Below are 66,395 nucleotides of genomic sequence, written 5' to 3'. Positions count from 1 at the left end.
CTTCTAAAACTACATACAACGCTTAGTGTGTAATATGATGCAGTATCTCCTATATCTTAATGTTTGGGCTTTTAACTAGAAGAGCTAGCGCTAAAAGCTACAAAATTAACATAGTATATGCCCATCGATCTTCTCAGCACAACTTATGGTTAACAATGACCTTTATTTCACTGAAGGTTAGAAAAGTGTTTTCGTACAATTTTCTCCTGAAAGCCTGTCTGTTTCATTCTACCTAAGTCGAGTGTAGAAGGTTACATTTACATACTTGGCTTCCTTTACAATATGTAGCATCTACATTGTCTTTACTAAGTTGAGGTACAAATAAAACAGTGTGTTTATGAAGGTGGATCAGGTCTTCCTTCAACCATAAACTTCAAAATGAGAACCTCCTTATTAAATACCGAGAGTCTTGCAGACAATTACCACTTAGATGATAGGTCAGGATTCTAAAGAGATGTTTGGGAACCCCCAGCTCCAATGCAGGTGGCTTGGGTGTGAGTTCAGGGGATATGTTTCCTTCTGCTGCAGATGGTCCACAGGTGAACAGGGCATAGATAGGCTGGATCTGCTCGGACTTGGGGGGAAAATCTTCTCCTGCCAAGGTTCCCACACTTCCAGGATAGGTAGTCAGAAGACCCACTTGGAAGGTGATTTCCAGAAAGGAGGAGTACCTCAAACTCTTAGGCATTGATAGCATCACCTAATTCCCGGTATTTGAGCTCGACTCACCGACGATATTTCATTTGGCTGGTTAAGATTTTGCACCTCTGGTTAAAATCCTTCAGATAAAATGCAGAGGATAAAATCCCAAGTCCTTGGGGTGATCCCAAGGGGCCTATGTGGCCCTTCTTGCCCCTCTGCCTCTTTTAGTGACCTCACCTCCTAGTCCACTGGTTTATGTAATTCAGCCAACACCCCACCCCCACCCCCGCCTCTGGTCATGGCACGCACAGTCCGGGGGCCTTGCTTTCTCTTTACCTGGATGGCTCACTCCCTTTCTTCTTTCAAATATTTGTTCAGAAAAGTAGTTTCTCCACGAGGCCTTCCTTTGTCTCCCTTGGAGAATCAAGACTCTTCCATTTCTCTCCACAGTGCTTAACATGCTTTAATATGCTGCAAAATTGACTCATTTATTTTGTTTATCTAGATTAGAACTTGAACCACATGGAATCAAAGGTGCAGCCCAGTGTGGGGGAACACAGTGCGTGCTCAATAAACATTCAGTGCATGGCCACATAAAACTCCTCAAGCACTGGTTAATTGTTGAGTAGTCCAGGCGAGGTGACATCATTTCTACTTTGCGGGTTGGTGGCTGTCTAAACTCACAGTTACCCCCCATTTAATGCTGGCAGTTGAACCTGGGACCCCACATGCTAGGAAAGTGCTCCGCCAGTTTACTCATAAACTCTTGAAGTGACTCTGAGTATCTGCCTCCTCGATTTGATCTGCACACCTCATTCCTCGGATTGCCTCCAGTCGCTCTCATGTGTTTCCACTGTCTCCTTTATTTAGATGAGTGCAATCAGTAGACAGGCCATGGCTATGTAAGCCCTATAATAACCCAAGCCCTACAATAAACCACAGCGCACACATTGCTAGGAAAGGCTTGCTTCTTTCTCCATCCAAAATGCTGCGTCAGGTAAGGTTTTATTTGACAGTAAACACATTTCCAACGAAGTGACCATCATCGATGTCGCTTGAGTCCGTGAACATTCAGTGACTTGACAGGCACGGTGATTTTTGTCACTGTTTGCGTTTTGTCCCATTTCGTAACCTGGGTAACTTCTAAAACACTGTCAGGCTCTGGAACTGCACCCTGTTGGCAAGTTAATAAGTTGGTCTGTTACTGTTTCATGGATATTGGCAGAAAACCTGAGACTTCTGGGTCAAAGACAAAGGACTTTGTTACAGTGGAGCGAGCTGCACTGCGTGGGCTTCTTGGAAACAAGCCCCTCCTCGGCCCACAGGTTGGGACAGATGCTGTGCACACAGGTGGCTGGTTCACAGCTGCAGGACACTGAGTTCAGTGATGTGCTGTTTTATAGTGCGTGAAAGGGTAGGGGGGCAAACCCTGCCCTTTGTCTTCAAGGGGATGTTATCTCATTCTTCAGTGTGGTGGGCTGCAAACACAACCCTGAGAAACGGCCTGAGGAAGGAGCAGCCATGGCTTCTCATGTCCAGAAAGAAAGCGCAGGGATGCTCAGAGCCCGCAGCTGATGTCTTTCCCTATTATACTCAGATAAGTAGCCTTGGCACTAGTCCATTCTTTGAAACCAGCCCAGACAGGCTCAAGTCCCTGTTGTATTTCTGTCTAGTGTGGGAATTTAAACAAATCACTTAAATTCCCGCCTGTTACCTCTTTTATAATGGTGACACATATCCCACTGATTGGTGTGGGATAATGAGTATGGAGGGGCTGAGGTTATCCAGAGTTCTGATGTGCCCATCACCCTGACTTGCTCTGTTTACGGGACAGTTCACTCGTACACTCATGGGGCTCCCCCCTGGGATGAGGGATACTTGGTAGCATGCATGTCATAGGTTCCCCGGGGACTAAGTTTATTTCTCCCAAATAATTCTACTAATTGTGAGGTACTCTTCCAGGTACAGGTGACAGGACAGTAAAAATATAAATCTTTGTCTGCATGGAGATTATATTTGAGAAGGGACGTGTATCTCAAATCAGTATATAATGCGAGCTAGACAAACATTATGAAGAACAGTGAATCCGGTGAGGATATGGTGATGGGAGGCACACACAGGTCAAGCTTTTGACAAATGCTGTGTGCTGTTGGGGTTTGTCTGAGCCCAAGGGGTGGCCATCCATGGCTTAGCTTAGAAGGAGCTACCTCGCTGAGAGGCTTGGCAGGCGTGATGATGTACTTCATAAGAAATGAAGGAACAAGCCAGGCGGTGGTGGCACACTCCTTTAATCCCAGCACTTGGGAGGCAGAGCCGGGCAGAGATCTCTGTGAGTTCGAGGCCAGCCTGGTCTACAGAATGAGATCCAGGACAGGTACTAAAACTATCCAGAGAAACCCTGTCTCAGAAAAACCAAAAGCAAACAAACAAACAAACAAACAAATAAATATGTTTAAAAAAAGAAAGAAAGAAAGAAATGAAGGAACATTCATGTCAAGTTGTGATTTGATGTCACACCTAGGAGGAGCACTTTTAAATCCTTCAAAGGATTCTTCTAGTTGAAGATGTAAGAAGGGAAACTGAAAAGATGGGGTGATTCAACTGCTTCACACCTGTCTGTGACGCTTGTTCGCTATATGACGTTTCTCAGGGATGCTGCTTCTCATGGAGAGATTCAAAGAGACCGAAGAGTGTGAAAGTGTGCACTAGATGAACCATCGGGGCTTCCACTGACATGCTTTCCTTCCGAGAGAAAGGGTCACAGCCATGTTCTGAGTGCTGTCGCTTAGCTGCTCCGAATTCATCCATACAGGCTGTCTATGGCCAAGGCAGCTCTGCAGGGGCTGAGGGGCAGCTTTTGTCAAGATTATCAGAAACAGAACACCTTCAGTTGTGAAAAATGATGAAACCATACATGTTTATAATGGCAGTTGGCAGCGGCAAGGGAGTCAGATATAGTGTTCAGGAAAGCTACAGACTCAGAGATGGGGGTGGTAGAGGCGACAACAGAGATGCTAGGTGACCAGCCTACTATGGCCATGCTTAACAACTTCACAGGGTTGATGAGCTGGCTGCGGAGGACACTTCCTCCCTTCTCCTTGGTAATCAAGGCAACTTGATCATGGAGGCTGAAAGAGCCAAGAGTCCAGACTGGATGATGCTGGGCTACACCTGACTGAACGAGTCCACTGTAGTCAGGTCAGGTCAAGGACAAGAGCAGAGACTGTCATTTTTTCCATGTTCCTTGCTCTAGGCCGGGACAAACACTTGAACCGGATTCAGGGAGGACTAGCCCGGAGAATCACAGTAACCCCCAGGGCTGAGAGGCAGCGGATCTGAGCATTCCAGCAGACTTAGGTTTGGGATTTGATTCACAGCCCTGGAAGCTGCTCTGGAGCCTCTTTAAACAAAAAGCTTAAGGCTGCCTCTGAGATTGCTTTAGACGTGAGAGGGTGTCCAGCTCAGGTTCCTGGCACTGGCTTCTCCTGGCTGCACAGACCCTTTGTAATTGAACTCACAAGGGAGGAGGAGGGACCAGACTAGAGCTGTGTTGCCCAGTTCTAGTCTGGAGGAAAGTCAGACCGGCTTGTCTTGTACGGGGAATAAACTGTAGAAACTGATGAATTCACTTGATATGTCTTCCAATTAGGTCCTGTTGAAAGACGGGGTGACCGAAGTCAGCACGCGCACTTGGGAAGGGCAGCCACCTTTCCCCGGCCTGTGGCTTCTTCAGCAGCACAGAGGGTCAAGTGTGGACTCTGAAGTCCCAGTGGTAACAATCCCAGCCAGGATCTACCACAGGGGAGAGTCCCTTAGGATGGATCAAATGTCACAAATATGAAACATTATATAAAGTTTATAAAAAAAAAAAAAGTCAAGTTTTCACCAGAGTCTTGGAGCGTTGCTCGTGTTCAGAGCACTTGGTGGGCCGCTCTCGTTTTGAGTTGTGCTGGTGACCAGGACCCGGGAAGCACCAGGAGCAGCTATGCACAAGTTTTGGGAATTCTGGATTGCAACTTCAGAAAACAGTGTACTATTCCTAAATCTTGTTTCTTCTTGTCCATCTCCTTACTCTCTGTTCAGTGTTTGTATTACTTCCTGTTCATCACTGGGCTTTGCAATATTGTTGAATAAATCTGCCAGTCTATCTACTCTTCTCGACTTTGAGGTCTTCAAAAACAGAGCCTGGGCCATGTGATATATGTGCACCCATCACACTGTGCATGGGACCAGGTCGTATTCTAAATGTTTGTTGAGTGCTGAATGACACGTAATTTAAATGTTTATGCTTACACTGACCCTAAGAGACAAACTGTGAAGGAAGAGACTCACAATGAAGCCAGTTTCTTAAGAATGTGATGAACTCTAAATAGAAACGATCAGTTCTTTTGGGAATAAAACAAAGAGACAAAATCCAATCAAACTGCTATCTGATGTTGAGTATCAAGAAAGGGACACACTCCTATCTGCCTCTGTCAATTAGCTGACAGTGAGATTGGCACACAACTGGTGGAGAGCCAGGCTTCCCTGAGTTCATCCCCAGCTTCTTCAGGAGAAGATGTTGTCAGCACATGATGCTGAAAAGCTGGACAGAGGGACATCTTGGCAGGCGCTTCAGCAACCCTGCAAACCTGTGGGCCACCACGGAGATGATGTAACCCATAGCAAAGACAGGCTTCGATACCAACATAGAGAGGTCTATTCTTTCAGGAACATGACTACTATAACAGGCTTATCTACTTATTTCATGTATTAATTCACTTATTTAGCAGACCTGTACCGAATACTTACTCTTTACCAGGCACAGGCATGGGAAAAAGAACACAGCTCACGCTGACTAGAAAATACGTTGATGGATCAAAAACAGAGAGGGAGAACAAGGAATAAGAGACCATGATAAGTGAAGACCACATGAGAATAGGAAGAAACAAAGTGCTAGAGAGGTCCACAGAAATCCACAAAGATAACTCTACAATAGACTATTGGCAATGGTCGAGAGAAAGCCCGAACTGACCTACTCTGGTGATAGGATGGCCAAACACCCTAATTGTCGTGCTAGAAACCTCATCCAATGACTGAGGGAACTGGCTGCAGAGATCCATGGCCAGGCCCCAGGTGGAGCTCCAGGAGTCCAGTTGGCGAGAAAGAGGAGGAGGATTTGTATGAGCGAGAACTGTTGAGACCAAGATTGGAAAAAGCACAGGGACAAATAGCCAAACGAATGGAAACACATGAACTATGAACCAATGGTTGAGGGGCCCCCAACTGGATCAGGCCCTCTGGATAAGTGAGACAGTTGATTAGCTTGATCTGTTTGGGAGGCATCCAGGCAGTGGGACCAGGACCTGTCCTTAGTGCATGAGCTGGCTGTTTGGAACCTAGAATTATTTCTAGATGGAAATACAGAGACACTTGGCTCAGCCTGAGAGGAGGGGATTAGATCTGCCTGGACTGAATCTACCAGGTTGAACTCAATCCTTGGGGGAGTCTCTGCCCTGGAGGAGAGGGGAATAGGAGGTGGGCTGCGGGGAGGGGGGCGCAGGAGGGGGGAGAACAAGGGAACCCGTGGCTATGTGAAATTAAATTAAATTATAAAATAAAAAAAATACATTGAGCTGGGGAGATAGATCAGTTGATGAAGTATTTCCATTGTAGGTTTGAGGACACGAAACTCAGACTCTGGAGTCCAGGTAAAAATGGCAGGTGTGGTGCACGCCTGTACCGGTGCAGGGGAGGTAGACAGACGATCCTAGGGGTCCCCTGGCCAGCCAGGCTAGCCTCATTGCTGAGCTCCAGGCCCATGGGAGATTCTCTTTCAAAGGACACAGATTACATTCTCAAGGATGTTATCTGGGATTTCCCTGGGTCCTCCACATACATGCACACACATGTGTGTGCACACATGTGCACCTGCACATACACGGGTACACAGAATAATTGGTTATTTTCATGAAACTTAGGTTCTAGTGTAAAGACAAACAACAAAAGAATGAAACTTGAGTAGGTGTGGTATGTGCTATGGACTTAGACAGGAAAGGAAGATTTGACCAGAGAAAGGGCCGGTTTCTGGCAGGAGGTAGGATGTCCAGGACGGCCTTCCTGAGAAGGGAACTCCAGTGTCAGGGAATCAAGAAACGAGGGAGCTTGGCTCGGAGCTATTTGGGAGTGAAGCAGGAGGAGGAACAAAGGTGAAGTTTCTGGAATCAGTGTGGTCTAGTGAGTGCAAGCCAAGGAACAGTGAGGAGGCCAGCATGGCTGGAGTTCTGTGAACAAGGTGGTGACGAGCAGGAGAGAGTCCAGGCTCAATCACAGAGGCCTGGCAGGATATAGCAACGACTGGTTTGTGTTTCAAACGTGAGGGGAGGCCTTGGAGTGTTTTGGGCAGAACATCTCGACTCTACTAGCATGGACTTGACTGCTGTGGGGAGGACATCCTGCAGGAATGGTAGCATGAGGCTCGCCGCAATAACAGACGTGAAAGCTGATAGGAGCTTGGACAAGGCGAGGGCTAGTGAGGCAAACCAGAAGTGGTCTCTATTAGGAAAGAGTCAATGAAGGAGACTGAGGAACGTCGGAGGAAACCCAGGCAACGGTGATGTTCTGGAAGCCAAGGGAAGAAAGCAGGGAGGAGAGAGTGAGCCACCACGTCACCTCCCCTGCCAGGTGAAGAACGTTGGGACTGAGAGATCATGAGGGTTATCAGAGCTGCATTCAAAGAGACCTTAAGGAGGGAAGTTCCAGAAGGATAGTGGAGGCTTGGGCGTGGATGTAATACACGAAATAGAATGGGAGGAGGAACCGGATCCACGGCTCTACAAAACGCAGTCAAGGACTTTTGCAAAAAGATGGAGAGAAACGAGTGTCAGTTTGAGGGAAAGCGAGAGTCAAAGAATTATTTCTAGATGGACAAACAAGCAGCACATATGTGTGAGGGGACCATTGGACGGCACAGCTGACAATAAATGCTGGCCCAGTGTCTTAAGGCAGGCGGCAAGAAAGCATGAATGTCTGTCTGTCAACAGAGGGAGGAATAGGGCGGAGTGCACGGTGGTGGGAGGTCGCCCAAGTTCCCTTGACTGCTCGCATTTCTTCAACGAAGCAGGAACCAAGTGCGTCTGCTCGGAAGGCTGGATAAAGAGCTGAGGCTATGGATGAAAGTAGAAAACATGGCAGAGCCTTTCCCTACTAAAAGCAAGAGTCTCCCACTGGCCATGAAGTTTAGGAATGGAACCAGAGGAGGTGTAGGTAGAGATGGGGTAACAGTTGCTGAGGATATCTTAGTTGGCACCCAAATGCCAGAGCCAGCGTGGAGGGATGGCCAAGGGTCCTGCTAGCAAATCTTGGAAATTTTCCGGAAACGAAAGACATTTTTAGAAATAAACATAGAATCTTTGTTGCGATAAGCAAATAACTATTTAAATGTAAATAAATATAAGTAGTTGTGTTTACCAATAATTCTAACTTACAGAGTCTCTCAGAACGCCACTCATCAAAATCAACAAAATGCTTACCAAAAACGGTGAAGCTGAAAGAAACGAAATTCAAAAACTTTGATCTGAAAAAATCAAAATGAAGAATTCTTATCTAGTGGGCTGAGGGAAATGTCTGCTACTTTATAAGCCCTGAAAGCCCTCAGTAATCACGCAATAACAGTACTCATACGCTCTCAGCACTCCAGGAACTGCTGGGAAATTGCCTCATTAACCTTCATATTACCCTTGTGGGGTCCACAAGATTTGATGAGATTTCCATTCCCTACAGTAGGCAAATGGAGACAGGCAGATTTGAGGAAAATTGTAGACATAGCTCAAATATAAATAAATCTTGTGTTGAATCCTGTGAGAGTCATCAGCTTGGGGTATAAGAATGAATTCAAGTCTATTAATCACCCCAGGATGAACCGGCCGTTTTTAACCTGTGTCATAGATTTCAAGACCAGAAAGCCATGTTAGAAGAAATGGTGGGAGCGAAGGGAAAGGAAAATAAAACCTGGTGAGTACTTTCTTTTGGGTCTTTTGCAGTGGTCTGCATGTAGGTGCTGGAGAGGCCGGGCCTCATTTCTGTAGTGAGGGTGAGAATCAGGAGAACAACATGCAGATGATGAACCAAAGTTGGACTTCTTTGGGGGCTAAAAGGAAAGAAAGGAGTGAAAATCAGACAAGACCAGAGGATCGTCTGTGAGGTACAGAAGGAAAGTATGGAACAGGGCTATGCTGACTCCAGGAAAGCTTGAGCTCGCTGGAAATCACGTGGTCTTGAATTGGAACAAGTTTGTCTTGGGCGGAAGAGGCTTGGAAAAGAATGATAACCTTCTAAAAACCCCACTCATAGTTTGACACAGAAATGGCCATCCATTAAAAAGCAGCAGCTAACATTTTCTGAGAACTTACTATTTCCCGGGCACTCCTCTTAGCTCTTTACATGTGGTCATGAGGTAAGACCTACCGCTCTTTGGTGCCAATTGGTGAATAAAGGCATGGAGGTAAAGTGGCCTGCTCAGAGTTGGTCTAGTAATGCAGACCAGCCGTTTATATAGAACCGAGAAGACACATTACAGTTGATGCACACTCTCTGTTGAATCAATCAATGAATGAACCAGTTAGTAAACAGCCTGGTGTGGTACGATGCAGAGGGGAGACCTAGGCAATGTCCGAAGTGCTTGTTATGGTTTGCGTATGAAACGCTCAGGCCCAGGCTCATGTGTTTGAGCCTGTTGGGCAGTTATGGAATCTTTGTGGCTGTGGCTGAACCAAAGAAGTGGCTGTGTGGGACTGGGCCTTGATGGTGCTATCTGTTTCTGGGTGTAGCTGGTGCTCTCTCCTTCCTGGTCTACCAAGATGTGAGGAGCTGCCAGTGCATGCTTCTGCCACTAGAGAGGGAGCTGCCCAGCTCTCACGACTCTGGGACGTGAATAGATGGGGTCTCCTGAAACCAGCAGCCAGGGCGTCCCTTCTCCCCTGAGTTGTGCCGTCAGCTGTTGGGTCACAGTGGTGAGACAGTCACCGATGCTGTGCTCAGGGATCTGACGCGATGCTCTGCCTTCTCCTTCATCTTCTGTGCCTCCTCCTGGACTCCCCCTGGCCGCATCTCCATTGCCTCCCTCACGGCCCTGACTCCTTAGAGGTGGGTGCTCTCCAATCACAACATCTTCAAGTTTGTCCCTGGACCCACCAACCCTCAACCTTTCCACTCTCTCTTTGCCCAAAGGACCAAAACTATTAATGATCTGTTCTTTAACTCCTTTACCACCCAAATCTGCATACTAGAACAATTCTTTTTAACAGGGGTCAGGATTCCTTCCTTCCTTCCTTCCTTCCTTCCTTCTTTCCTTCCTTCCTTCCTTCCTTCCTTCCTTCCAATTTTTTTCCTTTTTGCACCTAACATGGCACTTGAAGCCATACATCCAAGGGATCCTTCCTGAAATTTTTACCCAGCTGACTCTCTCTATTATAGCTTTTGAGTGAGGAAAAATGCTTTTGATTGTCTGTTTTGGTGTGTGTGTGTGTGTATGTGTGTGTGTGTGTGTGTGTTTGTACTTCTGGTGCTGGGAGAGAATCCCAGGACTCATGCTTGCTAAGGCAAGTGCAGAGGCAATAACAATGAGGCACACCTCTAGCCCATGAAGAATGCTTTAATGAGGACTCTGTATTTCAAAATCTGGAAGAGGCTGGAGAGACAGCCCAGCAGTTAAGAGTGCTTCAAGTTTTATTCTGAGGACTGGAGTTTGGATCCTGGCACTCCTGTTCACGTGTTTGGAAATGCCTGTAATTGTAGCTCCAGAGGATCCAACATTGTCCTCTGGCCTCCAAGGGCACTTGCACACATATGTATGCATACCCTTACACACACATTAATAATAAATAATCTTAAAAAAGAAAATATAGGCAGAGTGGAAATTCTGAGATTCTGTGGTAGAAATCTTGTCAAGATATCAGCCATACAAATGACTGACTATCCATAGATTTAGATAGAGATAGATCTTGGCTATTTTTTTTTTCATATCTATGAGACTAATAGCAAGGACTTACATCCTCCTACTGTGGTCTAGTATGATTCTGCTAAACACTTGATTATTATTATTATTTTGTCATTTAATGCCTCCAATGACCCTGATAGACAAGAAATCTGAGGCCAAGGAGTTTCTTTGACTAATACAATAAACAAGTGGAAAAGGAGAGATTCCGACGAGTCTCCAAAAATCCAAACCTGGAGCTTTTTGTCCTCCAGCCGGTAACCATTCACTTTCTTCTGGTGAGAAAGCTGGAAACACTCCCACCCGGCCCTCTCCGGGGGAGATTTCACAGCAGTGAAAGCCTCACTCACCCATTGCAGTAATTAGAACATTTATTTTCTGGAAAGTTTGCAGCAAATTGAGTCCCATAGGCCCTGGGGTAAGATACATGTGAGTTCTGGAGGGCGGGAGGGAGAAACACTCCGGCCCCCTCAATCCTTCTCTGCGCTGGCCTTCAGGCAAACCAAGGATCTTCCTGCCTCAGGCCTCTCCTCCACACACATACTCAGTGCTGAGATGAAAATGGGCAGTAGCACACATCCCAAGACCTCCCTGAACTCTGAATTTGATTCGTCAGAATGGGTTTGGTTTGTATATCAACGCTCCTTTCTCGTCATCACAACAGTAGCCTCCTGCCTCGTAAAGGTAGGTTTCATTCATGAGTTATTTTGTCCCAGCAAACGCCTTTCAAATTTCCACAGGTTAAGTCCCAAGGGACAAGAGACATTGATTTCCTCAGTCTTGTTGGATGCCCGGCACCTAACTCTGTGCCTGACACACAGTAGAAACTCAATAGCTGTTGAAAGAAAGAATAGGTAAGACGTCATCAAACACGAAAAACAACAAAAGGTTTTAAAACATTGGCCCTGGTGTCCTTGGGAATTTTGAAAATGTAGATTTTTAGACTCTGTCACAGATCTTCAAAATTGATTGTTCATGTAAGGGGCTTGGGGTGGTGCGCTGGCTAGTTTTACGTCAGCCTGAGTCACCTGAGAGGAGAGAACCTCAACGGAGAAGAGGCCTCCATAGGATCCCATGTAAGCAAGCCTGTAAGGCATTTTCTTAATTAGTGATCCATGGAGGAGGGCCCAGCCCATTGTGGGTGGGACTACCCCTGGGCTGGTGGTCTTGGGTACTATAAGAGAGCAAGCTGAAGCCGGGTGGTGGTATACATCTTTAATCCCAGCACTTTGGGAAGCAGAGGCAGGCGGATCTCTGTGAGTTCAAGTCCAGCCTGGTCTACAAAGTGAGTTCCAGGACAAGCTCCGAAGATACACAGAGAAACCCTGTTGGAAAACTCCCGCCCGCGCCCCGCCCCCCTAAAGCAGGTTGAGCAAGCCAGTAAACAGTCGTCTTCCATGATCTCTGTATCAGCTCCTGCCTCCAGGTTCCTGCCTTGTTTGAGTTCCTGTCTTAACTTCCTTCGGTGACGGACTGTGATGTGGAAATGTAAGCCAAAGAAGCCCTTTCCTTCCCAATTGTCTTTGGTCATGATTTTATTACAGCGATGATAGCCCTGACTAGGACAGAAATTGGTACCAGGATAGTGAGATATTGCTGTGACAGACCTGACCATGGTGTTTTTGGGAGGATTGTGGAAGGACTTTGGAACTTTGGGCTAGAAAAGTAGATGAAGGTTGAGAGCTCAGTGGGATATTCTGGAGGAGCTTGGAAGACAAGGATGTTGAGAACAGACGATGGAGGCCTGGCTTGTGAAGTTTCAGAGGGAAGCAAAGACTCTACCAGGCCATTTGTGTGAAGAATCCGTGGTGTCTGGTCAGCTGGAGCTGGAGAATCAGCTGTGATGAACAAGAGACCAGAACCACTAACTAAAATTGCTTTGCTGGGCCAACGGATGCTGGTCAGCTGGGGCTGAGAATCAGCTGTGATTAAGAGACCAGCGTCACTGAGGTGAAGTCTTCTGGGAAGTGTTTCCTCCAGGTCAGCACACCGAAGCTGTGGTCCAGAGACGGCCGCGGTTGGATCTTGTGCTGGCAGCTGAAATCGGTAGTGTAAGAGTCACCCAGGTGGTGCTGCTTTTGGAGGCATGAAGGGGTCCTGGAGAGCAGCTGAGGCTTGACACTGTGTGGCAGGGCTGGAGTCCTGAGGAGAGCTCAGGGGAGGCTACTGGTGAGGGTGCCGGTAAGGTGTTGCAGAAGACCCCCGCATCTTTGAGATGGCAGTACCACAGGACGACGACCAAGGACAGCGCCAGGTGTGGTGTGGAGACGGCCTGAGCCTAGGAGACAATCTGGGTGCAGTAGAGGGACGAGGCAGAGGAGTGACCCCAGCCCCTTGGAGGAGCCCAGGAGACCATGGTGAGTGGATCCCTGACATCGGATACTGAGTTACTTACAGTTTTGAGTTTGGTTTTGCTTTGATTTAATTGCGACTGTGCCCTACTTTCTTCCTCTTGAGGTAAGAAAGTATTTCCCTTATTTTTTTTATTTTATAGGAACCCATAGTTGAGAGACATTGTATTTTAAAAGACTTTGGATTTTATTTATTTAATATTTATTTGGATTTTATTTATTTTTTTAAAATTTATAATTTTTTTTTATGAATATGGGTGTTTTGTCTACACTTACATCTGCATCCCAGAAGAGGGCATTGGATCCCATGGGACTTCAGGTATAGATAATTGTAAGCCACCATGTGGGTGCTGGGAATTGAACTCAGGACCTCTGGAAGAGCAGCCAGTGCTTTTAACCACTGAGCCATCTCTCCAGCCCAAAGACTTTGGATTTTAAAAGAGACTAGATATTTTAAAGAGACTGATTTTTTTTTTTTTTTTTGAGACAGGTTGCTCTGTGTAACTTTGGCTATCCTAGAACTCACTCTGTAGACCAGGCTGGCCTCACACTCACCAAGATCTGCCTGCCTCTGCCTCCCAAGTGCTGAAATTAAAAGTGTACACCACCACCTGGCAAAAAACTGAATTTTTAAGTTTGTGAATTTTTAAGACTGTGGGACCTTTTAAACTTAGAATGTTTATAATGTAATGCTGATATTAATGTGTGATCTCATGGATGAATAAGAAAGGGAAGGTTGTGACTTGACAATGATGTGTTTGTGTGTCAAGTTGACAAGGGATCAGTTGTACTGGCTAGTTTTATGTTAACCTGACACAAACTAGAATCATTGGAGAGGAGGAGCCTCAACTGAGAAGAGGCCTTTGTAGATTAGGCTATGAACAAGCCTGTAAGGCATTTTCCTAATTAATGTAATGACTCATGGAGGAGGGTCCAGCCTATTGTGGGTGGTGCCATCCCTGGGCTGGTGGTTCTGAGTTCTATAAGAAAGCGGGCTGAAGGCCAGGTGGTGGTGGCGCACGCCTTTAATCCCAGCACTCGGGAGGCAGGGCCAGGCGGATCTCTGTGAGTTCGAGGCCAGCCTGGTCTATAGAGCGAGATCCAGGACAGGCACCAAAACTACACAGAGAAACCCTGTCTCGAAAAAACAAAAAAACAAAACAAAACAAAAAAGGCAGGCTGAGCAAGCCGTGGGAAACAAACCAGTCAGCGGCACCTCCATGGCCTGTGCATCAACCCCTAGGTTCCTGCCCTGTTCGAATTCCTATCCTTTCTTCAGTGATGAACAGTGATGTGGAAACCTAAGCCAAATAAACCCTTTCCTCCCCAACTCAGCTCTTGGTCACAGTGTTTCATCACGGCAGTAGCATCCATAACTAGGATAGGAGGTTTTATTTGTAATACCAGTGAAACTCGAAGGACACGAGGTCCCAAGTTCTGTAGCTCACTCCTTGTCAAAGGAGAACTTGGAGTCGGGAATTGGTTAAGAGAAAAGGGTTTATTTTCAGTTTTTGCTGAAACTGGAGGGAGAGAAATTCCTGTCTTCTCTGTCGCACGATTGCAACTACAGACAATTCAGTACCGAGCCTGGGAAGAGTGCTCGTGCAGATTTAGCTGAGAGGTACTCAGCCATGGGATGGGGAGGGGACTGTGCGGTAGTGCCAGTACCTCAGCTGTCAATCACAGCATGAGAGCTCTGTTTCAGAGCCAAAAGAACTCCAGACATTTCTAGTAGGAGGGAGATCTTGGAAATGAGACCCTGGGGGTTGGAATAAATATGCTTCAGTACATCCTCCCGTGGGTCGACAGTTTTTTATTGAGCAACTACTGAAGTATTTGAGTCCATGCCAAGCAGTTATCCCTCCCCAGCCCTCCGTGTAACATTGTTTATATTGTGTCCAGGCTATCCTTAGGTTAATGCCTCTTTCTCTTATTCACTTGTTTGTTCATCCACTCAACAAACACCTATTAAACATGTATGATGGGCCCGGTGATCTCTGTAGGGTTTTGGCTGTCTGAGGGAACGTTCCCCGCGATTATAGCTCTGGCTGGCTGGTCAGCTGTTTTCACTCAGCATGACAAGCAATTTATGGTGATGGTAGAGAACTGGAGAGGAACGGGAAGCTGGAAGAGGTGAGACTTGGCCCCTCATCAATATTATGATATGAGTCTGCCCTTGGCAGTGTGCAAACTCTGAGGGACTGTCCAGATTCTGTTACTAGCCATAAGTGTGGTTGGATAAAGTATGGCATTCTATATATTACTGGGACTTAGAACTTACAATTTTTTCATGTGTTTTTTTGGTGGGGGTGGGTGGCGGGGAGGTGTGGGCGGCAAGCAGTATTATATTGTGACAGTTCCTGTCTCCCCAGTTGTCACACATTAAAGGCTTATTCACCAGCTCTTTGTACAGCTGGGAAGTGGTAGAAACTTCGAGCCAGATCATCGAAGTGCATGCCTTTGGAGGCTGTTTTGGGAACAAGGGCCCTTCATTGTCCCTGGTCGTCCCCCCCCCCCCCCCGTGATTCTGTGTCTCCCTACAAGACCAAGGGCAACAGGGCCAAGGAGCAGATGGAACCCCCACCACACACACACACAAAGCAGGACCTCCTCTTTAGTCTGATTCCCCTGATGTCACAGTGACCTGACGGTGGCCAACACAGGGAATATCCTAATTTTCAGTGCTTGCCTCTTCAGAAGTCGTTTGCTCTTGTCACCCTACCCATGACCCCATCTTTGTTGGATGGTGCCATTAGTAACCGTTAGTAACCACTGATCGCAGGCTTGGCCCCCTGCAGTTTTGTGTGTGCCGTAGTTATCCAGTTATCTTCATTATTAACTTGGTTGGATTGACATCCCCCTAGGAGACACACCTTTGGGTGTGTCTGTAAGGGTTTCCAGAAAGGGTTAACCCAGGAGGGAAGGCCTACCCTGATCATTTGTTTTCTGTCTTTCCGGGTCTGTGTCTACCTGACAACACTGTTGAACATCAGCAGGGAAGAGAGCATGCGGCTGCGGCTGCGGCTGCTGTAGCCATTTCAAATGTTATCTTTGCTCTTGGTTTTTGTTTGCTCATGTTTCTGTTGAGACAGGGTCTTTCAGTGTAGCTCAGGTACACCATGTCCATTCAGGCTGGCCGTTAACTCTCAACAATCCTCCTGCTTCAGTCTCCTGAGTGCTGGAATTACAGGCATATTCCGCCACACTCAGTTATCCATTTTTTTTTTTTTAAAGCGTGAGTTCTAGTCCATGCTGTTGATTGTAAAGCAGGCTCTAGAGCACCTGTGTATGAGGCCATTAACGGGCCTGGGGGACCTGTGATTGGGTAGCATTTGGTAAGGATGAAGGGTCAGGGGAGGCTCACACAGGGCAGGGTGCATGCGCCCGCCCACACTGGATGAGCCTTTGCTGGAGGACTGGCAAGCCAATACTGAGTTCTCATTAGTTGAAGGAAGTAACAGAGACTCCAGGGCTGGTGTAGGGAACTCCAGGAGGCATCACAAAACCTCATAGCTGTCTCCTAACCTGGGCTTTCTGCCATATCCCTTGACCTTTCCTCTCTTAAATGGGCTCCTTGGGCACAGCATGTGTTGCTGTGTCTTCAGAGCTCTCAAATGCTACATTTCCTATGATACAAAGAGATTGGAACTATGCAAACTACTTTGTTTCTTTCCGAATGTTTCAACAGAAGATCTCAACAGTCTCTGGTCAGGCATCTCTTGCAGCCACGCAGGAACTCTCTAAGGCCTAACCATCTCCTAATTTTAAGTGTGTCATTTTATTTCCTTCAGATGGTGGGACCGTCAGGCTATAAAATGGTCATGTGATAGCCTGTGTCATATGCTTCGTGCTTTTCTTCAACTTCTCACTTTGGATGAATTTTTATTTTATGTGTGTTGGTGTTTTGCCTGTATGTATCTCTGTGTCTGGTTCCCACAGAGGCCAGAAGAGGGTGTCAGGTCCCCTGGGACTGGAGTTACAGACAGTTGAGAGCTGTCAGGTGGGTGCTGGGAATCAAGTCCGGGTCCTCTGCAAGAACAAGTGCTCTTAACCACTGAGCCACCTCTTCAACTCCAACATCTCACTTTATGATGATAAATCAGTGCTCATCAGTTGGGGGAATCACTATTTTTCCATTCTGATAGGTACCCTTCAGCCATAGGTAAACCACACAGACTGGTGGCCTGCTAATGTTGTGACCGTCATTCCTGACAGAACTCTAAGGCGTGGCACACCAGCCTGTGTGTGCATGAATGCATGTCTAGTCACATTTTCAATCCATACTGTGGTCCAGTACCAGCTAGACACATAGTAGATGTTTCCACAGTTTACTAATTGTGGTATAGGAGTTCCCAACATAAATGGGGGTAAAACACTTATCATGTGACTATAACAAAGCAATAGACTTAGAAAAATGCTCAGTAGAGTTCATACATACTCAAGATAGCTTCACTTTCTTGTTTTATTACTAAGGAGGCTGTCTTGGTCCCAATGTTAGCATCTGCGAAGACTCTCACATGTATTAAAGGGATCTCAACTGAGGTTGCATTCTTTTTTCAAAAACTTCTCTCTTCCTTTGTTACTCTCTGGCAGGGCATATTAGAGCCACAGGTTCGCTTCCTTTAGACTCAAGAACTGGGAAGGAGAGAAAGCGCTTTGCCCATGTGTGACTCTGGCGGCGGGCTGGTGAAGAGGTAAACACTGACAAAACTTCACTTTGCCCTCTGCCTAAGGTGACGAAATTGACAGCTGGCAGGACATAGTCTCTCCAGTGGTCAATGTTGCTTTTGTACAAGACAGAGTGTGAGCACACAACCAACTGTCGTAGACGCTGTCTCTCTCCTCTGGCTCTTGCTGTAGGAGAGGGGGAAAGAAATCAGCATTTTCTGATGGTCTGTCATGGGCAAACACTGGATCATGTGCTGTTTGCCATGTTGTGTGGGAGACAAGACTGTGTCTACTCTGCAGATATTAAGCTCTAGGTACACGTGGGAAAGTTGAAGCGTGACTTGGGCAAGGACAGACTAACGTAACAAGTACATACAAACATTAGATAAGGGGGTAGCCAGATGGCTCAGTGGATGATATGCTTACCACACAATCCTGCTGACTACAGTTCAGACCCACAGAAGCCACGTAAGAGCCAGGCAGGCACGGGGGCAGCCTGCACTCCAGTACTCAGGAGGCAGAAATGGGGTCCCTGGGGCAAACTAGCCAGCTAGACTGGCTGATGAGTGAGCTCTGGGTTCAACTGAGAGACCCTGTCTCAGTATATTAAGTGGAAAGTGATTGATGAAGACACACAATGTGAACGTGGGGCCTCCAAATGCCTGTGTGCACACATATGTAAACACGCATGCACACATACACATGCAAAAAGATTCTAGAAATCATATAAAACATTAATATACATCCTAATAAGTAATTCCTAGGAGACAGCCATCTAGCTACAATCAGACAAATACGTCAAGCAAAGGCTATTTGTCGTCCTTCAAATTATGATTTCTTCTCATTAGAGGTAACCACTCCTCTGTCTTGGAGCAACCAATTCCTTTCTTCACTAAAGTTTATCAACCCCAGTGAGGAGCCAAGGAAGTCCTGAGTGAATGTACATTGTTGACATGGGAATAGCCGTATCGAGGACCCGTGGAAATAACAAAGCCTTTCCTCTGCTCCAGATTTGACCAGTGTATGCAAAAACTCGACCTGCAGCTTCTTCCTCACAGATGATGGCAACCCAAACCCACCTAAAAGCCAGGCAGGCGTGGTGGCAGTCTGCATTCCCAGGACTCAGGAGGCAGAGATGGAGTCCCTACTGAGACCTCCTAGCAAGCTTAGATCCTTTGTTCTCCTTGTGTTGTACATAGTAAACACACTGAGGTTTGGGGGGGCTATGTAATAGGTACACTTCATCAGAGTGTGTCTGTGTGTCTGTCCTGTCTTCATTCCTTTTCCACACAAGTCAGGTTTCCAGGCCTAAGCCACGTGGAGAAGCCCTATATATAAATAGGCTAGTTTGTTACTTTATGTAAATAGAATCATACTGCATCTGAACACACGTGTGCATAGGCACACACATTCACTTTTGACAAGGTAGTTGTAAAATGTTTATAGAATAAACAAAGGGCAGAGAATGGGAGAGATGATATAGAAAATTAATAAAGTAAAATAACCTATCCTGCTTGATATAAAACTCACTAGCCTTACTAAGACGGTGTGGTGTTGCCTTAGGGCTGTGCAAATAGCCCAGTGGAACGGAGTAGAGTCCAAAGCAGACATGCTAATATTCATATGTGATATGACACTGCAGGGCTCCAGAGAGAAGAGCCTTGTTATAAATGTGGCTTGGACGACTCACAGGGAAAAACCCCCTAATATGCAGAAGTCAGTTTGAAATGTAATCCATATCTAAATGTGAAATGCTGTAAAGTTTTTAGGAAATACACTGGAAAGACTGGGGTGTAGCTCAGGGGCAGTGCAGCTGGTCTGGCATGCACAAGGCTTCGGGTTTGATCTCAGGCACCAAAATACACAGATACACTCGTGTGTATGTGTTCATGCATCTAGGTGTTGTGTCCTTGCAGAGACTGGGTCCTAGAATGCATGCATGTATGAACACACACACACACACACACACACACACACACACACACACACAAGCCACAGCAACCTGGAAGCTCAGTGTGTTTGTTACATGCAGTCAAACAGGGAGAAGGAGTTATGGCATACAGCTGAACAAGGAAGGGGGGTCATGGTATACAGATAAACAAGGAGGCGGGGTTATATACAGATGAACAAGGAGGCAGAGTTATACACAGATGAACAAGGAGGCAGGATTATTATACACAGATGAACAAGGAGGCGGGGTTATTATATACAGATGAACAAGGAGGCGGGGTTATTATATACAGATGAACAAGGAGGCGGGGTTATTATATACAGATGAACAAGGAGGCGGGGTTATTATATACAGATGAACAAGGAGGCAGGATTATTATACACAGATGAACAAGGAGGCGGGGTTATTATATACAGATGAACAAGGAGCAGGATTATTATACACAGATGAACAAGGAGGCGGGGTTATTATATACAGATGAACAAGGAGGCAGGATTATTATACACAGATGAACAAGGAGGCGGGGTTTTTATATACAGATGAACAAGGAGGCGGGGTTATTATATACAGATAAACAAGGAGGCAGAGTTATACACAGATGAACAAGGAGGCAGGATTATTATACACAGATGAACAAGGAGGCGGGGTTATTATACACAGATGAACAAGGAGGCAGGATTATTATACACAGATGAACAAGGAGGCAGGATTATTATACACAGATGAACAAGGAGGCAGGATTATTATACACAGATGAACAAGGATGCGGGGTTATTATATACAGATGAACAAGGAGGCGGGGTTATATACAGATGAACAAGGAGGCGGGGTTATTATATACAGATGAACAAGGAGGCGGGGTTATTATATACAGATGAACAAGGAGGCGGGGCTATTATATACAGATGAACAAGGAGGCGGGGTTATTATATACAGATAAACAAGGAGGCAGAGTTATACACAGATGAACAAGGAGGCGGGGTTATTATACACAGATGAACAAGGAGGCGGGGTTATTATATACAGATGAACAAGGAGGCGGGGTTATTATATACAGATGAACAAGGAGGTGGGGTTATTATACACAGATGAAAAGGAGGCAGAGTTATTATATACAGATGAACAAGGAGGCAGGGTTATTATACACAGATGAAAAGGAGGCAGGTTTAGCTAATCTCAGTAGCAGCAGTCTTTGTAGGGGAGCCATCTTCAGGCCATAAACATCTGGGGGAAGAAAGCTTTGGTGGACACTTTTTGCACTATCAACATTTGCACACGGACCAGGGGAAGGCCTGGCCATTTCCCACGGGTCTAAGACAGTGGGGGCCTTGATCTGGCTATGCCCATGTCAGACAATTGACTTCAGTCAGGACTTCTCTGGCCCCCACATCTAGGTATGTGTGCATAGGTGGCCCTCTGTACCTACAGGTTCCACATCCATGGAGTCAACCAACCAAAGATGGAACATAATTCAGAAAAGGTTGTGTCTGCTCTGTTTAAACTTTGTTCTTGACAGATTTCCCAAACCATGAAATATAACAACTAGCTACATAGTGACATGTAAATATAAATTTACATTACGTGTCACAAATAATCTTGATGTTTTTCACTGAGTAAGGGGAAATACATACTTTACATAAAAATACGAGGGCCATGATTATCTTCACATCTTGGAAGAACTCCCTCTGGATGTTGAGGGGTAACTTCACGATCTGAGGTTAAACACAAGAGAAAAATTATGGCTAAAACTAGATTTGTTCCATTCCAAAGTCTTTGCTCTTTTGACCCTAACATGCTTTAACAGGACGGATGTCTCTGACCCACTGTGACATTCTTTGAGGCTTCATTATGTTTGTGAGAGAAAATGAAAACAAGCCTATTTCGTAAAAGCAAGCACCCTCAGCATCATGACTACAAAATCCTATCTTCTGATAGGAAATCATGAGGAACACACATTCAGTTCTGCTTGCTGAAGCTCAGTGTAGATGTGTACACACACACACACACACACACACACATATATACACACACACACACATATAGTGGGTAGCCATTCCAGCTTTGGTCTGGAGGCTTCAGTAACGGTCACACCTACAAGGTGGGGCTGAGAGAGGACGCTGAAGACCTGAGATCCAGATGTACTGGCTCTTTTGGTTCCTGGACCCTGGACACTTGAGGTAGACCGAGCAGAGTTCTCCAGAGAACACCGCCGGACTGCGCTACACCTTTTCCAGACCATGTTACCTATCCTTTCACTTGTAAGTTACCCTACAAAATAAACCTCCCTTTTAACTACGTGGAATGGCCTTAATAATTTCACCAACACACACACACACACACAAAGTGTCTTTGTCACAACCCTAGAGCTTGCCACTGTTGGAGGCAGGGCTCTGTGGCTCTGGTGTGATTTGTTCTATTTCACATTTGATAATGTCCCAAAACTTGGGTGCAATTGAGACAAGGAAGAAGTCACAGAAGGTTGGGGAGAGGTCGTTAGTGTGTTAATTGAAGATCCACCAATTGATGTGAGCATCCAAGGTGAGCCTACAACCTTGGGAATGCCATTTTTCTTTCCTAGGCCTCTATCTATCTATCTTCTCTATCTAAGCAAGGGTTATGACTAGATGCTTTGGTGTGTGTGTGTGGGGGGGGTGTCAATTACTGTGGCAGTTTGAACATTTCTGAGCTCAGTGGCCCTCCTTTTCACATTTGGTGGCATTTGCAGAGCCCAACAACCATCTCTGGTCACTCCTGGCGGGGCATCTTATAGAAGAGCTGCCATGATTTTAGAACTCTTTCCTCTCTAGTTGACTTGGCTTATATTGATTCTGGAAAATAGATAGAGTAGGGGACCATGGAGGTGACACCAGGGTCATGCAGGGAGCCCAGTTTGAGCCACTCTGTCTCTTTCGACTTCCATACACAGGAGAAATTGCAGAAGTCTTCCAGCGGGGATGCACAAGAAAGACCTGAGAAAAACAGATCCAGCCTCCTTTCTTGGCCATGGGTACGCTTTACCTGCTGGTCAAATGGCAGTAGACAGCTCATTTGCTTTAACGATCAACTTGACTCTGGACAACAGAAACAGGCAGAGAGTGAATAAAAAACCTTTCCATGAGTTAAACTCTTTCAGTTCCACCCATTTTTCCATTCCCACGCCCTAGTGTGCCTTAGGTTGTTGTGGTATGCTGGTCAAGATCACATTCTGCCTGGAGCTGCTCACACACCTTCACTTTGTCCAGAGAGTGAACAAGGCACTGGAGCTGTACCTCTCTATCTAGATGACTCTAAGTTCAGGGATCTGGGGTCTTCACGCTTCTCCCACTATTGCCAAAGGACTCCTTTCCAGCAGGACAAACTGGCCTTTGACAGCAGAAAGTCAAGCATGGCGGTGTCCCAGTATTTTCCCAAGGATCCCCTGGGAGATAGACGGAGAATCTATCTTGACGGGAATGGATGAACACCCATTTTACAAGCCCCGTGTGATAGTAATGGTTAAGAATAAAAATGCCATGCTTCAGAGCACTTCCTGTTTTTACAACTGTTTCTTCCCATTTTCTCAAGCTATGCTTGTCAGATGCCGAGGGACTTTTATGTATGAAGACCCTTATCTGAGGGGACTCAAAAGAGCTGCAGGTGGCTGGTTAGGCTGCAAATAGGCTGTCGGTTCTCAGGATTCCCAAGGCAGAGGGCTTCGATTGCACCCTACTCTGTCCTGAAGGGGCAGCGCTTTAGATGGTTCTCACTCTGCTCCCTCCTGCCGTGTGAAGGGCAGTAGAGAAGAGGAGCAAGCTTTCTGAGAATGTGAGGATGCAAACCCAGCTGTGGCTGCAGAAAGACAGGAGTTGTTCTAAGGACCTCACCTTCCATCCCCCAATCATATACAAATATAGAACATTTAATATGTGAACGATGTCACAGTAATCTTAGCCCACTAATACTTACTCAGCACTTGGTTCAGAATCGTATCTACAAGTTTTCACAAATGGAATTTTACATTGTAGATTTCTCAAACCTTCCCTTTTTAGTTTCTAACTGTCTATATTCAATTCATGCTCATATTTGGGAAGAATTTTCAAATGGGGATATAGTTTAGTGTCAGAGCACTTGGCTGTCACACACAAGGCCCAACATCCAATCTCTAGCACTGCATACACACACAATCGCATTATTTATTTATTCCTTTCTCTTTCTACCTCCTCTTTCCTTTCTTTTCTCTCCCCCAAACATGTGTAGCTTTGGTGCCTGTCCTGAATCTCGCTCTGTAGACCAGGCTGGCCTTGAACTCACAGAGATCCGCCTGCCTCTGCCTCCCAGAGTGCTGGGATTAAAGGCGTGCTCCACCACCGCCCCATCATTTTTTTACATAAGGAAATTTAATCAAGTATAAGATGTAGCCTGCAGATCCTATTTTATTTTCTCCAGGAGACTTTGGAGTTCTCCCAACATCATTAAGCAATATTACATCAATTATGAGCAGTTTAAAAGCTAGATAACCAGGTTCAATTTCCAAGTTTTTGCCAGCCACACATTTTACGTTTATTTGCTTACTTATTTATTTTGCAATTTGCTCTTTTAAAAGATTTATTTTATTTTATGGGTCTAGGTATCTGTTTCTATGATGTGTGTGTATCACATGCATGCCTGGTGCCTGTGTAGGTAAGAGGACAGCATCAGATCCCCTGGACATGGAGTTCCAGATGCTTGTGAACCACCATGTAGGTGCTGGGAATGGATCCCGGGTCCTCTGGAAGAGCAGCCAGGGCTCTTAACTGCGGAGCCATCTCTCCAGCCCCTCTCTCTCCAGTCTCCAAGTTTGTTCGTTTTCATTAAGAATTCCGTACATGCACACAATGTGCTTTGATCAAATCCACCCCTCATTCCTCCTCTCCAGTACCTCCCCTGTGATCCCCTTACACCTTCCCATCCCAATTCATGGGTTTTGTTTTTTAAACCCTCTGAGTCCATTTTATGTTGCTTACATGGGCAAGGAAGGGTGCAGGACCATCTCCTGGGGCCTGGGTATCCTCTCACAGGCCCTGTCTCTGCAGAAAACTGCCTCTCCCTTCCCCAGAAGCCCATCATCTGCCAGAGTGCCTCAGCTAGAGGTGGGACTCACCCTCGCTGGGATTTTGGATGTCAGCTGTACTTTAAAATTTCCCAACTGGAGAGTCAAAGTCAGGTTTATATGCATAGGATATGAATTATTTGGGAAAAAAACTTTCTAATATGCTTGGTATATTTATAGTTATGAAATTATGCCTCTGAGGAAATGCAGAGGGAAACTAAGAATAAAAATCAGCATACAATTTAAATATTTAAGACTTAGATGAAAAGGCCAAAGAAATGCTAATAAAAAGCTGTGATTGCACTTTCTTGCAAAGTCAGTGGGGTGACACAGTGGGGAGAATCTGGGGAAGAGATCTTATTTTGAAAGGAGGCAGTTTTGTAAGGACTTTCTTAGGTCCTTGTGCAGGTAGCTTAGTCCATGGCTGTTATTTTGCAGGGATCAAAAGTGCTCAGTCCTCTGCCCTTCAGCGTTGGTAGCATTGGCATCTCACTGGCCTGGTGCTGTAAGGAGGTCCTGGGTACAGGAATGGGCAGACTCCACAGTGTCTTTCCTTAAAGACACCTCCCTTTGACTACTGCACATAGAAATAGGAAGTGAGGCGGGGACTTTTCAATTCTGCAACTGATCTTACCACTTTCCATTTACTTATACTAAATGCTTGTGAGTCAGTTTGTGAACCAAGGAAGGTAACTGAGTGGTCTTGGCTCCCTCTTTATCAGTACCCCAAAAGCCAGTCCTCAAACATAGAAAAGCTAAAGGCAAACAAGAGGCCTCCTTGTTAAAACTGCCAGAGATCAAGACCCTTGTCTCAGCCATCTGAGGGAGAGTTCTGTCCTGCAAGCCTGCTGTGTAGGAAATCACTCCTCTGGTATCTATCTCTATCTGATACTGATAACCCTAAGATTGCTACCAGAGTTTCCTAACTTAGGCCAAAGCTCAGCAAAGAGAAGCAGATACTTTGGGGAGTTCAATTTAAAAAATGTTCATTCAAGAATCCAAGTAGCATTAAGAAAAATGTTATAATGTCTCTTACTCATGTCTTCACTCACATTCACGAAGTGAAAGGTGAGTGTGCATCTACTAGGAAATATTGCATTGACAAGGTAGAAAGCCCTTTTTTTTTTTTTTTTTTAATGCTGAATGCCGTTTATTGAAGGAGGGAGGAGGTCTTAAATACAGGCTTACAGCACAATGGGCGAACCCCGGAGGGCAGAAGTTCGCTACCGATGTTTTACAATCTTGCTTCTAAGCTGTTAACGCCCGTTATGCAGGATACACAGACAAGGAACTTCCCTTAAGCATTCGGGAGGGTGGAATCTGTCAGGGAATTAGCATAGGGAGGATATCAAGGTCAAGGTCAGCAAGCAAGGCACCAGTTACTCAAAATGGGGGCCAGGCCCCTACAGGTCCCCCTTTTACTAAAAAATGAGCTTCTGACTTAGGTTGTATGGGATATCAGCAAGTCACCTTACCCGTCATGGAGATGCCTGCCCAGGCCACACAGGTGCTCTGTCTTAGGTTGGTGAGCATCCCCCACCCACCTTCTGAGTACTCATTATCATACAGGCTCAACAGTGTGTGAGCTGCAGAGTTAACTGCTGCCAAAGATCTCAAAGTGGTATTGGGCTCGAAATCTGTGTGTTCGACACAGAAAAGACCAACAGAAGTCCTAACCCACCCATAGCCGGTAGGCTAAAGGCAACTGAGTCATTGACTTCCTTAACGAGCCTTACTGCAAATTGGAGTCCTTGTAAGATGGTATCCCAAAAGCAAATGGAACTTGAGTTTATAAATTTATAATTTTCAAAGCCAATCGAAATGTATATAACTATTGAATTAAATTTATCATGCCCAATAGAATGAAAGATTAACTAACTGTGGTAGGTACTTTTGCTGCCAGGGTCTCCACTGTGCTAGCTGTAGTAAGCAATTATGAAATGGTAATCCCAGAAATAGTAGCAGTGGTGGCCGCCACTGCTATAACAGCAACAACGGCAGCAGCAATGTCAAATTCTCTTCTGGAGTGTGTGGGCATCCACTGGCATGGATACAACTCCAGGAGCACAAACCGCCAAGGCCCATTTTTCTTGATCCCAGCACAACTTAAGCTGGCAGCTCTGCAAAAGAACAACTAAGAACCATAAAGAAAAAAGAGGCAGCTCACAAGGAGCAGAACTAATGGTCTCATAATGGCTACATTCAGGCTCATAAATTTTAAGGTATCTTCAAAGGGGGCTAAATGAATTTCAGGAGGCCAATAAATGTTGTACAGAGCCACTCCTGAAAAGTAGGTACTACACCAGCTTGAAGAGGATTGTGAAAATGAAAAGTCTTAGCTGAGAAAGCCCAATTCTTACTAGTTAAACAAATACACAATTTATTGGCTCATTTAACTGGAAAGTCCAGACAGAGGATAGGTTTTAGGGTTGAATTTTTTTAGGAGTTCAGCAATGCATTTTTTTGTAAAAGTATTGCCTTTAGCCTCTTGTTCTCTGTGGAAGCAGCAGCTACACAACCTCCTGTCACAGGAGCCCTCGTTGTGCCTTGCTTCCTTGGCCTGGACCGGGTAGGTCAGTGGCCTGTGCACTATGACGCAAGGATTGGAAAGTGCTGAGTGGGGAGGGAAGGGATGAAGGGACAGGATGGAGAGATTCTGGTGGTGAGATTGAGACTCTAGTACTTTCAGGATGTGGGAAGGAGGAGGGCGTACTGGGTCAGCAGACGGCCGATGTCCTGCAAAATGTGTCTTCCACTGTGTGGGAGATAAAAATGTGACTCAGAGCACCTACTGTTTCTAAAGCCTCAAACAGAAAGTCTGGGATTTCCTGAGTGCCTGCACATCAGTACACTTCCCTCCAGGATTACCTGACTTTGATGCTGTAATCAAAGCCTCATGAAAGAGAGCATTGTTGTGCTCTTCGGGACTCTATGACCACAGCAACCTTGGAATGACGGCACTTACATAATGGGGGAAAAATGAGAACACAATAAATGCACCAAAGCATTAGGTAAGCAGAAAAAAAAAACCCCAAAGCATCCAGAATACTAATTCCTTTCACTGGAGTCTATTTGTTAACTTCATTCCTAACAAGCTTCTCATTCTGCACGTGGAAAAAGAAAATGAAATATTATGCCCCCCCTTCCTATGGTTCTCTTGTTTCAGGTTAGTTATTCCTGTTTTTTTGGGGGGCAGGGGGACATTCATTTGACTTGTCTCTTCCTTGGAAGCCATCAGTGTGTTAGTCTGAATAATGGCTCCCCAGAGATAGCCTCATTTGGAATCGGCCAAACTGTGAATATTACACTATAAGGCAAAGGTACTTTGCAGATGCAACTAAATTAAGGATCTTGAGATCATCTTAGATTAACCACCTGGGTCTAGTGTAGTCATGGAAGTCCTTATAAAGTGAGGCAGGAAGGCCAGAGAAGGAGGAACTGGAATGATGGACAGGGGAGCTGGAGCGATGGCCTTTGGAGATGGAGGGAGTGGACCATGAGCCAAACTCCTCAGGTGGTCTGTCAGTGCTGGAAAAGACCAGAAAACCAATCCTCCCCTCGGGCCTCCACAAGTCAGCAGCCTGGGCAATTCCATGCTTTTTAACCCCTTAGGACTCACTTCCGACTTCTGACCTCTGGAGTGTTTGGGGAATGGATTAGTGTTGGTGTAAGCTACCAAGTTTGTGATCCTTTGGGACAGGAGCAAGGGAGGTAGCATCAGCGACTGGGCCATGTCCAGGCCCGGGTTTTGTTCTGTGCGCTGCAGCTGCAGCAGAGAAATCTTCACGAAATGCAAATCTGTCTCCTCAAAGCTTCGCACAAGTCCCTAACTTGTCCAAAGGCCATCACTAGTGGTGGTCTTCTCTCTATAGAACTCTTCTTTTGTGGGGGAGGGGTGTTGAGACAGGTTTCTCTAAGTAACCCTGGCTGTCCTGGAACTCTCTCTCTGTAGACCAGGCTGGTTTTGAACTCATGTAGATCCCTCTGCCTTATGCCCCTGGGTGCTAGGGTTAAAGGTGTGCACCATCACACCTGGCTTCTCTGTAACTTACTCTGCACCCGTTTTCCTCCTTCCTCTTCTTCCTTTGATTCACATTCAAGACCCTGGAGCCATTGTACCCGCTCTTCCATCTAGAAAGGGTGCCGACTCCTCTCTGGTGAATCCTCACTTTCCCAACATCTCCTGGACTATGAAGACTTCAGTACTGCCCGATGAAGTTACTTGTGTCCTTGTCAAAGTTCCTACAACATCTTGATGGTGTGTAGCACGTGTTGCCACCACCCTGTTCCCATCTGTTTCTTCTGGCAGGAGCTGAGACTCTGCAAGGGTCCAATCAGTTTTTGCCGGATGATCGTTTCATGTCACCCCATCTTGTCTCCAGGTTTCTCATCAGCTGCACCATCCTTCCTTCCCCGCTCTAACATCATACGATGGGCTTTGAAATGGTTTCTCAGGGTTGCCTTTCACTAAACAGGCCTCCATCTGAGTCTCATGTTTCCATCCAGAGAATATGCTCCCTGAGGTGACTCATGGGAGACTCAGGGCAGTGGATGCCTAGTTGGAGCACAACCCTCGTATGTTTGCATTTAAATGCAGAAGTAGCAGGAGCAGTGGTGGGCTCACTTGGCAGTAGCTTGGACAATGAAGATACAAGCATTTCAAAGCATGAGAAGTCAAAGCAAACATTTAGCTTTCACTGTTATTATTATTATCATTTTTTTCAAGATCAGTTTCTCTGTAGCCCTGACTGTCCTGCAACTTACTCTGTAGACCAGGCTGGCCTTGAACTCAAGAGACCTGTCTGCCTCTGCCTCCAGAGTCCTGGGTTTAAAGGCATGCACCACTACTGCCCTATGAACTTAGAGTTTTTCAGTAATGATCTCAAAGTACTTTCCAAAGAAAGACCTGGACATGAGGGAGGAAAGTGTTTTGATCTGGCCCCGGGTACCTTGTTGATTGGTAGTTGACTCTAACCCCTTTTCTTTAATCTGGTCACAGAGGTTGTCTTTGGTATCACTCTTTTGTCTCAGCCTCCATTAGCTCCAGCAGATCATCAAAATGGAAAACAGACTAAAAAAGAGATGAGTCTCAAGAGTAAGAAAGCAAAAGGAAAAATCCTGTGCTAGGATGTAGCAGATGGTCGAGTCCCTGCCTCGCCTGCACAAAGCCCTGGGTTTGATAACTAGCACCATAGGAAACTAGATGTGTATGGGCATGTCTAATTCCAGGGCTAGAGGATGGAGGCAGAAGGATCAGAAGTTCAAGGCTACCCATACCTGTAGAGGGAAGTTGAGGCAGGCCAAGACTAGAGAACTTGTCTAACAACAAAAGGGAGAATTATTAAATCAAAGATTGAATATTTTCATGATGGGCTTTTGAATCATACATGCAGGCACCTAGTTACACATCCAGGTTTGTGATTCCTAAACTTAGTCTTTGAGGAAAAAATTTATGAAAACTTTACTTGCTAATTTTACAGAAACAAATGACCCAGTGAACCTGGCCTGGTTCCAAGTCTCAAGCTTACTTCATGGTATACCTTGTGCAGGATCCAGAATGACCACAGATGGCTCTTTCTATCTTCCTCCTTTCCTCAGCCCTAGCTCCAGGGTAGGAACTCAAATGGGCTTCTATTACTGACGGTGTCCGTGATGCTCTTTGGATCATGATGTGGCTGTTAAAGACGCTGCAAAGGCTTATAGTCTATAAAAGTTACAAATTTGATTAAGTTTCGTGTCTCCAAGCAGCATGGCTGTGACAACAACATCAGTCTTACCTGTAGAAGCAGACGTGGTTTCATCAAAAACATTTCTTTGATCTTGTTGGCACTTAGGCGTTATCTACTTAGACAGGGCTCTGGGGGAAATCCCTGTAAGGCTTCAGTGTGTCAGACACTTGGCAATCAGTCCCTTTGAACTACTGAGTTCCCCAGGACTGCACATGTGGGCTTCGGGAGCCTGTTCCAACGAAATCAGATCCAGTGAGGAGGTATGGGGGGCATTGACATCCCCACGGCTACTCTCAACCAGTCAGGGGGTGCGGGATTCGGGATGGAGAGTAGGGAGGTGGGGGTTGGGGTGTAGAGAAGTTCTCTACCTTCGCTTTTCTACGGTGGCTCAACTGCACAGTTTGTTAGACAGCCTCAGTACTCTGGGGGTATTCACCCCACTCTGGCCCCCTTCCTCCCCAGCCTCACTTTCTTCACCTCCTTACTTCTGTTTCCTGGGATTAAATCCAAAGCAAACCTTCTGCTCTAGGTCTTTGCCTCAGGATCTGCTTTGGGATCAGCCTAGACGGTTTAAAACACATGGCTGCTCATTAAGGAAAATCAATACTTTTGCAACTTGATTATGGGACAGAGAGAAGAAAGGTCTCTCCTCTACCATCATTTGGAGTCTCACAGACTGTCTTAATCACCTGGATACTCTTGCTTCTTTTCTCCCTGACTGGCAGCCTCTCCCTCTCCAGGGACCGTTTCCATCGTCTGCCCTCCTAAGTATAGCCCGGAGACTCCAGATCAGACAGAACAGTCGTGGGACGATGTGACGCAAGCATTGCCGTTGGGGGGAAAAAGACGATTTTATTTCACTCTTGGATCGACTGGCGGAGCTTTCGAAAGACACATGGAAACAATTGAAAGAGAAAGACTTTATGTCTTTTTGGAGCAATGCATATTTATTCAAATTATAGTTGGATCCCATCATGATAGAGGAGTTTAGGAAAAAATCTTGGGTTTCATTTTCAAAGCTATAGATTTCTTATATTGTACAGTTTTGGACAAAAACAGAATGACCTAGTTTGAGGGTTCAGTGAGAATTTTGTATTCTTCACAGAACATTTTCCCTACTGAAAACACAGATTAATTCTTTTGTCCAAGGATCTCCACAGCAGTCCTTGTTAAGAGTGGTGAGTTTTCACATTTTCATGTCAAGACAGACCTCAAGTGCTTCACCTACTACTAACACTGTCAGCTTTCTTTCAGTCCACCAGCATGGTCTTGTCTGGTTGTTGTTAAACTTTGAATATCCCAGAAAATTCATTAACTTGACCTTCCTTTCAATTTAGCTTCGCCAGGACCTCACTGGTTGAATAAAGAGATTAAATTAAGCTTGAGTTGTCAGGCAGACTATGAACTTCAAAAGCTGGGAAGGTCTGTCTTCCCTGGAGGATGGAACTTTGGCTTTTGACTCAGGAAGGATGGGACTGAAGAACATGGACTCTCCAGTGGCTTCCTTCAACCTGAACAGGATGTAAGAAAACACCTAGCTCCACACTGCCCACAGATTTGCTCCAGTGAGGACTGATTTTAGCTGAACTTCTGGATGCTTCCATACAAATGGGGGATTCGCTGCCTCAGCCCTTCATAGCCTACACACAGGTCTGACGCTTTGGGCAGAAACAGACTTTAGGAATATACTATGGACTGAATTAAGCATCACTTCTAATTTTATGCTGAGCCCCAGTCTTTAAAGGGATGGTACTTGTGAGGACTCTAAGAGATAATGGGGTCTAGATAGAGTCAGGAATGTGGGGCCCCTGTGTAGGGATCAGTCTCCTCATAGAAGAACTTGCTATCACGGTTTGAGTGAGCACAGAGCAAGAACACAGCCATCAGTAAGCAAATGGGAGGGCCTCCATCAGAACCAGATCTTGCTGGCACTCTGATCTTAGACTTCTAGCATCCAGAACTGTGAGCCAACTAACTGCTGTTAATACAGCTCCCAGCCTGTGGTGTTTTGGCAGCCCAAGCCAATATAGAAGCACCACTAGAGTAGGCAAAGGACTCAAATATTCTCTTTACGTTTCCCTTGGAGCTTTGTTTGCTTACAATTCTCCTGACATCTATAGTTATTGGAATCAAGCATATAGGAACAACAGACCAGAATGAAAAAGTGTGGGTTGCTTTCCAAATTTTTATGTTTGTCAGTTATGAACTATATTATCAATCTGTAAACCCTAAGGAAGTGGATTTTCTTCTGTATAATTTATACTTTAATAAACCTGAATAAAAGAAAGAATATCAATGATTGGTAGACACTTTTCCACAAGAAAAGCCTGAAATTGTTGGGTTTATTTAATTTAGGAAAGACAAATGTAGAAGTAGCTTAAAGTTTTAAATCCAAATGTCTATTTCTCAGCTCACCTTTATAGTTGTTTTGTATCTTTGTATTGGGTAAAAAGGATAAAAGAAAAGGCCCAGCCTTGAGACATTTACTTGAATGTAGGTTGGTGTGCAATGGGTTTGGACATATTCTCTAGGGTGATCTGCCCAAGCCTAGTCTTTTTCAAAACCACCAGACTGACTTTTGCAGAAATATGCATTTATTCCTTTAAGTATGCAGTAGGTACATACAAGAAAATAAGCACACACCCCTACACATACTCTTACTCATTTCTTAAGGGTCAATATAAATTCTCGTAAGTGATATAGACTAAATATATAAAAAAGAACAACTTTCCCCATGACTCATAATTTTAAGGTTTACTCTTTCCACAATAAAACTGGGCAATAAACCCACCCACTTGGGATTTTTTTCCTTCACTAAGCCACTCCCCCTTACTGGCAGCTTCCTTTGACACACAATCCTCTTTCCCAGTCTTTAACCTTGCATTTATCACAATATCAAGCAAGTTATGTAGGGTGATGGTTAAGAATCTAGATACTTGAAATGAATGTCTAAAGGGAATCTAAGATGTTCAGGAATCCAGATGTGAAAGGATACTTATTTTCATTACTGCTTCTGTAAAAAAAAAACCATCTTCCTCACCAAATAATTCCTTATTTTCCATAGACCCAATGACTGGCATGTACATGGATCTACTTTTGAGCTCTTTATCCCATTCCACTGATGAACTGGTCTACCTCTGTGCTAGGGCAACCTTCTGTTAGTGGCTAGAGCTAAGTCCTGGTTTCTAGTCAGGTATTTTCCATCTTTTTATTTATGAAATGTTGAGTAAAGATCTTGCAACATTAGTTACTTTTCCAATAACTGAAACAAAATATTCAACAAAAGCTGCTTACAGAGAAAAGGAAGTGCTTCTTTATTTTGGCTCATGGTTTATGGGAACACAGTCTGTCTTGGTGGTAAAGTCATGGCTGTGAATTGTGAGGCAGCTGGTCACAGGATTCAGAGAGAGATGAATGCTGGAATTCAGTTGGCTCTCCCCTGTCTCTACTTTTAAATTCAATTGAGGGCGGTGTGGGCTTTAACTCGAGCAGAGCAGCGATCTCTTGAGTTCGAGGCCAGCTGTACAAGTGAGTTCAGAAAGTGAAAGTACACAGAGAAACCCTGTCTCAAAAAAAAAAAAAAAAAAAATTCAATCTGAGAGCTCAGCTCATGGGATTGTTCTGCCCACTTTCAGGGTAGATCTTTCTTTCCAGTTAAACCTCTCTAGAAATACCCTTCTAGACATACCCACAAATGTGTCTCCTAGGTGATTCTAAACATAGTCAAGTTGAGAATGAAGATTAAGAACCCAAATATATCACTTTAAATAATAACATTCCACACCTGGTCCCTAAAACCTCATATTAACTCATCTCATAAAGCAATTCACATTTAGCTCATCTCTCAAAACCTCCCAATCTTTAGTAGTTTCAACACCATTCAAAAGCACAGAATCTGGAAATCTCTTCTGAGCTCCAAAGAAATGTCTTAGCTATGAGCCCTTGTAAAATAAAATCAATTAGTTACATCCTACTGATGTTCAGTAGTACAGAATAGACTTTCTAGTTCTCAAACTGAGTGATGTGGGGCCAGCAAGGAAATCAACAAATCTTACCTGTTAAATTTTACCTGCTGATCCAGTCACAGGAGAAGTCCTAAGTAGCTCCTTAGCAATCTCAACTGCAGTAGAATATTATTTTAAGATGTGTTACAATTGTTTATATTGTGGACCATTTATTTTAATGATGCAAAGATGTGTTACATTATTTTATGTTGCATTTGTTTATCTTTGTGAAGCTGTGGTACTTTACCTGTCTAAAACACCTGATGGTCTAATAAAGAGCTGAACGGCCAATATCAAGGCAGGAAAAAAGACAAGTAGGGCTGGCAGGTGAAGAGAATAAATAGGAGAGATCTGGGAGGAAAAGAAAGAGCAAGATAAAAAGGAGAGGAGGACATCAGGGGCCATCTACACAGCAAGCCATAGAGTAAGAAATAATGAAAGGTATATAAAAATAGAGAAAAGTAAAAGCCCAGAGGCCAGAGATAGATGGGGATAATTTAAAGTTAAGAAAAGCTGGCAAGAAACAAGCCAAGCTGAGGCCAAGCATTTATAATTAACGATAAGCCTCTGCAGGGGGAGGGGCTTGGACCTGCCTCTACTAAATGTACCTCCTCATGGGAGGCCTTACTTTATTGTAGGAGGAAATGGGGGAGTGAGTTGGGAGGGGGAGGCTGGAGGGGCAGGAGGAAGGAAGAGGAGGATCTTTGGTATGTAAAACGAATAAAGATTTTTTTCTTAATAAAAAAAATAAACCTCCATGTGTGTTTTATTTGGGAGCTGGGTGGTGGGCCCCCCCTAAAGAGTAAAAGAGCAAAAATAACAACTTTTAGTTCAGTGGAACCATTGTTGCACCCCTCTCCCCCCATGTACAAGAGTTATTACCTTGGGACTAAGACTTCTATATTAGTAGAGCCCAAAGTTGTAGTTATAGGATGCAGACGTTTTTCTAGTGGGTCATTGGGGTTAATAGTGAGAAGTGCCATTGTATTTTCATCTCTTGACTTTCACTCCCATGAATCCTGGCTGTAGGAGAAATCAATATCATCATATACTGGCTACTGACTTAGGTCATACACTTACATCCTAGAAGGTATTTCCCTGCTTTGAAAGTTGTTGCCCTCGAGCTGACACCATAAGGGAGTCTTCAAAAGTCCATTTTGCTGTACTTGTGTGCTAGTTACTTCTAGATGACAGAGAACAAGGGAAGACCAGGGAATTCCAAGAGCACAGGCCTTTTCTATAGTTCACTTGCTGTGACCAAGTAACTTCTTAGCTATAAATAGTTCATGTAAGATACCATGTCAGTGGTATCCACAAATGGTAGTTTTAGTGGAAGAGCTGCAGGCAGGAGAAGAAAGGTCATAGCCAGAGTAACCGTCTCCTTTGATAAAACAAAGCGCTACTCTTAGAACAGTTGGAGGAGTGAGCTTCCTAGACCCCCCTGCTCCTAGGGGTCTGTCTGGTGCTGTAAGGAACTGTCACACAGTGGCTTAGCATTGAACTCTTAGCATTGCTTAGCTATAGCCATATTGACTTTAGTGAGTGGAAATCCATAATACTGAGTCCATACACGGTCTCCAACCCTGTCATCCTGTCACAGTGTCCATCACTGTGTTCATGAACCTATTGGGCAATGATAAGAGTGCCCAAATGATCCGTTTGGAACACTGGGAAACTGGTGTTTCTAGAAGAGCAATCTGTAGGATGGAAAGTCTTTAAAATACATTTTTAATTACAATTATTTAAAATATATTTTCTTCATGTTTTCCCCGTCTTCCAGCTCCTCTCAGATCTTTCTCACCTCTCTACCCATGGAACTTTATGCTCTCTTTCTTTCACAAAATAAACTAAAGAAACAAAATCAAAAATAACCCCTCCCCGCAAAACATTGAGAATCAAAATAAACAAGCAAAAGACCAATAAGGAAAACAAAAATCCAAAACAAAGCAAAATGGAGCAGAAGGATCTGAAAAATTACCACCAAGTTCATCTTGCCTTGGTCAACTACTCCAGGGCATGGAGCTGCCCTGGGTTGTGATGAACACACCCACTGACACTCTACAGGAGGAAACTGATTTTCCCTTTGCCAGTGGGTGTCAACTGCAGAGAGCGTCTTGATTAGAGATGCAACCCTGTTTCTACTTTCCCCTCAGTGGACCCTGTCTGGCTTGAAACTCTGCAGGTCTTGCACATGTTGCCACAATCTTTATGAGCTCATGTGTGTTTCAGTCCCATATGTGTATTGTGTCTGGAAGACATTGTTTCCTTAGAGTTATCTGTTTATTTTGATTTTCATTTAGAGTCACTCAGAATTTGCATCCTTTTTAAGTGTATGTAGCATTTTTTTCAAAACTGACCATAGACTGGGCCACTCAACGTGGTTCAACAAATTTCAAAGAGTGATAGCATGCAGAGCATATTATAGTAGGTGAGAAATCAGTTGAATTTATAACATAAGACCTTGCTACAGAGGAAATACAAGTGATCACATAGTAAATTGTAGCTTACACTTAAGGAATAAATAACATGAAGTTTTTGCGTTGACCATGACTTCCTTGGCTTGTGGGATACAAGTCGCTACAGTGCAGAAGAGCAGCTGGGAGTCCCTGAAGTCTTCCCTTCTCACATTCTTCCTTTACTCAGCCAAGATGAAAAAATGAAAGGCAATGTCCCATTCAAGGGCATGATGGCAGAGATGAGTATCCTTCTTAAAAATCCAAAGCATAATGTATGTGTAGGCCAGAATGGGATGTCAAGTATCTTTTCCATCTGTGCTTTGCCTTAGTGGGTTTTCTCAAAGATTTGTTTATTTTTATTTTATATGTATGTATGTATGTATAAGTACTTGCATATATACACATGTACCACATGCATAGAATATCTTTGGAGGCCAGAAGAGGGCATTAAATCCATAGAACTGGAGTTAGTTGTGAGCTGCTATGTGGATGTTGGGAACAAAAACTTGAGCCTCTCACTGAACCTGGAGCTCACCAATTCAGCTAGACTGGCTAGCCAGTGAGTCCTAGGATTCCTTCTTTGGATTATAGGTGTGCACTGGAACCAGTTTTTTTTTTTTTTTTTTTTTTTTACATGGGTCCTGGGATCTGACCTCAGGTCCTCATGGTTGTATGGCAAGCATTTTACCAACAGCCCTCTCCCGACTCTTGATCATAGACGTCTGTACAGTTTTGATCTAAAGCTCTGTTAGCCTTCATGCCCTTTGTTATAAATTAGGCTGAAGAGGCTGATCATCTGGGCATCTTGGAGAAAATCCTGGTGATCGGTGCACTGATGACCCCAAGCAGATACAGCAGGAAATGCCAAGAAATGCTCTTTGGCAGAAGATGGCAGTATGTTGGTGGCCTTGGGAAGACACGTGTGCCCAAGAAGATAGGAGATAAACTCCATGATGATTCAAAGACCTGCCATTTCTGTATACTGACTGCTGGCTGCTTTAGAGGCATTCTCGATGGGGTCTTGAAAGAGAGGCAGTGGAAATGTTTTCTAGAGGCAGGGCTCTGAGTGGCATACCTGGGCATCTATGTTGTGTGGAAGAAATGAAGGGAGTGGCTAAGTGGCTGAAAATGGTCTAGCTAGTTGTCCTGGAACTCGGAAGTACTAGAATAAAAGAGATATGGGTGAGGCATGTGAATGGTTATATCGCATAAATACTCCATGTTAAGGTTTTTAAAAATCACATTTTAAATCATCCACTACAGAAGCAACATTGGGCATCCATGCAAAGAAATGATAATGGAGTTGTGAGCAGAGGGTACACAGTGTTAGAGATAAAGGCAACACGTGGGCCCTCAGCCCAGGTTCCTTCCCTCTTAGGAAGATGAATTCACAGTGCCCTTAAGAATAACTGGTCTGATTGTAGCAGAATCCACTGGTGAGCATCTGATATAACATTGTTCCTTAAAGAGGCCAATCAGCCACCTGGGGGAAAGCTGACTACATAGGCCTTCTTTATCCCATAAGGACCAGTGTTTTGTTCCATTAGGAATAGACATGGTTCATAAGTTTGCCTTAAAAAAAAAAAAACAAAACCCAGACCCTCAGCATCACAATCCAAGGGCTTCCATGTGCTCAACCAACTCATAGACAAGGAGTCCCATCAAATCTATCATCCAAAGAAGAGGCTCATATTCCCATGAACACATCCCTCCCAGTTAGCAGTAAAAAGGCATAGAAAAATTACAGTCTCTTTATGGAATAAGACACAAGCCAGCAAGTTTAATAACTATTGGGAAGGCAATGGAGAGATACAGGCCAACCAAAACTAACTTAGGAAACATGGAGTGCAGGTGACGATGAACTCGGGGAAGATGAGATCATTTTCCACCTGCCAGGTGAGCAACTTGGTTGAAGTGGCATGGCCTGTGAGTAGCCAAGACTGAAGTTCTCAACTTTGAAAGCCGAGCTTTGGCTGCTGATGCGGTTCTAGAAACATCTTTGTGCACATGTGTGTACACATGTTCCATTTCAGTTCCCACAGGATGGCAAGTGACCAGGTTTCTCGGCAACCACGGTTGTTCTGTGCTCTGTGATTCCCTTTGGAATGACGTAGATTTCAACACTCTAATCCATATTGCTCTCAGCATTTTATAGTATCATTTTTGTTTATATCTTTTATTTTATTAAAATCCATATACTTTATATATTAGCCAATTTAGACTGTTTCTCATTGAAATACTTTAATGTACTAATTCTCGGAAGTGAAGGAATCGAATTCACTCATTTCTCTAATTTCAAACATTAAAACACAAGAAGTAAAGCATCCAGCTGCGTTTTGCATTTGAGAACTCAGTTTTAGTAGCATAAATACTTCAGAATGGCAGGTAAGGAATTAACAGGCCAGAGGTTGAATTAATAATGTTGATACAGCTTATCACTTTGTTTATTGATATTACTAATCTATCTTTTAATGTACAAATTAGGCAGATTGAAAATTCTAATTCACAGGATGACTAGGAGGTGAGATGCATCCACTTGCTCTTTACCCATGGATATTTATCTGCTGTGTAACGCTCATCTTTCATGTCTTGAGTCTTTTGCTGAGCCGTGTATGCTCATCTGAGCACACACCATTTCTCTTCTTGCTGTGGTTTTCTCTGGACTCCGTGGCGCTGTGGTTGGGCAATTCCACGTGGACCTCCTTAGGCACCTGCAAGACAGGACCACAAAACTCCCATGGATGTCCACCTCTGCTATTACCCAACCTCCTTAGGCTGATTTAACAGGACCCCCCACCCCAAGAAAATACCAGGCATTTGAAAGGTGATGTCAACATCAATTCTGAGGTTCCAGGGCAAACTTTTATGCATGTGCAATAACTCGACTAGCTTCAGGGTGCAATTCCCTACTGCGAACTCTTGTTTTTTCAAGATCCTGGCCAGTCAGCGCAGAGTGATTCCATTTAAGCAGCTGTTATTTTGACCTAGATTTGATAAACTGCTCCTGCCCTTTCAATAATAATGGGTCCCCATGACTGGTTTGTGCTGTGTGAAGAGACAGAGGGTGTCTTGTTAGAAATCATTTGCTCTCATTCAAACACCCCGATGTTTTTTTTAACCATGAAAAGGACTTTGCTGACGGCACTGGGCGCACAGGCAGGCCCTGGGCACTGAATGTTCCCTCAGCGTCTGAGCTAGAAACAAATAACAGATTATGCAACAAAACCTCTCAAGGTTTTGCTTTTCTGTTTCCAGGCCCGGGAACTCTTTCTGCTCTTTCTCACACCATGGGCAGCTCAGGAAGAAAATGGAAAAGCCCTCTCTGCTGGAAATGCACCAAGGGCAGAAAGTAGGCCACCCAGTGGCAGTGATTCCCGGGGCTCCTGGCTGCTGTGGAATCTTCCTCCTTAGCTCATTCAGAACCAGTTTTCAGTGTTTCATAACCTGGCTGCTAAGGTACATGTAGATGGCGAAGAGCATTGTGGGAACTGAAGAGCATTGTGAGAACCAGAGGTAACTGCAGGCGGCTTTCTGAGCCACCGTGAGAAAGCTCAGACCGTTTGTTAGTTTCTCCCCGTATTTGAAAGCTGTCTCTATAGGCCAGAAGAGAAAGGCCCTTGGTTTTTATATATTTATTCTATATGAGAATAAACTGGTGAGAATGGTTTTTGGTTTCATTTCTTGCAAATGATACTCCATTGGCTCTGGGAACTTAACTGTGCACTCAAAATTGCAAAGACAGTCCAACCTTAGCCAGGCTGCCTTTGTTCTATTGGTCACTGTATATTAAACAAAGCTATCCCATAACCCCCAACGCTGGAAGCTTTCCCCTAAAAGCAAAGTAGCTACCTCTTACCTTTGTACTGCAAACTGTATTCTTAGAGATCACATGGTCACTCTTGGTTTCTGTGACTTCTAAAGCTAAAAGAAGATATAGAGTTTGACCAACATAATTGAAAAAATATTGTAGAAGAATATCCTTAATAAGGAAGGACTAGAGAGGCAATGTAATGCACTTAACAGATATTACTATTAGAATTACTGGCTTGCATTTCTTCAAAACTCTTTTATTACTATTAGTTGATGTGTGTTGGTGTCTTGCTTCCATGTGTGTTTGTGCACCAAGTGTGTGCCTGGTGCCCTTAGAAGTCAGAGGGTATGAATCTCTTGGAAGTGGAGTTACAGATGGTTGTAAGCCACTGTCTGGGTGCTGAGAATTGAACCCTGGCCTGGTCCTTTAGAACAGTTAGCACTCTTAACAGCTCAGCCATCTCTCTAGCTCTAGTTTATATTTTGACTTTCGTTTTTCACTGGTAAATTGTTCATGGCACTGAGCCTGTTTTACCCGAGTCTGGTTAACATAGTCAAATTCTTCTGGGCTGCTAATAAGTATCATTCAGTTCAGTCTGAGCAGGCTCAGACCTGGTGAACAAGGCATTCTACTCTGGACTCTTCTACCTGGTGCTGTGGGACCACAGGACACATCAATATGTGAGGATATTCGACAGGTTTGGGCATGAGCATGTTCTCTGAGTTCAACACCAGGTTGAGGTAGAAGTTTCCAAACATCAATGATCTATGGTGTGTTGACTTGTGACTTTTTATTGTATTTTAACCCCAACAGTTGGGAACTGAGCAGAGAGGCTGAATACATATCTATATAATATGAATAAAACTAAACAACAATAAAAATGGGCTACTATTACAGTAGTCTATGATTTCAACACTGGTTTATAGTGCTCCAATGCAGTTGATATATAAATGAACTAATTTACTTTCTGTTATGAATAATATGAATGAACAGTCCAGGCTGACCTTGAGCCCTTGTCCTCACGCCTTGTCACCCGAACATTAGCTAGGCTTGTGAATATACACTACCAAAGCAGGCTGACACTCATCATCCTAATGGTTCCATGCTGAAACTACACAGTGTTAGTGGAGGGAGGTCCAGTGCAGACACACAGCTGGGAAAGCCCTGCTTATTGTCTACAGGAAAGAGAAATGGTTGACAAAACAAGGTGAGCGGAGCGCGATGGTAACCCCAGCATTCACAAGGCTGAGCCAGGAGGATCCTGATTCTAAGGCTAGCCTGGGCTACACAGCGAACCCTTGTCTAAAAAAGCAAAAAACAACAAGCACCCTTCCCTAACTAACCAAACAAACAAGCAACAGCAGCAATGTGCTAATTTACTGGAAACTAATATTTGGAGTTGTGTGAATATAAACGGAAAATTTTGATGTAATTAAGAATCTACATAGTTTATTTTTGCAGCTATCTGATTCTAGTTTGAAGAGGAAGTTATCCATTTATTTTTTTCCTAATGAACAGGAGGCCAGGGAAGGGCATTGCGGAGCTTGAGAGAAAAGGGAGAGGCATCTTTAAGATGGTGACCAACCTGTTAAAATGCCATCAAGGTGGTCCACCATGAACTTTGCGTCCTCTTCTGTGAAGCACATGGGTGGTTTTATTTTGAGCACATTCCTGTGAGGGCCATCGGCACTGAGAAGAACTCCTTTTTCTTTCATCCTGATCAGTGCAGGAAATGAAGAGCTGTGAGCACGTGTAGGGGGAGGGGGATGAAGGGCCATGAGCATGTGCGGGGGCGGGGGAGGGGGGATGAAGGGCCGTGAGCACACAGTGCATTCATGAATCTCCACTGTAAAAGGCCCAGGTTTAACTGAGTCTTAGGGTCTCCTTTTCCAGAGAGATGAAAGGAAGTCAATCAAGTGCTCAAGGGGCCAAGACAGCAAAGAGACGAGATGAATTTACTTGTAAATGATGTGCTGGGCTTCGGCTGTTGCAGGCGTCCTTTTCTCACGATCCTTCACCAAATCAATGCCAATAAAAAGGCCAACACCCCTGAAGGAGAGGAAAAAGAGTCCATGTGTACTCTGAGCCCCGTACTGTCACCAAATGGCTAATGCCGAGCTGAGTGTGACATCGTTTAAGTGGAAATGCAACTGACTTTAACTCAAGACACCTCCAGTGTCACACTTGCTTCTCATGTTCAAAACATGTTTTGTCGTCAGAGATCTCCCACCTCTGTGTCGATGTACTGTGCACCCAGATAAACTTCCCTGGGGACCAGAGAACAGAACAGCCACTAGATTAGACATAGAGGCCAGACAGTGGTGGCACACACGTCTTTAATCCTATCACTCGGGAGGCAGAGATCCGTCTGGATCTCTGAGTTCAAGGCCACGCTGGGAACAGAACCAGCATGGTAGCACATGCCTTTAATCCCAGCACTTGAGATCTCATGTCTTTCCTTGGGAAGAACACATGCTTTTAATCCCAAGAAGTGAGGGCAGGAAGCAGAAAGGTATATAAGGCGTGAGGACCAGGAACTAGGAGCTTTTTAGAGCAGTTCAATGGAGACACTCAGGGGTGAGGACTCCAAGGCTTTCAGTCTGAGGATTCGTGGAAACAGGATCAGCTGAGGAGTTGATGAGGTAAGGCTGCTGTGGCTTGTTCTATTCCTCTGATCTCTCAGGAAAGCTTTATTAGGGTGCACAATATATCAACCACACACCTCATTTGATTTTATAAGAGAATCATACTTGAAACAACTTTCTGTTTATATTGGATGCATGTATGTATGTGTAGGGAATGTAGGTGTGCATAGACACGTGTGTGCATGTGCCCATGGTGGGCAGAGGCCAACCTCAGTGGTGTTAGGCAGGGGCCATCCCTCTTAACACAGGGTCTCTCCCTGGCCTGAAACTTGCTGATTAGGATAGGCTGTGAGTGCTATGATTACAGGTGAGCACCAGCGCATCTGGCTTTGTTATGTAAGTTCTGGGGACCAGTTTGTGTCCCCGAGCTTCTACAGCAAACTCTTCACCCTCTGAGCAATCTCCCCAGTCCTCAGACAACGCTGCCACCATTTCACTTCTCAGGGTATTCACGACTGCAAGTTTTTATAACCATCTATGACAAACACCCAGCAATGGAGATAGCCTTTCCACCTTATCCACAGACCATATGGAGTCATCTTATCTTCCTTCCTTTCGTCTCTTGGGCTTAAAAGTATCCTAACTTTACGGAAAAGAAAACCTATAAATATGAGGGAAAATATGTACCCAAATGTTACCAGGGTGGTTCCCAAGTCCCAGATTAGGACCAATCTTTGCTTTCTCCGTTTCTCAGTGTGTCATATACTTTCATTCAACTTTTCAAGTTTACAAGATTGTTATGGAAAAACAAATGAGTGCATGATGGTCAGTCAACAGACCTGATGTCCCCTATCATTGGGTGTTTAGCCTTCTGTTCGTCCAGCAACTTAGTGAGGTAGTTCCCCACTCTGATAGCATTTCCTTGAAGGTTTTCTTTCTCAATTACATCCAGCACAGCCAACCCAACCGCACAGGACACCGGATTCCCTCCATACTACAGACAAAGATGAGAAAACAATAATGGAATTAGTGGTATTGCTTCATTCACCAGAAATTTGCCATTCAACATATGTCTGAAAAACAAAACCAATTTTAATGCCTTCAGCAGTCCCCACAAAGGTGTCTATTGTTATTAAAGGCAAGAATTTTCTGTTTTCTTTTGTAATACTAACCTCTCAAGCTTAGAAGACAGAATGATTTTATTCATTGGGATTGAGTGAAAATTTACTCGTGGTTATATTCTCCAGGATGTGTATCTAGTGTGAGGGATTATAAGGGATCCATTGGTTCATCCAAATAACAACAGAAAGTGTTAGATTGTGAATTAAAGATTCCAAAGTGTGGTTCAGTAAGGTGAATCAGTGTGTCTGTCTTTAAAGATCTGAAAGAAAACTGCTAAGCACTATTTCTTCTGAAAAACAAACTCTTTCTAAGATTGGATGCTTGCTTTGGCTATAACAGTTGCTGCTGAGCATACTACAGTGACTCTTCCAAGCCTAAAGCTTCTTACTTTGGGGGAATAAAGCCACAGAAATAAAGCTTTCCAAAGATCAACACTGAGCATCTCTTATGAGGGTTGACTAACGTTCATGGTAGCAGATCATCTAAAGGCTTTCAAAGTGTTCAGCAAATTTCAGTATAACACAAAGATCACATTGTCTGTTAATAAATAAAGCACTGAAGATTATCAGGATAGCGGTCTGTTATCAGAAACCTAACAAGAATGTTATCGGAAGAGGAAATGTACAAGGAAAGAATACAAAGGAAATAGTCTGGTTTGGTTGAAGTTTGACAAGAATATTAGAGTGGTTTAGGGTAACATGGAGCCATTCTCTTTATTGTGTTGGAAAAAAGTCTAAGAATATGCATGATTTCCCCCTTAGAATCAGAGTGGTGAACCCAACCTTACCGTGTTAAAATACTCCATGCCAGAGCTGCTGAAGGCTTCTGCAATTTCTCTGGTTGTCACCACACAGGACATGGGGTGACCATTGCCCATTGGCTTCCCCATGGTGACAATGTCTGGAACGAAGTCTTCACCGTGCATTTGAAAGCTCCAGAAATGCTTCCCAACTCTGCCAAAGCCCACTTGAACTTCGTCAGCAATGAACACGCCCCCTGCTCTGCGAACGTGTCTAGAAAGCAAAGATCTATGTTGATGCCCTCAGACCATCGAGTGTCCCCAGAACTGCCCAAGGAGACTATTGAAGACAGAGAAGTGTTAACCCAAAGCCTCCGTCTGTGTTACAAATATTCTAGGACTCAAAACCTTGGAGAGACATTACAGGGTAATCACATGATTTCTAGATGAGATTTACCTCATACTGCCCGGATGTATGCTACTTAAGGTAAGATGTACTGCAACATTTCACTTGGGAAGAAAGTTGGACAACTGGGTTAATCTTCACGTGTTTACTAATTAGCAAGGTGTAAGGTATGGGCCAATGAGACAGGTTGCCCTGCAGAAGCTTGAGTATAGAGTTCTGGACACTGGACCATGTTAAACTCTCTATTTGCTGGATCTTGGTTCTGATCGGGGACATCCAGAGTCCCGAGGCTACAGGCAGTCAGCAGCAGCTTTTTGCCAGCTAATCTGAAAGTAAGACCTTGTAGACTTGCCACAGTGCCCTCAGCTTGACCAAGGATGCCCAAGTCAAGTACATACTCAGCCACTTTCTGGAAGTAGCCTGCTGGAGGAATAATTTGTCCACCACAACTCTGCATGGATTCAGCAATAAAGGCGGCAATCTATACAAGAGAAGATGGGGTCAAAATCTAGACAAGATAGGCTCCCCTCCTACCCCCTAAAAGGGAGAGTTCCCTCCTAAACAATAGGTTTTTATTTTAAAGATTTATTTTTATTAATGTGTATGGGTGTTTTGCATGTATGTATGTCCATGTACCATATACATGCAGTGCCCAAGGAGGCCAGAAGAGGGCATTGGATCCTCGGCAACTGAAATTACAGATAGTTCTTAAGCTGCCATGTAGGTGCTGGGAACCAAACCTGGGACTTGAGAGAATAAGTGCTCTTAGTGGCTGAGCCATCTCTCCAGCCCCAAGAACACACTATTGTAAAGAAGATTTATCTTTAGTTTTATGTATGTGCACCCCCGCCTCTGTGTATATGAGTGTGTACATGTGTGCAGATGCTCAAGGAAATCCCAAGCCCTCTGGAGATGGAGTTGTAAGCAGTTGTGAACCACCTGACATTGGTGCCGGGAACCACACTTGGGTCCTCTGCCAGAGAAGTATGTGTTCTTCTTGATGGCTGAGTCATCTTTCCAGCCCTACGAGTAGGTTTAAAATGGCTAGAAACAGACCCATGGGGAGTGCTACATAGACTGTTAGTTACAAATAAAAGCTGTCTGTGGCAGAAGAGCACGGATCTAAATGATGCCAGGAAAGCCACCATGGGAAATGGAGGCCATGAGAGGAGGACTTCATAATTAAGAGGCAATCTTTTTGTTTGGGGGGGGGGATTGAGACAGGGTTTCTCTGTGTAGCTTTGGCACCTGTCCTGGAACTCTCTCTGTAGTCCAGGCTGGCCTCGAACTCACAGAGATCTGCCAGCCTCTGCCTCCCGAGTGCTGGGATTAAAGGCGTGTGCCACCACCGCCTGGCTTAACAGACAATCTTTTGGGCAGGTTGTGCTGAGTAAAAGTAATGTTTTGATGTCTGTGATAGGAACTTTTGCAAACTGATGTAGGTTCAAAAGGCATGAGCTTGATGCCCATTCCCAAGTCAGTAGTGTAGGACTGCTTGAGGCTAGAGTCCGGCACCAAGGGAGTGGTTGCACAGCTTCTGGATCCACACCAGGGCTACACTGCTATACCTCTAGGTCTGGCTTTGAACCAGCCTTTCCTCCAAAGCTGGGCATCTCAACAGAAACCAGAGGGGAAGTGTGTCAGAGACCATGGGAGGAGGAGTTCAAAGCGGCCATCACTTAAGGAAGAGGAGGAAGCTAGAGAAAGGCATGAGGAAAGAACTCTGGAGAACCAAGTCTGCCTTCATGAGGAAAGAACTCCAGAGAACCAAGTCAGCTTCCAAGAGAATCAGCTGCCTGAACATGGGTTAGCCTGCACCTCAGAGTCATTCAGTGTCTTAGCTATAAAATAAGGCTGCTGACTCCAGAGGTCTCTGTTCTGACCTTCCATGACTTCCCGAGCACAGCTAACATTTAGAAGCATATGCCCGCTATTTATTTCTTCATAGCTTTCAGCCTTGCAACACGGTGGCATCGAACCCCAAACTGTAGAGTACTGATAATGCTAAAAAAACCAAAAGAACAAAAAACCCAAACCAAAACACAACAAAAAACCAAAAATCACCTAGGCCCCCCATTAGCAACAGAATTCATATCCTCTTGTTGAGGTAAAACAATCTTTTTTGAGAGCATTATTTAGCATCTGAAAGTACAGGAAGGAGACTCCTAAGCTCCTACAGTAGGTAGACCTTTGGGCCCGTCTGTACAGAGGTGTTACAAGGACCTTGAAAGCAAAGCAGGGATGGGGCTGGGAGTGTGGAAGTAGGTGTGTGTGTGTGTGTGTGTGTGTGTGTGTGTGTGTGTGTGTGTGTGACTCTAGAAACCAGAATGGCTCTCCTGTCATGAAGGCAAAAATATTTTAATTCACTAGAAAGGGCAAATCGTTTCTATTTAATGAAGTATTTGTATCGTCAGGTCTATGCCACAAACCACGGGATGTCAAATTGTGTTTAATCTGCACCCAGGTAGCCCTGCGGTGGGTGGAGAATAGAACGTGAATCTGTGGCCAGCAGGGCAAAGTCTGAAAACATGAATGCCTTTCTTGTTCTTGAGAGCTCCAGTGCTGTCTTGGAAGTCCGGGCCCAGGTGAAGGGCCCAGGTGGAAAGGCTGTGTTTCTGCCTTGGCTTAGTGAGGAGCTGAGCCTCAGTTCTGTGGTTCGAGGAAGCCCACTAGCTCTGGGCAGTACCGCAGCTCCCCTGAGGATCTGAGAGCTTGGACTGGTCCTCACACTGAAGTCCCTCTGCCTCTTTGCTTCCCCCATGATCTTCACAGATGGAAGAGCCTGACCTTAGGAACGAGACCCTGTCTAGTACCTGAGAGATCAGAGTTAGGCCATCAGCACTGGAGAAGGAAGGGTAAGTGATTATATTTCTAAGATAAATAAAAATTTACCAAGACAGTGAACTGTTGAAACACAAACCAAGTGAAAATGTAACCAGCAAAGAACAGAAGGGAATTTTAGATTTAATCCTCTTTCTTCTTTGTAGAGAATTCCAACTATTAGAACTATTTCCAAAGAAGACGTCAAAAGCGTTTCCCACAATGCCCACCTTCCTTCCGTTGCTATGAGCCTCTTCAATGATTTTCTTCACTTCGTCTGCGTATGCTGTGGCTGCATCTTTGTGGTCCTCTCTGTATTTCCCTCTGTAAGTATCTGGACTTGGTGCCTAGAACATCAGATGGTATAGTTTCTCATTATTTGCCGCTTGACCAAACTTGAAAACCAAGGGAACATCTGTTTCCCCACCAGGACATGTTGGAGGGTGGCCATGTTGACCCAAGCACCCCCAGTGCCTCTTATCTTTCTGTACATTTCTGAATGCTGTGAAGAATTGACATCTTTGAATTGTGAGCTGGAGCTTAGAAATCCCAGACCCTCTAAATCAAAACTTTATCCCTATTCACATAGAAAGCAAATTCAGATTGATAAGTGCAATGACATCATATAAAAATAACAAGAAGTGGAGACTGAACTAATGACTATATGTAAAAAAAAACTTGGACTATTGATTATATCACATGCCATGATTTTGTAGGAAACTTGGATGCCTTAGCGCTTATTCTTAAGGTCTTGAAATAAAGCAGTGAGGATTCTCAGAGTCTACTGACCCTCAATTAACACAACCATAGGAAATGAATTTCACTGTTTTGACAACTTGTCTGGCTTCTCTATTTGATGTACTAGACCTTTATAACAATTCACAGTATTTACATAATTATGATTTATATAAATTAAAATTTTTTATCATTCTTTTTTAAAAACTATTGATTGATTCTTTGTGGATTTCACATCCTGCATTCTGATCCCATTCATCTCCCTGTCCCTTCATATCTACCCTTTGCCCTTGCAACCTCCCCCGCAAAATAAAATAAATTTTAAAGGGAAAATGAGAAAACAAAAAGCAAAAACAAACAAAGCAAAACAAAAAGTCTTAGTATGGATGCTGTAGTGGGACAAAAGAGTCACACAGTGTACTCTTCAGTCCACATATCTTTACTTGTAAGTGTTCATTGCAACGAGTCGTTGGTCTGGTTTGAGGCCTCTGGCTTCTGCTTTATGTAAATTATTTTTATGACAGTCATAGAAACTCATTTAGCTCTGAGTATTGATCTAGTACTAGTAATCGGAAGAGTAAATGAAGATGAGCAGGCACAAAAACGAGACAGTAGCTGTTAAAAATCTGATCTACCAATTCTACCACTAAACTTTTCTACGACGACGATTCTCACTGTGAGCCACATACTGCCAGTGTGTGGCCCCGAGTTCAGCACGTTACATAACTGCTCTGAACCTTCCTTTCTCTCCCCTGGTTCCACTCTGCTTTGAGGGTTGGGATGAATGACAGTAGACATTCTAGCCCCAGCATTCTCCTCACAGGACTTGGGGATAGTTACCACGTGCACAAATTCCTTCTTGTCATCTTTGCCCTTCCGAAACTTATAGGGACTGATCTCAATCAATGATGACAGGTGGCCATGGTAAGCACTGAAATGAAAAAGAAAAGCAATGGAAATTTTTCCAAGAAAGGTGTTTTTCTAGTATATGAAAGCAGTCTTTATAACCACCCTGTGTTAATTGTCTGGGGAGAATTTCAATGCCGGTGCTACATTGTATAACCAGATCTAGTCTGTCACAACAGTACTGGCCATTTGATATGTCCATTTCCCCTCATACATGTGATGAAGTACATGAAAAGTCCAGTATATGTCCTCATAGGCAATGATTTTTATTACAGTAGGAAAAATAAACATTTTTTTGAATTATATTGCTAAATTAGATTCTCTAAACTTGAACGTTTTTATATCTTCATGCTGTCTTGAGATTTGAGTTTTCTACATTCTTTTTTTGGTTTTGTTTTGGTTTTTTTGAGACAAGGTTTCTCTGTATAACAGTCCTGGCTGTTCTGGAACTCACTTTGTAGATCAGAGATCCACCTGCCTCTGCCTCCCAAGTGCTGGGATTAAAGTCGTGCGCCACCATCGCCTGGTTGAGTTGTCTACGTCCTTAAACATTTTAAACACTCATTCATTTCTTGTGTGTGCATGTGCAGCGTGGTACAGCTTGCAGGACTTGGGACTCTCCTTCTACCGTGTGGGTCCAGGGGACCAGACTCAGGGTGTCAGGCTTGCCAGGCAAGTGCCTGCTGAGCCACCTTACCAGCCTGCATTTTTAAAACATAGACCTCGGCCTTGAACTCCTGGCCTCAAGTGATTTTTCTGTCTCAGTTGGGCCTACAGGCATGTGCCATCATGCCTGGCTAGTAAGTCTGAAATACATTTTGTTTTCCTCTTCTTTTTCCTCCTCCTCCTTCTTCTGTCCTTTTAAATTTTCCTGATTTTACATCCTAACCGAAGCTTTCCCTCCCTTCCCTCTCCCCAGCTCCCCACCTTCCCTCCCCCCCCCACCGCTCCTTTCCACGTTTTTGATATTTATCAAGCTGCAGTGGGACCAGACACCCCCTCGTCCACTAAGGTTGGATGAGGTGGTCTGGCAGGAGGAACGGGTCTCCCAATCAGGCTACAGAGTCAGAGACATCCCCCGCTCTCACTGCTCGGAGTGCCGCAATTTTATATGGAAGCATTGACGTGGTTTTCTGATTGGGATGCTATCTAAAGGATGCTCGGTTGGAGACATCAGGCAAACACTAGTTCTTCTGAGAGATGACTGAGTAGCTACAAAATTCTTTTTTTCACTTAACACACACATGGTGATGGTATTTCTCTTTCTATTTCTTGCCCAGAAGTCCAATCAGCAGATGTGGAGAGAAAAGTCTAAAAACTCATCCACAGATAATTCCAAATAGAGATCCCCTGGCCTAGATTGTACAGGAAACTGCAAACCAGCAACAAAAGGATGAGAATCCTAACTGAAAAAAAAATGGTAAAGAATATGAAAAGGCAATCTCTAAGAGATGATAAAAATCATAAAATTTATATAAGAAGATTTTCAAATCAACAATGCCAATTAAGATATTATATACCCATTAGATTAGCAACAACTAGAAAAAAGCAGAAAGCTGGCTAGTATTGGGTTTGGTGACCTGTGGAGAGGGGGACCTTTCTTGTGCTGTGTCTGGGGTTGCAACCATGTTGGAGACAAATATAGAAACATTCAGTCAAACTAGCGGCACCTTCATACACCTTGCTGGCCAGCCATCTTGTTTCTGGAATTTATCCCCAAGGAATTCTCAGAATGTCCTGTGGAGGACCAAGTGGAAGGATCTCTGCTCGTGCTGACAACAGATGTAGTCAGTGCCTGTCATTGGGGGTGCTGTACAGTGAAAACAGCACCGTGATACCGTATGGCGGCACCTCCCCACTTGCAACGTTACTAGTCTGTTTGCTGTCGTGTAAAACAGACATTGGATTTTTGATACTCAGTGAGAAAAAAAAGAATGTAATACATGTCAATACAGTTTATGTTGATTACATATTAAAATGACAACATGTTGACTACCCCAAACTACAAGAACATTTAAAATCCCATACATGGCTCACTTTCTGTTTCTATTGGTCAGAATTGAGTTAGAGGAATGGAACATATTTCAAGAATTCTGTGTGGGATGAAATATGAAAACAGTCCTACAGTAACTCTGGTAAAGTAGATGCATGTAAGATACCACATGTTTTATATGATATAAAAAGTAACAGGGTGTGAAAGTGAATGCAGAGTTAGTCGGGAGGAGGAAAGGGGTCAGTAGAAGGGTGAGGTAGACAAGAGGGTAATGGTGGTGAATATGATTAGAAAACACAATGCGCAGGCATGAAAATGTCATAATGAAATCCATATTATATATAGTTAATATGGACTAGTAAAACATTTCAAATAGCATAAAATAGATACATTAAACATATTATCATTTTCCATTAATGTTTTTTATTACATGGTTTTTATTACAGTAGGAAAAATAAACATTTTTTGAATTATATTGCTAAATTAGATTTTCATTTATATATATATATAAATTCTAATTATATATATATATAAAATACATTATTATAGTTGTCCATAGGTGATGGAGGATGAGAATTTTAAAAGAGAAATGCCCCACCCCAGGTATGTTTATGTTCTAATACACAGAATCTGAGAATATGCTTCATGGCAAAGATGATTTTTCAGGCCTATTAAGGACCACTCAGTGAGGGCATTATTCTGGATCATCTGGGTGGAGCCCACATAGTCACAAATGCCCTAGATGTGAAAGCAGAAGACAGGAGCATGATGAGCAAAGATGGAGATGTGAGGCTACAAGCAAAGGCTGAGTGAGGTGACGGGTGACTTTGAAGATGAGGGCCGGACTTGAGCCGTGAGACACAGACAGAAGTGGAAGAGCCCAGATGGCCCTGATTTCAGCTCGGTGAGTTAGCTTAGCTTTCCGACTCACAGAAGTAATACGATAATTTTGTATTATTTGAACCCATACACCGGCAGCAGCAATAGAAAATGGATAATCCCATCAAGAGGAGTCTACGGGACGACACAGAATGAGGTTCCATGCTTAGTTCCACTCTGGGTTTGTGGAGTGAGGGTGCAGACAAAGTAATTTAGAAAACGTTAGTAAACAGGGCAGTCAAATTTTTGTTTAAAATGAGCAAGTTCATGTTGGGGAGGTAATGTGACCATTAATCGTTGTGAACAAATGAAAAAGTACGAAAGTTTTAAATCTGCTATAAATTGCTACCTTTAATATTAAGTACAGTGGCTAACCACAATAGTGAAGCAAGTGTTTGGATTTTAAATAAATTAATTATGGGCCGGGCGGTGGTGGCGCACGCCTTTAATCCCAGCACTCGGGAGGCAGAGCCAGGCAGATCTCTGTGAGTTCAAGGCCAGCCTGGACTACAGAGTGAGTTCCAGGACAGGCGCCAAAGCTACACAGAGAAACCCTGTCTCAAAAAACCAAAAAAACAAACAAACAAAAAAAAAACAAACAAAAAAAGAAATTAATTATGGTTTTCTTTTTTCTTTTGAAAAGATTGAGTTATTCAGAGGCAGCAGTAGGTGCAATTGTGTCAGATGTCAGCTGGGATTTACAAGTCCACAAGGCTGCAGCTGCCAGGATGTGCAGGAAAGTCTCCCACATTTTCAGGAGCTTAGAAAGAGTTGAGTTAGCCTCTGGATTTAAGCTAGACTCGGCACCTTATTGTGTCATTTCAAAACACTGTTCCATGCATCCACCCTCTTCCTTAAGGGCCTGTGTCTCAGTATAGATAAGTTCGGTATAGATTGGCCCACTTCTGGCTCTGAAGGGGCTTCTCCCTTGGAGACCTTGTGTCTAAGACTTACTGGTCGAGAGTGATCACATCCTGGTGGCCTCGGAACTGCCGCGCTAGGCGTAAGGCTAAGTCGTTGGCTTCGGATCTATTGAGATAAGACAGAGAAGGGACAAAGTGACAATCTCTTCTTAGAATGGCTCAGAGTTAGTTACAAAAATTGTAAGATGACATTCAGAAATGCATAATGTGGAATTGAGGTCCTCTTTCCCGGTCCATCTTGGTCACCTTAAATTCTCAGTGTCACTTTCTAACACATGTCACAGCCATTAAGGACTAAAACACATAGAAGAAACCCAGAACAATTACAGCCAAGCTTCCCACTCCCACAGCCCCATCAGTGACGACTAGCTCTAAGGATACTGAAAAGCCCATTGTCGCCCTATCTCAGGAGGGAGGGAAGACCCTCTAGCCTGGCTGCCCATCCATGCTGCATTGACTCAATACTTGATTAGTTACCTTATCTTTAAGATGACATCATACGTTTTTCTACCTAGTTCAAGAGTCTAAATATACTCTTCTTATGTGGAGAAAAACTGCTCAAGGGATGCTTGTGATCAGCTAAGTGTTTGCTTCTGTTTATTCTCACAATAATGCTGCAAGGCAAGAATTGCCATCTCCTTTTCTATGGGCGAGGCAACAGCCTTGGAGAGGCTAAGCAACCAGAACAAGATTGACAGTGGATTGGACATATTGCCAGGATTTAGACAGGCACCTGTGTGATTTTGAGACTTTTTTTTTTTTTTTTTGCAGTAACTATGCAGTATCACGTGTGTTCTTGAAGGACAGTGCTGTTTGGAACCATCTCTCTTTGAGAGTCTAGGATCCTCTAGAGATGAAAGTTAAATATTATATTTATAAAAGGCAAGAATGACTTATAACAACATAGGAGACTCTCAAATACCTCCTCAGTTCTTTATAAGACAAAATAATGATGCTCTCATTATAAAATACCTTGTGGAAAAATGAGTCACCGAAAATCATACACTAGACATTATAGCTTTCTAAATATCAAATTCAATACATTTATAACTTTTGAAAACTATATTCAGCTTTCCCCAAACATCACATCACACTTGCAGCTTCACACATCCTTGGGCATGTGTGTGCAAGCCACACTTTCTAATGTCTGTATAGTTGTGCATAGAGTGGATACATACATAGCCATTTGTGCTTACAGAATTTAAAAGTTGGAATGTATCGTTACTTGGATTTTCTTGTGTTTGTATTGGGAAACTATGCTCAATTTTTGTAGGAAAGCAAGTCTGTTAGGAAATCTTACGAAATTATCAATTGTTTAGTAGGATAATTTATTGACTGAAATCTGCATTTATGTGTTGAAAGGATCATGTGAGCCCAATGTTTTTATTACACTTTACTTTGTGACAAGATGATGTCACTGGATCCTGTTAGGATCAGAGTCTTTTTTTTTTTTTTTCTTTTGGAGCTGAGGATCGAATCCAGGGCCTTGCACTTGAAGAGCTCTACTGCTGAGCTAAATCCCCATCTCCAGGTTCAGAGTCTTAAACAATACAAAAAAGCTCGTGGGAGGAGGGGACTGGACCTGCCTGGACTGAGTCTACCATGTTGATCGCAGTCCTCAGGGGAGTCTTTGCTCTGGAGGAGATGGGAATGGGGGGTGAGCTGGAGGGAAGGGGAGGGGAGCGGGAGGGGGAAAAACAAGGGAATCCGTGGCTGATATGTAGAACTGAATTGTATTGTAAAATAAAATAAATTTTTTTTTTTTTTTTTTTTTTTTTTTTTTAAAAAAAGCTCCGCTCCTAATAAAGGTCACTTAGTGAGTGGCAAGAATTTCCGTAAATCTTTCTAAACATCTGTGTCACACCACACATCAAACGGAAAAGGTATACAGGCGTAAAGGGGGAGTGAGGATGCCGGAAAGCAGACCCGTACCCCGAATTTGTGAAGTAGCAAACCGAGAGCGTCTGTGGCAGGGTGGCTGTAAGGCGCTTGGCATACTCCACGATGTTGTCGTGCAGGAAGCGAGAATTCGTATTTAGTATTTCCATCTGTTTTCGCCGCGGCTTTGACCACTTCTGGGTGACAGTGTCCCACTAAAATGTGGGACATAAAGGAACAGTCAACAGTTCTAAGAGCTTGGGAGGAGAGGGGGATTTTGACGGGAAAGAAAAGGGTGTTGGGTTCCGTTCTCCCCTCATTTTACTGAAGCTTTTCCCTTTCAGGGCCGCTCAGCCGAGGGGCAGCTGTCGAACTGGGCTCCTGTCCTTTCCTCCAATGCCCCGCGCACAGGATGCTTACCGTGAGCCACGTTGTTGATGCAGTCCAAGTACCTCCCGCCTTTCTCATCAAACATGTACTGCCCCTGGGCTCGCAGGATTTTGATGGGGTCCGCAGCAAAGAAAACCTTGCATGAGGGTCTAGACATAGGCAAAGCAGATACTTGGGTCTGGTCAGACAACGCAGTATTTTTCCTTCTCAATGGAGGTCAACCGTCAGCGGAAAATTACAGTTTCATAAGGAAAAGGGAAAACAGCCCTGGGGACCGCATTCTTTTTTCATTTTATATTAGCTTGGAATCCCTCATCTTAATACACTGTTGGTATCACTGCTTACATTTCTCTGTTAATACTTCCACAATTCAACAGCTCTTTTAAGTAAGCACCAATCAGCTTGCTTAAAACTCATTTTTCTTAGGAAATTTTATTCTGTTAGAAAAAAAAAGTTGACATAGGGTTTCTGATATGTCAAAAACTGCTATATATTTTAATAAATATTATCTCATGTAATCCCTACACCTATTTCCCCCTTCTTTCTCTGAATAATTAGGAAATTAATAGCTAACTGTAAATAACGTAAGAGTTAAATACTATGAAGAGGATTTTCATGTATTTTGAGTGGCACTTGCCCTGATTAAATAAATGGCTTCCCCATCTTAAATATTTAAATTCATTTGTTCTGGAATGCTTCTGTGAGCAAAATCAGAAGTCCCTGTTAGTCTTGGTTATTTCTGGGAACATTTATGGTATAACATATAGTAAAACACAAATGTTACTGAGGTTTCTGCTCTTGGCTCAATGGACGTTTAAGACCTAAAACTGTTTGTATTTTGGTGTTTTTGCATGTGGAAAAGAACTCTGCATATATTCTAGGGGGTTTGTGGAAATTTTGTAATATATAAAATATAAATATTAGGGTGATATGCAACTGTTTAGAAAGTGTATTGTTTATTGGGAGTAGTGGCTAACCTCAAACTTTAAAGTGACTTGCGGCTGTGGTACAGGTCCCTGTAGGTTTTTGTGCAACATTAGGGACAGGATTCCAGCACTTGTGTCTGTTAGACAAGAATTCCACCAGAGAGGAGTACCCCAGCTCCTAGTTTATATAGGAGTTTTTGTTTGTTTGTTTGTTTGTTTTTGAGACAGGGTTTTTCTGTATGGTCCTGGCTGTCCTGGTACTCAGAGATCTGCCTGCCTCTGCCTCCCTACTGCTGGGACTAAAGGTATATGCTACTACTTCCAGGCTAGTTTATAAGCATCAGCTAAAAAAAAAAAAAAAAAAAAAAAAAAAAAAAAAAAAAAAAAAGAAGAATTCTTGAGGTTCAAACTGAACAATTACTTTGTATCTTCAAATTAAGAGGCATACAGAAAACAGGTCTTCCCGAGAGCTGCAGGCTGCAGAGGACGCTGCCTTTTAAAGGTATGTCTCACCTTGGCTATCAGACTTTATGTAAAATTCTCCCTTATCTCATCAGTCCATACTACATTCCTCCTTTCACAAACAACTTTGCCATTTCCCCCCATAAACTGTTTCCAAAGGAATCTAGTTTTTAAAGGTGGCAATCAGTGATTGGGGAAGGAATTTGAGCCACTGCGAGAGGTCTTGGTCCCCTCAACTTTTTAGAACCTTCCTGGTGAAAGCTAGGAGTTTCTGTACTAGAACCTGCTCGGCGTCTCTGCCCCGAACACGTTGCTTCTTTCCCTTATCCAGTGGTCTGGACCTTGGTGACTGCACCATCTACACACGCACTCTAGACAGCTGCTTCCTCTGTGTTAGGGCACAGTCATCTTTCATATGATGTGTGCTTCGACCTTTAAAAACAATAGCCAGGCGTTGATGGCACACGCCTTTAATCCCAGCACTCGGGAGGCAGAGCCAGGTGGATCTCTGTGAGTTCGAGGCCAGCCTGGGCTACAGAGCAAGATCCAGGACAGGCACCAAAAACTACACAGAGAAACTTTGTCTCAAAAAAACCCCTAAACCAAACCAAACCACACCAAACAACAACAACAACAACAACAACAAAAACAAAAAACAAAACAACCCAGACACAATATCACTCATTCTCCTTTACTCCTGGAATGTTACTAATATGCCTTGGATGGATGAGCAAGACACCTAACTAACCAGAGCTCAGACCAGTCTTATATACACTGCTATATTATTAACACATAACACGGACAAAACAAATGCCAGGAGATCACAGCATTTAGAAATCGACGTGAAGACACAGCTTAGGAGGAAGCTATCACGCGCCCACGAAAGCCCCGCTTTTTACGCAGGTGATTTAAGTTTTTCCACTAGCTGCTTAAACCCTCTATTGCCCCACCAAACACACAGAAAAAGTTCACTTTAAACAAACGTTGTCAGACTAAGTTTGTTTTCAGAGCCAGCATTCAAATCATGTCTGGGTTCAGCTGCAGCGTTGATGAGCACGGAGGCGTGCTCACCATCTCGCCCGGGGCGCTCCTTTCCCAGGGCTGTGTAACCTCTTTTAGGACAGCGAGCCGAGGAGCTACCACCTCGAGCAGCTTGCTCACCCACCTCGGGGAGCCACGGAAGGCGCCGGTTGGAGCTCCCAGGTACAAGTCCCATCACGGCAGAGCCCGCGGGTGTGGCGCTGTCTCTCCCACCCGGCTCCAGCTGTTTGCCTTCTGCCCCTTCCTGCCAGCCAGGGCTCCTTACCCGATGTGCTTCCCCCGTAGCGCCAGGGTGTCCTGCTTGCAATACAGCTCGCACATGGTGGTCGCACCCTTCCAGTCAGTGTGCCTCTTTCCGGAGCAGCCTGGGACACAAAGGATATTTTTTCCTCCTGTGGTCTCCTGCCCTGGGCATCGGAGGTCACCGGTGGCATTAAACATCTAGGGTCATTCCCTATTTAAGTGTTGCCTGCCCTTGCCCTTAGCCAAGTCCCTCCCTCCTGCGCCCCTCCTCCACCTGGTGCCTGCTGGCAAGTCAGCAGCCAGGCCACCTCCGCTCCCAGTCAGACTGGCTCCAGTCCCTTCTCTACAGATGTCCCCTGCCCCTCCCCATCTGGTAATTCCATTGACCTCACCTTTTGTTTTCCTAACTTTGCCTGGGTTCTGCTTTTCTTCCTCCTCTGCCTGTAAATTCCCTCCTTCCCACTATCTACTTACTTGCCTTTTAGTGGATTTCTATATTATCTTGTAAATCAAACCTGCCATTTACTGTGCACAAGTAATAGGTCACATACTCCCACGTCACATGTCTCAGATGGGGAGTGGTTGATCTGGTATTCCAAACATCTACTCTTAACAGTTCCATATAGACACCTCCAATCTCCCATGTGAAGCCAGGCTAGTTCTTATTCCACATTCCCTCCATTCCCAGTCGTGAACATGGAACTCATTCTTGGTCCCCTGCCTCCTCTCTCCCCCGCAGGATGGCTTCTCATACTGATGGAACTTGAAGTTAAGTTCAGAGATTGATTAAACCTTAATTAATGATAACCACTGCGCCATAAATTACTTTTAGAACTAGAAGTCACCTTGTAGGTTCTGTTGATAAGAAGGAGAGTCGTTAGGGAGGGGGCCAGCTTATTCAAGGTTGTACAACTGCTCAGCCAGAGTCCAGACTGTAGAATTCCAGTCAACTCTGTGCTCTGGAAGACCAGCGGAGAAAGCCTAATTTGCTTGTTTCAATTCACCTAACAACCATTTGGATGAAGATATGAATTTATATTAAGGTACTTCTAGGACATTTTGTTTTCTAAGACAGATGGAGAAGTGGAGCCCCACATCACAAAGGAAGGGAAACACCAGGTATTTGGATGAAATCCCACATGTAATCGTGATCTAGTTCTGAAAGACGCTGCCTACTGTAGTGCATACCCTCACATCACTCAGACCAGCAGAAAGCATGAATGATCATGCCCTTTCTACGAATCCCATGTTCTTGATAGTCTCTGTAACATAAATCTTAAAAGATCTTATAATAAAAAACCCAGAGCCAGATATTGGGGTGAAAGCTGAAAGATCAGAGAAGCAGAACAGGCTAGCCACAAGTTTTTACCTGTATAAAATCCTCAGTCTGAAGAGAGAGTTCCTGCTTCCTCACGCCTTGTATACCTTCTGTGTCCTACCATATCACTTCCTGTGTTTAAAGGCGTGTGTCTTTCCCAAGCAAAGACATGAAATTTCAAGTGCTGGGATTAAAGGTGTGTGCCACCATGCCTAGCTCTGTTCCCAGTGTGGCCTTGAACTCACAGAGATCCATCTCCCAAGTGATAGGATTAAGGGTGTGTGCCACCACTGCCTGACCTCTATGTCTAATCTAGTGGCTGGCTCTGTCCTCTGATCCCCAGGTAAGCTTTATTGGGGCACATAATATGTCACCACAGGTCTCCATACCTTAAACCACATTCTTCACACCATCTCTTAGCGTTTTAGGGTCTAGATCCATCTCATCCACAAGCGAGCTGGTCTTCTTCATATCTGGGGGTCATATTTCTTAGTTTGAAAAATGATCTTTCTTGGCTTTAAAGTAATGGAAATAAATCTTAAATGAAGTCATGACTTGGTGTCTGGGAAGGAGTGTCCCAAACCCCTTCCTTTCTGGTTGCTTGGCATTCTTTCTCAGTGATCTGATGATTCCTTCGGGTGTTGATGTCAGGATGTGCCAAGTTTACAGCTCCCTGTCCGCCCTCTCCACCCTTTCTTCTCAGTCCTAGGCTCACCTGCTTCCTTTCCTGATGTCTCCTAGACACTTCAGTCTTACTAGTTCAAAATGAAAGCTTTAGTCTACCTCGCTAGGGGTTGTTTTGAAGCCTCAAACTATTGCTTTAGAAAGTCTTCCGCTGCCAGGCATTTATTGGCTCATTCACGATCTAGCAAGTGCTCACCCTCTTCCAAGGAATGATGTCCTAGAGGTAGGACAGTGGACTGGATGGAGTAGCCCTACCTCCTAGGCTTCACTACCCTCAGCAGCTCCCTCATCCCCAGAGGCTCTCTCATTCACTCACTAGTGCTGGCTCTGATCTGTTCAGCACACAAGCAGTCGCCACAGGTGCTTACAGACTGATGTGTGAGGTCAGTCAGACCTGAGATTTGGTGTGCCAACATACAACGCACATTTAAGTTCACCTTTTTTTTTCCTTTTTAATGCTGCTGTTAGCACATTTAAATTATGAATATAAGCTTGACTTGGTTTCTATTAATCAACACTAGTGTTGAAGGACAGAGTGATAAAAAAAATAACAAATTGTTTAACAATGTAATAGCTTAAATTGCTTCAGTTATGATAAATGACCCCAAAGAAACAGACTAAGAAAGTGTAGGAGCACTAGAAAATTCCATCTCCCCCAATCCCATTCCTATATCCAATTATTTTCAAGTCCCATTAACTCCGTCTCCGAGCACTCTGCCCACGGGCAGCTGTGGAAAGCACATCTGCATTTCTGTCATTTCTTCCCAGGATCCCACCTCCGCCTCTGCATCGCGGTGGTGATGTCCCCTTTCTGACTCTCCCAGCGACTGCCTGCCAGTTTGCTTCTCCAGGCTCATCTTCGACCTTTCCACACGGGTTTTGATTACTCTTTGTCAGCTGAAGACTTAGCATTTGCTTCAAATTTCAGTTTCAATGTCGCAGACAGCCTGAGAGAGGTCATTCTTGATTACCAACGCCAGCTCTCAACTAATTAAAAAACAAAACCAAGAGTGCCCTCTCCTCTTTCCCTATCACGACCAGCCTTTCAGACCAGACAACTCTGCTAGGTGTTGTTTACCAGTGTACCCCACTAGCTTACTGCTTGCAATACAATAGGCTTTGATAAATCTGTATTGACTGACTGACTGACTGACTGACTGGACACACACTTCAATATTTACAAAATAAAAGCTGTTGTGGGTCTCTACTTGTACATGGGCTGTTTTCTTGATACTTAGGTTCATTATCTTTTATGAAGGAAAGCAACTGTTGCTTTAACAGACCATTTCTCCATTGTTTAACTTATTTCACAACGTGGAATATATAATATTAACTAAGTACAAAGGCCAGTCTTAAATAGAGAGCTACCACAGAATGAGCCCAAATCAAAGCAGATGAAAGAAAGCAGGCGTCCAACCTCTAATGAAACTCTACCACAAAGAGATTTTTTTTTTGAGTACATTTCCCACTGTATTTATCAGGAATGCCTGTGGTAGTGCACTTGCCCTCTCAAGGCTGATATTCCCTTTATTCGAGCTCTGACCATGATGATAGCCTGCCCCTAGTTTTGGGTGAGTCCTGACCTGAAGGTCACAGATTTCTCAATAGTCTCGGCTTGGCTGAATCAATTGTACATGTGCATGACTAAAAGGAAGGATAGTTCACACAAGCCGGAGACAATCAAAATTCCATTCAGCAATCTGAGTGGCAGGCTCACATTTTCTTCTCGGTAAAAATATGCAAAGGTGGGTAAACCACATGTGCAGAGCAGCAGATTATCCGGCTTATGGCATGGGCCTCAGGGTGGAATGTGGGCATCCAGTAGGTCCTTGCCATTTCCTTTGACCTGCCTGGCCCTAACCTCCCTCTCTTGCACAAGGATGCACCTTTTTGAAAACTGCCCATCATCTTCAACAGATGGTGGGTGTGGTGCTTTCCCGACACGACACACTTACCCAGAGGGTCTTTATTACTCGGGTAGCACATTGCAATTTGTGGGTTGCATGTCCAAGCTCTCCCTGGTGTACACAGGGAGGTCACCTTGTGACTGTACTGCATACATACTCCTGCTGCAAATCAGGAGGCACTTGACAGATCAAAGCTGTGTGTCCCACCCTTGGGAGGACTGGAAAGGAGATGTTCAACCATTGGTAGTATATATACCTAGCCCTCTCAGTACTAGTTACCTAGTTACTTTTTTTTTTTTTTTTTGGTTCTGTGATCAAAAATACATGATAGAAGCCATGGGGACAGATTTATTTTAGTTCAGGATTTCAGTCCATCATGGTGGGGAAGGCTGGCAGTCTTCATGGCGGAGGGACTGTGTGGGAGAGGCCTCCTACCTGGCAGACAGAATCAGGGCTTAGGATATAACTTCCAAAGTCCTGCCCCTGGTGAACCGTTTCTGGCAGCTGTCTGTCCTTCCTAATGGCCCCACAGCCTTGAAAGCAGCACCATTGCTGGGAACAAGTGTTCCAAACCATGGTCTGTGGTGGGTTCAATCTAGATTCAAAACAAAACACTTTTTCTCACTCCCTAAACTTCAGGAGCCTTCCAGACTTGGGTGTAGGTGGTGGGGTATGAGAGTCCTTGGTAGGGTTATATTTTAAATACCACAAATGTACTGTGGTTCTTGATGGTGCAAGTTGCCTGTCTGGAAGCCACATAAGAAACTCCAGAAACAGATTACTGGAGCCTATACTTTTCTGCAGATGAGTCTGGGATCTGGAGGACAGCAACTATTTCTAATACCAAAGGGGTACAGCAGTGAAGGTCCATTTGAGAATTGACAGAGGCCAGGACTCTTCTCTAGTTATCTAAAAGAGCCACCCAAAGGAGCCCTGTCACCACACACCTCTCCAGGAGTTTCAGGACCAGAGAAGACTGGCTCTTGTCCCTGCTACTGAGAAGCCAGCACCAGGACAGGAGATTGCAGAGAGGCATCGACACCAGCCTTCTGTCCTAAGGACTACCTATCACTTTCTCTATGGCCATTACCCATCCTTTTCACTTTCTGCCTTCTTTTCCTTTCTCCAATGTACGTATACAAATGGAATTTTTTTTATCTCTCTTGTTAAAATTTCTTCATCAGTTTAATTCACAGGCCCCAAGCTCTCAATCTAAATGGGCAGAGGGAAAAGTTTTCATCTATGACAGTATCAACTTTCCAGAGCACAAGCTCATAAACTAGGACCTATTTTTATACGGCCTATGAGCTAAGAATGACTTTTACTTTCTCAGATGGGCAAAGAAATAAAAGCCCATAAAATTCAAATAAAGTTTTAGTGGAAGCTAACCACGCTTAATGGCTTGTGTAGTGTCTCTGAGTGCTCTTACTGCATGAAGTGGCATGGCCGAGAAGCTGCAGCCTGCTAAGCTGAGGATCTGAGGAAGTCAGTCCACGTCTGCTCCGTCAGATCGCTCTTGCAGTCTCCCTAGCCTTTTCTGCCATCTCCATTTCCTTTAGTTGTTTTGCCTGTGCCCATAGAACTAAGCTTCCAGAGGACAGAGCCCTTACAGCTTGTGGTATACCACATCTCTGCACTCCAGCCACCCTCATAGCACAGATAACAGCTGCTTGGTCTAAATGAGTGGCTAACACTAGCTGTTTATTAAACCCTTCCTGTATGTCAATCACCTATGTCGTCTTTCCATCCTGTCAATCACTTGGTGTTGGATCACGCCATTTGTTGCGTGCTTTCGGTGGCCTCTCCTCCATTCATATGTTGCAATTCTAACCCTCAATAACTCAGAATGTGACAGTGCAGATGCCTTTTGACTTGGGAGGGCCTTATGTGCCAATCTTAAGTTGAAATACCGTCAGTCAAAAGTGGGTGTAGTGTCCTTAGTCTATCAACATCGTAGCCTAGCAATGCAGTGTACTGTGCAGTGTGGGCTGGCCACCTGCCTGATCTTGAGGCTGTCGGGAAGTTTCAGCTTATTGTTGCTGTCGTCTTTATGAGAGGAAATGAACTCATATATTGCTAGCTTGGGACAATACAGCAATTCATCATACAATTTCTATTCAGTGCATATTAATTGGGCGCTGTTGTCAAGCTGAAAATTTTTACTTGGGGCCACAGTGACTCAGGGCCTGTCTGTGTTTGGAGACAGAGCCTTTAAAGGGGTCAATGGGAATACTATGATCTGATCTGTTTGGGATCCTTACAAATCCAGATGACTCAGCTACGGGCACACGGGAAACACCATGTAAACACACAGGAAGATGGCCACCTTCAGGCCAGATTAGACAAAAATCAACATTACCACACCTCGATGATCTCAGATTTCAAGATGCCACAATGTTAAGAAAGTTAATTTCTATAATTTAAGTCACCTAGCCCATAAGACTTTGTCGTGTTGGCCAACAAACAAATACACCACTGTTAGTTTCTTTTTCAGATGAGAAAAGTGGAGAACAATCTACAGTTAAGGCATAGAGAGCTAGAATTTGAACACTGGGAGTGGGTCTCTTGTTTCTGAAAACCACGACACCATGCCGTCTCTCTGTGGGTGAGGATAGGAGAATCCCTGGATAGACAGACTGTGTAGATACACAAACTTCCCTCCTCACTGCAGAATGTGTAAGATTCCCAATGGCACGGTTAGATCACACCACTCTCTTCCTCCTCTTCCTCCTCCCCCACTTCCTCCTCCTTCTCTTCCTCTTACTGCATCAATATTCTGATTGTAGCACAAGAGAGAGCAGGGTGCCATTATAAAATGGAGTACTGTGTACATACACCCAACAGCTGGAGCAGTTCCTTCCCAGCCCTCTAGGATTTGCCTAACCAAATGAAATCTGTCAGAATCTGCCCTAAGGTTTGGTTTTGTTTTTGTTTTTCAAGACAAGGTTTCTCTGTGTGGCCCTGGCTGTCTTGGAACTCACTCTGTAGACCAGGCTGGCCTTGAATTCACAGAGATCCAACTGCCTCTGCCTCCTGAGTGCTGGGATTAAAGGTACCACCACCTTAAGTTTTATTTGTTGTATTTTTTTAGTTAGCATAAAAAGTATTGCTTCATTGTTCTGTTTTCACACATATATTTTGATTTATTTTGTTTTTATTATTCTGTTTCCTTGTTACCCTCCCCCATCTTCCTCTGCTCCCTTTCTTTCCTTCCCACAAATAGTCTCTCCTTCTGCTCTCATGCCATATATAATACTGTCCTTCATTGTGTGTGTGTGTGTGTGTGTGTGTGTGTGTGTGTGTGTGCATGTGCATGTGGAGGTCAGAGGCCAGCCTGCTGGAGTCATGTCTTTCTTTCTACCATGCATATCCTGGGGCTCAATTCAGATCTTCAGGCTCGGCAGCAGGCTCTTTACTCCTCAGCCATCTTGTCAATCCTAATACTGTACTTGCTAATGCTTTCTCATTTTCCTTCGTAATAAAACCCATGACCATACATGAGGGCTGTGAACTGCATACCTCCTTGCCTCACCTCTTTCTCTTTTCCTGTTGTTTGCCTCAGTTCAGCCGCACCAGCCAACAGCTGGGTTCTCAGCTGTGAAGTGCTCTTGATACCTCAGTCCATGTCTGCATTTAACTCCACAACCTCAGGCATCAGCTTGAGTGAGGCTTGCTCATGGTGCCTTCACAGCACAGTGGTACCCCCTGCCCTTCCTAAAAGGAAAAAGTACCTGGCCCCTATATTTAGCATTTTCATAGCATCCCACAATTTCCCTGGTAGCACT

The 66,395-nt window shown here is 44.3% G+C and overlaps 1 protein-coding gene across 1 annotated transcript; it reads right to left on the bottom strand.

The window, feature by feature from the left end:
- Positions 1-38,593: 38,593 nt before the first annotated feature.
- On the bottom strand, positions 38,594-58,911 carry Etnppl (ethanolamine-phosphate phospho-lyase). Its single transcript, XM_028856816.2, is given in 14 exon segments — positions 38,594-39,553; positions 40,699-40,763; positions 42,239-42,369; positions 42,613-42,702; positions 44,078-44,232; positions 45,148-45,373; positions 45,904-45,986; positions 48,556-48,672; positions 49,901-49,991; positions 53,793-53,867; positions 55,694-55,815; positions 55,817-55,854; positions 56,060-56,178; positions 58,724-58,911. Coding segments are annotated over 14 exon segments (1,617 nt in total). The 5' UTR covers positions 58,900-58,911; the 3' UTR covers positions 38,594-39,424.
- Between the last annotated feature and the right edge of the window lie 7,484 nt (positions 58,912-66,395).

Source organism: Peromyscus leucopus, chromosome 6 (genome assembly GCF_004664715.2).
Source record: "Peromyscus leucopus breed LL Stock chromosome 6, UCI_PerLeu_2.1, whole genome shotgun sequence".
In the NCBI taxonomy this organism is placed as follows: domain Eukaryota; kingdom Metazoa; phylum Chordata; class Mammalia; order Rodentia; family Cricetidae; genus Peromyscus; species Peromyscus leucopus.
Note: the sequence above shows the minus strand (reverse complement) of the source record. Positions and strands in the feature narration are given on the sequence as shown.